The 61,321-nt window shown below is 40.4% G+C and overlaps 5 protein-coding genes, 1 long non-coding RNA gene and 2 other non-coding genes across 8 annotated transcripts; 4 read left to right on the top strand and 4 right to left on the bottom strand.

Annotated features, from left to right (window-relative positions):
* Positions 1-15,087: 15,087 nt before the first annotated feature.
* LOC134641757 (protein NipSnap homolog 2-like) lies at positions 15,088-22,693 on the top strand. The gene is made up of 10 exons (XM_063494296.1): positions 15,088-15,216; positions 15,751-15,890; positions 15,982-16,027; positions 16,316-16,410; positions 16,754-16,824; positions 16,906-17,046; positions 18,135-18,166; positions 19,382-19,476; positions 21,420-21,503; positions 21,625-22,693. Exons 1-10 carry the CDS (start codon positions 15,125-15,127, stop codon positions 21,687-21,689), a joined length of 861 nt encoding a protein of 286 aa, XP_063350366.1. The 5' UTR covers positions 15,088-15,124; the 3' UTR covers positions 21,690-22,693.
* On the bottom strand, positions 22,690-26,413 carry psph (phosphoserine phosphatase). Its single transcript, XM_063494297.1, has 6 exons — positions 26,311-26,413; positions 25,458-25,601; positions 25,226-25,360; positions 23,622-23,767; positions 23,302-23,450; positions 22,690-23,224 (listed from the first exon to the last, which is right to left on the bottom strand). Exons 1-6 carry the CDS (start codon positions 26,352-26,354, stop codon positions 23,114-23,116), a joined length of 729 nt encoding a protein of 242 aa, XP_063350367.1. The 5' UTR covers positions 26,355-26,413; the 3' UTR covers positions 22,690-23,113.
* A 2,322-nt stretch (positions 26,414-28,735) lies between these two features.
* LOC134641714 (uncharacterized) lies at positions 28,736-31,017 on the top strand. The gene is made up of 4 exons (XR_010095567.1): positions 28,736-28,890; positions 29,153-29,280; positions 30,608-30,675; positions 30,902-31,017. It is a non-coding gene; the product is annotated as an uncharacterized LOC134641714 (long non-coding RNA).
* LOC134642118 (small nucleolar RNA SNORA15) lies at positions 30,308-30,445 on the top strand. The gene has a single exon (XR_010095849.1). It is a non-coding gene; the product is annotated as a small nucleolar RNA SNORA15 (small nucleolar RNA).
* LOC134642119 (small nucleolar RNA SNORA15) lies at positions 30,704-30,840 on the top strand. The gene has a single exon (XR_010095850.1). It is a non-coding gene; the product is annotated as a small nucleolar RNA SNORA15 (small nucleolar RNA).
* Positions 31,018-31,131: 114 nt separating the features above from the next.
* Positions 31,132-40,053, bottom strand: LOC134641710 (phosphorylase b kinase gamma catalytic chain, skeletal muscle/heart isoform-like). Its single transcript, XM_063494229.1, has 10 exons — positions 39,375-40,053; positions 37,874-38,012; positions 36,573-36,751; positions 36,417-36,471; positions 36,273-36,338; positions 36,020-36,183; positions 33,057-33,147; positions 32,644-32,797; positions 32,427-32,552; positions 31,132-32,192 (listed from the first exon to the last, which is right to left on the bottom strand). The coding sequence occupies exons 2-10, from the start codon at positions 37,954-37,956 to the stop codon at positions 31,926-31,928; spliced, it is 1,185 nt and encodes a 394-aa protein (XP_063350299.1). The 5' UTR covers positions 37,957-38,012; positions 39,375-40,053; the 3' UTR covers positions 31,132-31,925.
* Positions 40,054-40,099: 46 nt separating this feature from the next.
* On the bottom strand, positions 40,100-43,321 carry chchd2 (coiled-coil-helix-coiled-coil-helix domain containing 2). Its single transcript, XM_063494230.1, has 4 exons — positions 43,163-43,321; positions 41,952-42,210; positions 40,950-41,118; positions 40,100-40,440 (listed from the first exon to the last, which is right to left on the bottom strand). Exons 1-4 carry the CDS (start codon positions 43,210-43,212, stop codon positions 40,430-40,432), a joined length of 489 nt encoding a protein of 162 aa, XP_063350300.1. The 5' UTR covers positions 43,213-43,321; the 3' UTR covers positions 40,100-40,429.
* Positions 43,322-43,432: 111 nt separating this feature from the next.
* LOC134641713 (phosphorylase b kinase gamma catalytic chain, skeletal muscle/heart isoform-like) lies at positions 43,433-54,351 on the bottom strand. Its single transcript, XM_063494231.1, has 9 exons — positions 54,147-54,351; positions 52,849-53,027; positions 52,693-52,747; positions 52,545-52,614; positions 52,296-52,455; positions 46,474-46,564; positions 46,061-46,214; positions 45,844-45,969; positions 43,433-45,618 (listed from the first exon to the last, which is right to left on the bottom strand). Exons 1-9 carry the CDS (start codon positions 54,227-54,229, stop codon positions 45,403-45,405), a joined length of 1,134 nt encoding a protein of 377 aa, XP_063350301.1. The 5' UTR covers positions 54,230-54,351; the 3' UTR covers positions 43,433-45,402.
* Positions 54,352-61,321: the final 6,970 nt, after the last annotated feature.

The raw sequence follows: 61,321 nt of genomic DNA on the forward strand, positions 1-61,321 counted from the left end.
TAGAACCGCTACATGGTTGCCTTTGAGGAAAAGTGACTGCATGAGGGTGTCAACAAAGTGCTGGAAACATTTCTCAGAGATTTCGGTCCATATTAACATGATGACGTCACACGGTTGCTGCAGATTTGCCAGCTGTGCCTCCAAGATGTGAATCTCCCATTAAAATTACTGGAAGATGAGTAGCCCATGGTCAGAAAGAGATGGACGCGGTGAGCAACAATACTCAGGTAGGCTGTGGTGTTTAGTAATGTGCAAAGAAAACACCATTTCACCAGCAGCAGCATGAAACGTTTGTTGAAGGCAGGATGGAACAATGCATTCATGTTGTTTAGTGTTGTAATGAAGGCTCAGAAAGTTCACGTGTTTATTTAAAAGAATGATTTGCAAAATGTTTTCGGCTCGTGAAATGCAAGGTCAGAAAACAGGCAGGTCCATAAATCCTTTCCTCCACAAGATTCTGTCTCAGCAAACACCCTCAGATCTGCTTCAGGGCTTTTGCACAGAAGAGAATAGAGGTAAGTAAAACTCAAAGGGAAAACACACAAGCAAGAGGAGTCTGTCTACTAGCAGTGTTAGCTCAACAATCAGGCATCAACTAAAGGTCTTCAACCTTCAGGCCGATGAGATGATTGTGGACAGGTGAGCTTGTTACCTGCAGGTGTGCAGAGTCAAAGGTGTGGTTAACTTGCTCATAAACTCAGACGGCAGAACAGAGAGAGAGAATAACACAGAGGATAGACAAAGAGGGGCGAGTCAGCACAGGAGGACTGGGAAACCATGACATTTACACCAAATTCTGACCTTAAAACTTTAACGTCGCAGTAAAGACCATACTTTAATCACCTTTCTTCCTCATTCTGATGCTCAGTTTGAACTGTAGCAGGTCATATTGACCATGTCTACATGCCTAAATACATCGAGTTGCTGCCACATGTCTGGTTGATTAGATATTTGCATTAATTAGCAAAATGGTCGGTGACGACTGTGCTAGTACAAAAGTAAAACGCCAGGTTCCTGCTTTTTTATTTCAAAGTAAACTTTATTCATGTAACATAATTTGATAATAGTAGCACAGACTGATGATGATTATGATACACCCTGACATAGAATACAGGAAGTTTCAGTCTCAGTATCACGAGTAAATAATATTGGCATCACATCTGAAACTAATGCTTTAGTTCCTTTGCTCACTGACTGCATTCACAGCCATGATGTTCTGCAGAACGTCATCTTCTGAAAGGGCTTTAAGAGCTTACTCATCATGATGAATAGAAACCTTTTTAAGGTCACTTCTTAATACTGAAGAAGCTGGAAACTCTCAAAATTTTGGCATTTTACATTCTTTCGCAGTCCCCGGGGTTAACTATGAACCATCTGGTCTTGTCTACAATCACACGCAGGAGAACGCACTGTAACAACCTCTGCTCATGTAATCCCCTATAATTCCCCACATAACTATGCATGAAAGTACTTTAAAGAGGCATCATTGATGCTTCTGATGCTACCTAATGTGCATGAAGCAGTAGGTTTTATGCTTGCAAAAACATGCAAAACTGGCTCTTGGACCCAGTTTTGTATCCTTGACTACAGAACATCCAACTTGGGAGATATCTAAGCAAAACAGCAACAGAAATATTGGTTTGGTTTTTCTTGTTTGTTTGTTTTTCTCAGCAGTCCAATCTGTAGCATTCTTCTGGGAGGCTCTTCCTCTTTTAGCCAAAGCTACCTAAATACGGCCACTTGTCAGCAAACAGTGTAGCCCTTTATCCTTATCTTAATCTCCCACTCCCAATCTCCCACTCCACAATCACCAATCACAATCCACTAGCATCAGTGGGCACTTCTAAAGAGATTGAAGCTGACAGGTGATGAACTAAATAGCCATCTACACAACAACCTTTTTCCAGTATTTACAGCACTGTGCACCTGGCTTTAATTACAAAGGTGAATTATTTCTAAGATCAAATGTCTGTTTTAAAGAATTTAATGTGAATTGGCTGAATCAGTGATGTGCAACGAATAATAACTTAATTTTTTTATTACAGATAATAATATAAATCTGTTCACATCTTTTGCAAAAATAAATAAATAAATAACTATAATGCTGTTTCTAATAATAAAGCAATCAATGAACTCGATTTATTAAAGAAAATTTCTTTCCTCTCTCCTCTTATTGAAAACTAAACATGATAGCTATTTTGAAAATAGCTATCTAGACAGCCATATTTTCTAAACACCCTTCTAGGATTACACTAAATCTTACCTTTTGTGTATTTTCTTTTGTTCAGAGTATTCTTCTACAAGCCAAATGTTCTGCTTTCGTCATTGTTGCTTGTTTGCATCCAAAAGGACTTCAGATCGGCATGTTTTTTTTCTGCTTTGGCAGCCTGATGCAAAAGCATGGAGGTCAAGACAAGTTCTTCAGTTCCAGCTTCAACTTCTGACTATAATCAAATGCAGCATCACATCTATGCGGTGCAGGAGACAGCATGGATCTTCATCCATCCATTTTCTTAAGCGCTTATCCAATTCAGGGTCTCCGGGAAGGTCCTGGAGCCTGTCCCGGTAAGGGTGAGAGGCAGGGTACACCTTCATTCTCATATTCAAACCTAAAGCCAAATTATTAATCACCTAACCAGCATGTTTGGAGTGTGGGAAGAAGGAGAGCTGCTGAGAAACAGGGATAAGATGCAAGTTCAAACAGAAAAGGACCCCGTAGGCCCTGCGCTGTCAGGGTGCTGGGTCTACAATCCAGCATTTTCAGTTATGCTATATTTTTGATTTCTTATGTTATGTTGAAAAAATGTGAAGTTCTGGTGTTGTTATTAGTTAAGGTGTAGTTGTAGGTGGCAGCACGGTGGCACGGTGGTTATCACTGTTGCCGCACAGCAAGAAGGCCCTGAGTTCAATTCCACCATCAGGCCGGGGTCTTTCTGTGTGGAGTTTGCAAGTTCTCCCCGTGTTTGCGTGGGTTCCCTCCGGGTACTCCGGTTTCTTCCCACCGTCCAAAGACATGCAGCTTGTGGGGATAGGTTAATTGGATAATCCAAATTGCCACTAGGTGTGAATGTGCGAGTGAATGTGAGTGTGAATGGTTGTCTGTCCCTGTGTGTTAGCCCTGTGACAGACTGGCGACCTGTCCAGGGTGTACCCCGCCTCTCGCCCTATGACAGCTGGGATAGGCTCCAGCACCCCCCCCCCCGCGACCCTGAAAAGGATAAGTGGAAGCAAATGGATGGATGGATGGATGGTGTAGTTGAGTTTTAGTTTAGTCAATATGACCATCAATGCCCCCTGGTTTATGTGTCATGTTTCCTGTCCAGTCTGTGTGTCCACATTGTCAAGCTCGTGTGTCATGTCTACGTTCCATTATGTTTCCCATTTAATTTTGAAAGTCTTGTGTTTCGATGTTCAGTGTTTTTAGTTTTTAGTTAGTTCCCCTGTGGCGTCAGGTTCATTTGTGTCAGCTGTGTTCCCGCAGGTGTTTCCACTTCCCTCATTATCCTTCTGTGTATTTTAGTCCTCTGTCTTCCTCTGTTCAGTGCTGGTCCATCTGTGTACCTTGTGTCAAATCACATCAGAGCTTAGAGTTCCTCATGCAACTGCTTAGGTTCACGTTCATGCTCAGGTTTTGATTTCTTGACCTTCATGCCTTGCATGTACCTGCTCAGTTCCATGTTCATGTCTTTCGTCATAGTTTTCGTAGTTAGTTGAGTTATTTCCTAGTTTATGTCTTAGTTTAGTTTTCGCCTTTGCAAACAAAGGAACAAGAAACAGCCATAATAAAAGCTCGCTTTTTGTTTAAACCTCAGTTCTTCTCTCCCTTGTCTGCATTTGGGTCCACACTGCAAACATACCCGGCCATGACACGTGCTCACTTACCTCCAAAATAAATGACTGCCTGTTGCAGAAACTTTCACAGCCCAACTTTGCTACTACAAAATCAAACATACTTTGATCTAACTTTATCTTATATAATCTATTGTTACATTCTATTCTGTCATAAATCACAGTAATGTGTAGAAAAATATTTAATGTTACCTGTATATGTTTCCATCTTTAATGTCTAGGAAGTTCATTGTCTTTTTTTATTCCTGACTATATGTCTTCTTATTTATTTTTTTGTAATACTTAAACTTAATCAAAAAGTGAAGAAAAACAGATTTTAACCATTGATGAAAATAGAGTAGCTAACTTAAAAAATGAAGCAGAATTTGCAAAATTTAAATAAAGCTTCCAAATGGGACGCTCTACTGCCCACTAACCTGCTTATGTGCATATCCTTTTAGCATTCTTATATACTGTAGGTAGCTGCCCCTGCTCACAGACAGCAGGGACAGCTGTTTGGAAGTGCCCTGTCTGCATTTAACTTTTAAAAAAAGAAAAAAAAGATGCATATTATAATTAAAAGTATTGGGAAAATGTTAGCTGTTTTTGCAGTTGTTTAGTAACAGTTTGTTGCTCCTCTAAGAGAAGTAAACTTAACAACCAGAGGCTTTTCCAGGATTTCTTAAATGGAGTGGCACAGAGGACACAAAGAGCACAGCAGGAAATACAACAAGGGCTCAGAGAAGAGCTCAAGAAGATGTGGAGGGTGAAGGTTCCAGGTCCCAGTGGTAATCAGAGCACTCGGTGCAGTGACCCCCAAACTAGACGAGTGACTCCATCAGATACCAGGGACAACATCCAAGATCTCTGTCCAGCAGAGCGCAGTGGTAGGAACAGCAAAGATACTGCGCAACACCCCGAAGCTCCAAGACCTCTAGTAGAGAACCCAAGCTTGAAGTATAGACCACCCACAGGCACAAGAGGGGATTGTTTTTTATATAAAAAATTTCCCTCTTGCCCCTGCATGCGGTATTTATCACCCTCCACATCTTCTTGAGTTCTTCTCTGAGCCCTTGGTACTTCTCCAGCGTCTTGTGATTCTTCTTCCTGATGTTGCTGTCATTCAGTATAGCTACAGCTGTCAGTACGGCTGTTTTCCTCTGCTTGTCCACCACTACCATGTCCGGTTGGTTAGCCATCACCATTTGTTTATCTGTATCTGGAAATCCCACATGATCTTAGCTCGGGACCTCGGGACTTCCAAGGGAAACTAGGCACAGATGTTTCTGTATACTATGCTGGCTACTTGGTTATGGCGTTCCATGTATACCCTGCCTGCTAGCATATTGTACCCTGCTGTTATGTGCTGTATTGTCTCAGGGGCATCTTTACACAGCCTGCACCTGGGGTCTTGCCTGGTGTGGCAGACCCTCTATGGATTTCAGTTTTTTGTTTTTTTGTTTTTTTTTTACGACTACAGTTAAAAAAAACAAAACAAAGCACTGGTCAGTCTGGGTAATGAGCTTTGAGAATGTTTTCTGTAATTTTACACATTTATTTCTCACAATTTAAGCCCAAAGAGTCGTACTGACAGATTTCTTTATTTGTCACAGCAGCCTTTTCTTTATCATGTAGAAAAACTGTTAAATATGTAACTTTACACTGACAGAAAGCTGAGTTTCACTGTTCCGGCCGGTGTGCTGTATGCGGACTGGGATGTAAAACACCCCTGCACTACACTATGCAGTGTGCCTGGACCCAGTTTCCCATCACCACTGGGATCACTGCGGACTTTACCTTCCACATCTGCTCCAGGTGTTCCTTCAGCCCCTGGTATTCCTCTTTGTTGTGGTCTGCTTTGATCACAACATTGTTATCACACAGCAACAGTTTGCCGACATTGAAACAGTTTTGGAAACAACTGGTTGGGGGTTTGAGTCCCAAGGCATGAAACGTGTAAAGGTCATCAGACTAGACCCACATGCTACCCAAATCTACCTCAGAACATGAGCGAGAAGAATCTGAGTAAAGTCTTAGCGTCTTGGCCATCACCTGGCTCAACAGTGTCAGGTGTTGAGAAACCAGGAGTCCTGATTAGAAGTGGACCGTGCTGGAACATAGCATACAAGGACCGATAATATGGAATTGATTATACATTCCTATTTTATGAAATTTTAATTAATTTAATCTTATTTAATAACAGCAGCTTTTATTCTGGGTCTTGGGGGAATCCTCATAACAGTCAAGATTAAAGAAGCAGTTGTGCAACGAAGTTTGGCTTGTATGTTACAAGTAAATTATGCTTTTAGACCAAAGTATTATCCAATTTTTAAAAATTATTTTATATAATTAATCTGATATAGATCTGGACAACATGCAGTTGCTCTGTGAAGAGCAAATGGAACAACAATCATTATAAATTCCAAATTATTAAAGTGCTGGAAGTGGAAGCGAATACCAGAAACAGTTTAATATCAGATGATGAGCCACCCATGTGTTTAATCAATCCTTTGCAAAGATTTCAGTTCAGATCAATACAACTTTGCTCGTGCACATGGGGATATTAGGTCATTGCGGTAATAAAAGTTAGATGCTTCAGCCACCTGTGATTCTGAAGGAGAAATATAATATGGAAAATAAATGCCTGACTGAACAGACATGACAGCAGATGTAGCTGCAGATCAGTGGATCATTTTTCTGTGAGGAAAAAAATTCCTGGATGATCGACTGTAAAAAAAAAAATAAATAAAATAAAAAAATCACATGCCGCTGTATCTTGTGATATAGTCCACTTACTCACAACAAAGCCTTTGCGTGCCTTTGTTTCAGTGAGAAACATTAAATATTCCTGAACAGATACTACTTCTCTTGTTCCAATTGCAATGGAGCAGATCACATAATGACTGATTTAATTATGGCAAACTGTCTACCTCTACCAAGAAATAAGAAAACATGTGGTCTGAAATACCAGCAGAATCTTTGATCAGAACAAAGAAGAGAAAGTATCTGGCCTAACCATTCATCCATCATATCTCAAAAGCACATTCCCCTCACATACATCCAAGTCGAGTATTGGGAAGACGGCCCGTTCTTTTTGTCTGGCGTTTCATTAAAAAAAATCCAAATCAGTGGGGTGACCTTATGGAGTGGCCCGTGATGTATGAGAAAAACATCGCTGTAAATGTGTGGACACATTCCCTTGTGTCTTAAGACTTGACATAAAAGCCAAACTGCTTCCAGAGACGCATCTCAAAGGTGAAAAAGACCTGCCAAAGAAGGTGGTTCTCACCTTTTTAGAAACCTAACGTTTAGCCTTGTATAGTTACCTTTTCAACCTCTTCTATATGTGTTACTATATAGAGAAGAAGTGCAATGCAGCAACGGCAGAGACAGAAAGGAGGACCGGATCCAGTGTCTTGAAATACCACAGTAACTACGCAGGATTCCTTTATTTCCCAGGACCCTTCTCTGTCCTCTCTCAAAGGCTGATAGTCATACCATTTAAGATAGAACACATCATGCAATCCAGAGACTGTGCCCTTGTCGAACACAAAGGTTAAAACTCAGACATAACACTTGATAATTGCGCTTGTATAAGATCTAGTATGATTCATATTTTTTTCCTTTAGAAATAAATCAGCTAGACAGAGAAACACACACACACACACACACACACACACAAACAATTTGGCACAGTTAATCAGGTTTTGACAACTCAACCAACTGTTCTCAATTTGCACTTCTTTTGTATAATTTTCGGTTTCAACACTGTGCTTTGGTGTCAGAGCTCTCATTTGGGTCACCTGCTCTCCCTCCATAAATTATGGATCTTTTGCTTCAGTTATTAGGCTGTGTAAATAGAGTCATCAGTCTTTTAGAAAGTTGCGCTGCAATTCATAACCGGCGGAAATCCATGTCCTGACCTCAGTCAAGACACAAACAGTGAGGAGACAGACGGGGAAAACGAATTTCACTGTCCCTTTTCTCCTTTATGTGTGAATCATGCCTGACTGTTTCCATTTGTGTGTTTGTATTTCATCCTTTTTTTCAGAGGCCAGGATGTAGCTGCTAGCGAGGTAACGTCATGGGTTTTCAGTGTCATGGAGTACACTTCTTACCGGGGTATATCCCACTGGTAACTTATGCAGAGAAGCTAACTTAGTCCAGAGCAGGTTGTGTTCGAGCAAATATTACTCTTGGAAAATAGCATCACCACTCCCAGCAGATCCAGCGGGCCTCAGTGTCCAGAGAGTAAGAGGATCTTTAGTTTCTAGTCAACACCACTGAGCTTCAACAAGAGACGGACAGTAAATTTTAAAAATTCTCCCCTTCCTTCAATTTCTTTCCTTTTTCCTCTGTTAAAGCATTTTTGTGTAAGTTTTTCCTTATCCGAATCCAATGTCTAAGGACAGAGGGTACGATTATATACAGGTCATTAAACTGCCTGAAGCAACGTTTTCTATTACAGGTGTGTAACAGGAAGATATGACCTGGTTTTAATTGAAAGATAAGACTGTTCACCTCATGTGACATGAGGTGAACTCAAATACAAAAAAAAAGTTTTCCTTTAACTTCTACCAACATTACATTATAAGTAAAGCTCTCTGTGTGAGACAGCTTTACAGATATTCAATCGGTGAGTCACATGCGAGCAACTTAGACGTGGTGAAGGCCACCTGCTGAAGCTCAAACCGGGCACAAGGGAGGGGAAGAAAGGTGATTTGAGTGACTTTGAATGTGGCATGGTCGTCTTTAATGTTTGCATGAAATGCAAAAGGGGCCCAAAACCAGTGCCAGGGAAGTGTACCTAATAAAGTGGCCAGTGTGAATACTTCTTAAAATATTTTTTTTAATGGAATCAAATCCTGGGAATTTTTTTCTACAGTTGCACAGTTGTTTTAAACTGAGAATTATTGTTTACCTATGTAGTACAAAGTTACATGTAAGCTCAGTATTTTTCAGTCTGCTGTATGTTTTTTGGAAGCTGTAATTTCCACTTAGTCTGGATACAGGCTTATCTTATAAACGATGATACCCACTAAAGACTAAACTGCCTGACACTGCATAAAATAACTAAAATAATCCAAATTAACTCCAACTACAATGCTAAAATACTAATTACACTATATCTATTCATTATAATACTCAGTTATATTAATAATAATATCAAAAAATATTTTTCAGTACATTTGGACAGTATTACTGATTTACTTTTGCCAAAGTAGAATATTTAAGGATTGTAACTTTTCCTTTCTGTAGAGTCTGTCTGTCATATTTTCTTGGGAAACAGATGTGAATACTTCATCCACCTCTGTTACTGAACACCAGTGAGAGACAGCATAAAGAATATGGAAAGGAAGGAAGTGGCTTTCTGGAGGATTTTCCTTAAAAGAGCAACGCTGTGAGAGGCTGTCTTTCTGCTTTAAGCTGAGTGATGGTGATTTGCCAACCAGTAATTTACCACTCCAGAGGAGTTAAGAATGGCAACATTCATTTTCTTATCTATATTATATCCATAAAATATAAACACAGACTTATTCTTTGTTATTAATCTACTTAAGGGAGACACTAAAAATGCTTTAGTGCCACGGTGTGATGTAGAACTGCATTCACTCACTGGAGTGCCCACACAAGATAAGAAGTGAAGATTATAAACAAAATGTTCAAAGTATTTTCTCATACGTCCGGCAGCATTTCTTGGAAAGGTTTTACAAGCAGGCATGTGGGTAATAAAGCCAAAGATAATAAGGGAAGAGAGAGGGAAATGGCAAAGACAGCCAGTCAGATGATATGGCTTGGAGGTATTCAATTTTCTAAAGATTCACTCTGAGCATGATGTTCACAAGAGGATAGGGTGAGGTGTTTTTTTTTTTGTTTTTTTTAATATTTCTAAACGTCTTGATAAATGGACTCCATGATTTTCTGGTGCATTAGTAAAGGATTCATATCAGCTGTTTTCACAGCTGTTCTTCTCAGAGTCGTGCTTGAGAGAAATTAATTGCATCTAAAATTGAATTCTAACTATATTGCAGCTCATTGTTGTGCTGCAGGAAAGCACCTAATCTTACAGCACGGTGCTGTAATGACCAAAAACGATCAAAGAAAAGATAAGCCAGCTATTCGGTTTTGGTTGGAGACGCTTATTTATTATGACATGAAAAATAATACAGGATTAATAGAAGGAAAGTAGAAGTCTGTGAAGCCTGAAATTTAGTTACATTTAAATAAAGTAAGAAATTTGTTATGCTTACTCTCAGGCAGAGCGTTATATTGTCCAGGGGCTCAATTGCAAAATTATACTTTTCTTCACTCAGGTGCAAGCATCATAAATGACAGACTATAAGCAGCACGGTGAAGCACTGGTTAGCACTGTTGTATCACAGCAGGCTGAGGTCTGTCTGTGTGGAGCCTGCACGCTCTTCCTGTTGCCTGTGCGGGATTTCTCCATCTACTCTGGCTTCATCCCACAGTTTAAAGACAGGCCTGTCAGGGTAACTGCAGGGTTTAAATGGGCAACAAGTGTGATGCATTAGCCTTGTGATGGGCTGTTGACCTTTCACTGTATGACAACTGGGAAAGGTTGGGAATAAATGGATGGATGGTATATTACTGTAGGCTCAGTCATTTTCTTGACCTTCTTCTAACTCCAAAAATCAAAACCATGATTGTTATTTTAAAGAGCTGGTAACACTGCCAGTGTTTGTCAGACATCTCATAACTTCTGTACAATACAACACAATATGACAGGCCTGTGATGGTTTAATGGCATTTTACATGTACGTTGTCAAGCTGGATCATATAATAAAGTAAAGGCTGCGCTCTTAGGACCATTTATGACTATAACACTGAAAGTGCCACAAGTTTATTTTGTGCTTTAAAAATTTTGGAAATATATTAGAAATATGCATCTTCTAATAAAAATACAACAAAAAAATCAAAGTTTATCAAAAGCTTAGTCAACGTTGTGATAAGACCCCATAAAATGCCTTTTCATACACGTGTAATGGATCGTGGTATATGTAGAGCTGCAGTAAAACTGAGATGATCTCACTTCTTCCATTAATAAAATTTGCCCTTTGTGAAACTACTTCACATCCATTCAGATTAACACTGACATTACGGGAGCTGTACTGCGCTGATGTGAAGCCCCACTTTTAATTTTTAATTCACATTAATGTTTGTGATGAAAGGCGAGGGGGGTCCTTTTATTTAAAATAAACAACCAAATCAAACAAATCACAAGCTGAAAATTAAGTAAGAATCAACCACCTTTACAAATTTTCAGTGTAAAAGCACAGAATTTAACTGGATATAATCATTCTTTGAATTCCCAGACATATCCATATTTTGCCTTTTGTTATTCAAAAATGTTTCATGGGGAAAACACTCCCACATGATTCATGTCTTTGAACTTAAAACAAATCCCTCCATAGTTTCTGAATTCCACTGGTGGTAAGTAGTCTTTCTCCGAAAGCCAAGTGGGCTTTAGCAATATGGTCTTTGTTAGCAATATAGTCGCTCTTTCAAATAATAAATCAATCACAACTGTTCTGAATTCCTTCATTCCAGCCCCGTCACCCTCTCTATCACCCCTGTGCAACCCAATTCTGTAGTTGTGACGCAGTCTTCCTGAAGGTCTTGCAACATGCAAAATATCAGTAAGTCCCTCGTCAACATCATATTTACATTTAGTATTTAACCCTTAGATGATCCTGGGGATATTTTGTGCCATTTTTTTATTTTCATGCTATTTTGGCTGTGCTGAATCAATATAGCTCATATTTTAATTTTAGAATTGTTGTCTCAGTTCCTGAAATTAGCTTTAAATGGCTAAGCTACACAAAACCCCCACATTTTATCCTAATGCTGAAAAAAAACAAACCCATTGAAAAATAATTAAAAAATAATCTTTTGATCCCACATTTATCTGCACATGCATTCCTTTATGTTAAGACTTTTTGGATTTTGGACTCCTTGCCTTCGATTTTTAATTGTTACATTTGTCCACCAGGTGGCGCTATTTTTTTAACCATTCGACGCATGCACCAAAATTTCACCCTTTTTTCTGTTTTCTGCAAGGGTGCCTTGATACTGATATGGCAAATGTTTCCTGCTATTGATGTTGGACGATGGTGTGTGAGTGTGTGTACATGTGTATGAGTGTATTTGTGTGATATCTCTGCAGCAAGAACCAAAACAAAATTGGACTTTATTCTGGTTCTTGCTCAAGACGTTCATGCAGCTGCACTGCAGCCATGATTAGAAGTGTGAGCAGTAGTGCAGGGGCAGTCATTTTGGTGATGGCAAGACTTTACAGCGCACACGAGGCTCTGGAAATGATTGTGCCCTATGTGTGTGAAGATAGCGCTTCATCCTCCAGCTGGAGTCCAACTCTGACTCATCTGAAGGTGAAAGTGGAGAGGAGATGGTTAAAGCAGTGACAGGATGGATGCCTAAAATTCTAAAGATGCAATTCTCTTTTGATTTTATAGATGAGTGCAGCAGAGTTACAGACAGAATTTGTTGATCTGTCTCTGGACAGTGGTCTGGGTAGTAGCTGGTGGGTTATGACTTGGACTGTAGAGCCCCCACCTGTTCAGAAAGTGTAATCATTATGATAAAACCCCTTTTAACACCTTTTACTATCCAAATAATTAGGTAACATATAGCTAGATACATGTGTTCAACTGCTTATTAATTCACATATGTAATCGGGGGTTACAACCCAATGCATTTAGACATGAAGACACGATCAAGATCATCTGCTGAAATTCAAGCAGAGCATCAGAATGAGGAAGAAAAGTGATTTAAGTTACTTTGAAGGCGGCATGGTTGTCAGTGCCACACGGGCTGGGCTGAGTATTTCAGACTCAAGAGATGATTTCAACCATGTCTAGCAGTTCCCTGGGCTTTGTGGATACCAGAGGTCAGAGGAGAATTACAAGCTGATAGGAAGGCAACAGTAACTCAAATATCAATACAACTGTTCAGAAAGTGTTGTATGTTTTGTGCCATATGTCATCACCACATGCTGATGTTTTTTCTCTCTCAAACAGTTTTAGTTTGCTAGACAGTGATTTGTGTATTTTAGATATTCCACCAAAAATGCATTTAAAGAAAGATTTCTTTTTGTGTTATCATCACTGATGTTGCTGAAATCTATTCCAAGACAGATTTTCACATAGGTGAACCTGTTAAACTAAAGGCTGTTGTATTGTACTCTGTATTAAGTCCTACAGAAGAGAGGGATTCACATCCATCACGATCTCCATGGATCCCATATCTACCTGAGGGCCCCAATTTTTTTCAGAGGATGTCAACAGAAGATAGTTTTACTGCTGGCTATGATCCACAGCAGACACACAGTGAGCAGTCAGTGCATGGGACCAACAGTGAACCTTGGTGCAGGTGATCATCTTGATAACGACTGCTTTCAGATTTGTTTTTTACCCCAGAGTTATGGTTTATTAGCTTTATGAATTACCAACAAATAAATGAACTACACCTGTGTTTGCCCTATCCTGAGTATTCAGGATAGCTAACAACAAGCTAATTTTTATTTTGTTTTATTCTCTTTTGCTTCAAATGCCTCAGAATGTCTTTAAAATATAATAAAATGAATTGATGTTTGAGTTGAATTCAGTTGCTTCAGTTTTAGTGTCCTGGTGTTACACATGTGATGTACCAAAACTGCTAGATATGATATAATTTTAAAGGCATTCTAGCCTTATCACAAAGTCAGGATGTTCACACATACACCAGTTATGACCTGATCTGCACATCTGTATCACACCTACTTCACGTGGACCTCTGTACATGTGTATTTTTTGTTATATATTTTGTTAATATGTATATATTATATAATTGTAAATACCTCATATTCTATTTCTGTACCACTTTTATTTTTGCACTCACAATGTGACAAATCCTTCATGTATGTACAAACTTAGGAATAAAACGAACTCTGATTCTGATCTGAGCACTTTATTGTGATCTCAGAAACGATGACACCTTGAGTACACTGATAAAAATAATAGTGTTCTTTGTTGGTGCATCCCACATACACATACATACGGCATATGTATAAATATAATAACATGATCGAAACCAGGGAAAGAATCAAAACTTGGATTTGAGTCCACATGTAAACATGTTCATGTATGAAGTCTGACCCGACAGGTGGTCTACAGTGGGGCGAGGTACAAAAAATATAATCCATTAAAATATGGTATCATAGTAATTAAGTCTTCACCAGCATCTGACAAACACAGCATAAATTAAATACCACTCAATACTCCTATCCGTATATAATCTAAAGAAGGCAGTAAATCAATAACCCTATAAATTGAAAAAGTCAAATACTAATGTACATGCAAACATACTCATTGTCAATAAATACTATTACCATATAAAACTTTATAAGTTTACGTTTACTGTCTGCAAGTTCATATCTCTGCATGTGGGCTGGATTATCCAATGGGCATTCTGGGCAAGAGCCCAGAAGTCCACACTTGGTGGCCCATCCAAGCAGCATGAAAATTGTAAGCACTGATACAATACTCCCCCTGAGACACTCCTAATTTCTTTATGTTTTACTTGCAAAGACCCAGACTTTCTTGTAATCTTTAAAGTGGTCTTGAGCAATAGTTCTTCAGGTTTTTTGTTTGTTTGTTTTTGTGGACATAAAAACTTCATTTTAAAGATTTTGTGTGTGTGTATGAGCTGAACCTTCATTCACACAACTATCATACCCGAGATCAGCAGACTGTTGCACGTACGTGACCTTTGACCTTTTTTAAATTAGACAGCTAACATATGCTAACCTTTACATAAGAAAAACAAAGACGAAAAATGGAAGAAAAGGTTACCAGTTCATTATTTTGGCTGCGTTTTCACTCATTTTCAATCCAGTCCTTGTACCTGACTATTTCCAAAGGAATGTTGTTGTTTTTTTCATTTGTTAAGCCTTTTAACACCTAAGGAAGTTATAATGGTCATTTTTTATTTCCCAGTGAGACACAGTCCTCTCCTTAATGATTAGAAATCATTTTGCACACATATGTCGAAATTTTTATGAAAAATCAAAGTTTGCTGGAGCCTCTCAAAGATTTGTACCCAGGGGTCTGTAATTAGTTGATCCGGGTATCCTCTGCATTCCTCAATATGCTCTGTGCCCAGCATGTTCTGGTCCCTGCAGACACACACAGAGGGAATGTGTGGATGTGCTGCTCTGCTGCCACCTGGTGGTGAGGCGCGGTACCAGCCACTGCTCCGCGGAACATTAGCACAGTTGAAGATGGCGACTGGAGTCCTTCAGAGAGTCAGCGGTGGTTTGGGTCGGGCTAAAAGCAGGGCCCACTCGGCCGGACAGCTCGCGGTGTGGGGCAGGTGGGGCAGTCTTCATCGTGAATGCTCAGCAGTCATCTCTGTAGCTTCCTGTGCTGGCTGTGTAGTGTTTTCAGTGGGTATCTATTGGTGGCTACGAGTAGCCCGGTAAAGCTAGCCCGGTAACTGCTAGCCAGCCCTCTGTGGCCTTTCAGCTTGAACTTAACCAGGAGCTTCAGCTTATGTGCGTTTATTTAATACGCGATATTTAAGACTAACGCTTCTGGTCTGTGTTGGGAAACTCAAAAGAGCAATAGTTTCTGTCAACGTTTGACAGTGAGCATCTAAAACGCTCAAGGTCAATTTGACAGTTTATATTGCTACCTTGTAAAAATTGTATGACTTACAGATAGCATGCAGGTGCACTGATCACCGTGTGCATCAGAGGGTCTGACATTTTCAACTGAACAACCGCACCAAAGCCCCTAAAAACAGATATTACGTGGCTGTGCATGTACATATAGACTAGGAAGTCAGTCATTCGGAATTCGTTACAGTGTCCATGTGTTTCTTTTTCATGGTGGCCTGTGTTTGCAGGGGGTTTGCAACTTCCAGCTGTAGAAATAGAGAGGACAGCTGGTTCAAGTCACTGTTTGTGAGGAAAGTTGATCCCAGAAAAGATGCACACTCCAACCTACTGACCAAAAATGAGGAGAGTAACCTCTATAAGATTCAGTGTAAGTTGCCTTAAAGATCCCTGCATTACATTAACAACATTTTGACCTTTAGTAATGAGACTTTTTTTTCTCATTTAAACTTTTGTTTCAGTCCATAACGTCAAGCCAGAGTGCCTGGATGCATACAACAAACTCTGGTGAGTGTTTTGTCATTTGATGTTGTGAACCTTTGGTGCAGAGGAAACTTTACCATAAGTGGGAGGAGGATCAAGGACTGGACACTTCGTGTAAAAATAATCCAGTCTATTCCTGTAAGATGATGTATGGGCTGGTATGACTTCTGTCCTCCACAAACCAGACGTGCTCATACCTAAGATGACTTGGAACCCATGGACTTTAAGCACAACACATGCAGTTTCAAATTAAATGTCATGTGGACCGCAGGTCGTACTGCATTTAATTATTTGGCTTCTCGTTTGCCACAGTGAGGATGTGTTGCCCTCCATCCACGCTGATAAGTACTACCCCTGTGAGCTGGTGGGAACCTGGAATACCTGGTATGGAGAACAAGACCAGGCTGGTAGGATTACTAATATCAACACACACAGACATCTGCGGTATAACAGCGCTGCGATCCGCACAGTTTGCAATCAGCATGCGTGTTACACCGCATATTCACGTGCAAGTACAGCATCGATCATTAGCTGTCTTGCAAGCTAATGATCAGGAGGTGTTTATTTTTTTGTTGCAGTGTTTACACCACAGTAATTTCCCTCCCAGTATTTATTTACACTAACCACAAATGGATGTAGTTATGTCAGACGTTAAAAGCCGGACATCTGGATATCTTTACTCCTGCTACGTGATGATCCTTCTGTTTGTACTTGATGTGATGTTGTAATTGTGACAAATTGTCTCCCCAGTGCATCTGTGGCGTTACAGAGGTGGATACCCAGCTCTTACTGAGGTGATGAACAAGCTCAGGCAGAACAAGGTACTGCTGCACGGCCCTTTGCTTTACCCAGGGTATTATAAGTCCGAGTAAGCTCATTGATTAGTGTCTGTCCATTGCCAGGAATTCACAGCCTACAGGAAGGAGCGAGGTAAGATGCTGTTGTCCCGCAGGAATCAGCTCCTCCTGGAGTTCAGCTTCTGGAACGAGCCAGTACCCCGAACGGGACCAAACGTATACGAGCTCAGGACCTACCAGCTCAGGGTGAGTGGTTGAGCTGCAGCCTATATCGTTGTCAGTACTGGGCTCGGTGTGTTAAAGTCTGATTTCCAGAATGCGTTCTACAGCTCCAAAATGGGCCACACAAATGCAACTGAAAACAGAAACACTGAAACAGATAACTGTATTCAGTGAGGATTTCTTACACCAAGTTTAACAATGATGCCTTAAAAGATAAACGCACTATCAGTGTATGAAATCAGCAAGTTGCTAGTTTAAAAAATGTCCCATTCTGGTGATTTTCTGTACTCATTTTCTGCATTTATTACACTTTAAGACTTTGCCTGTCTGTCAGTTTGTATTCAAGTGATTGCTCCCTAGTTTACACTTAAGGAAATTGTGCAGCAGTTCACAGCACTAGAAGAGCTTCCCTAAACATAAATGGTTATATTTATTATAAAAAAAAGGTGACAGGGCTAGTATTCACTCTTCATGATCACACCTTTTGTCCATGGACAGACTTTAAAGACTCTCTGGTACAAACGCAGTTGTTTATCTGCTGCCACATCTCACTGCAGCAGCTCAGGCTTGGCTGTTAAACTATCCATCCTTTTCTTACCTCATGTTTCCCATTTAAAACTGATGATCTCCACCCTGACATCCTTCTGTGGACTTAAATTACTTCTTTCCCCTCAAGCTGTTAGCACGACACTCAGGATCATCCCAAGTGTTGTGCTAACCATCACGGGATGATCACTAACGTGCAGAAACGCTTAATCGAAACCACGCCATCCACCGCAGATTAAGTCATGCTTTTTATAATTGAAAAAATCAAACTGTCTCTAGACCAGCACCCCTCTGTGACATGTGATGAATGCTCGCTATTATCCCCTCATCACGGGCTGAGATTGCATCTTTGAAACAGCAGGGCGTTTGTTGTCTTATGCACCAGAGAATGATTGAAGACGCTCTCTCGGGTGCAGTTGTTCGCATTGACAAAATACCTATGTTACCTCTTTGCCATTTTTTTCTTTTTTACATTAATATGTTTACTTTGGAAAGAAGTTCGAAAGCTCTCCATTACATATATATGTTTAAATCTAATAAAGAATATTGTGTTTTCTCTCCCGCAGCCAGGAACCATGATCGAGTGGGGTAATTACTGGTAAGGCAGCCTGAATTCACTTGATTCACTGAACTGTACTTACAGAACAGTTGTACTACATGAAAGCTCCCTCATCACACTGTCATTAATAAGAGCTATTCCACAGAGAGGCCCCCACATTTGAAGCTATGCTGTCATTCCCTCAAGCCAAGAATCAAATGCTAGTGTAACAGTGTGTACACTACAAACGTGTATATAATAGTTGAGTAATGTGAGCCTGGAAAGAGCCGCTGCGTGGACTCACAGAGCCAGCAGATCAGCATTTATCAGTAGGTGCAGCAGCGAAGATTATGATGGATTAAATTGAGGATGTGAGCTTTCTGCACAAGCCTTTGCTTTCCAGATAAATATCTTCTGTCTGACCATATAGTTTTATTTCTTTTTGTTATTAGTGGTTGGGATTACATATTCAGAAGAAAAGTTGTCATTATCCTGCAAACTTAGCCTGTGTGCAGTTTTATATGTAAATATTATTACAGGTATTATTTGATTTTTAAGTTAGATGTAGGATTTTCTGCTTTGAAGCTTTATGCTTTGCCTTTTCCTAGAAAAGCACACATGATTGATTGATCTCCCCCTGTGCTTTTCAGTAATCATGGCTTGGAAATCACCCTTAATGCAAAAAAAACCACACTGTGACAGCTTTTTTTATTCTTAATGTTTGTATTCATTCGCACTTTAACCAGCTTTTATTTGAATAAACCTCCAAAGTCCTGCAGATAATGCCAGTAAAGCTATTTAATATAATTTCTGCGGTTAAAGGTTTAAACTTCTGCTTCGTATTTCACCAGTTTGATGAAATTCGAGCTTCATAGTTTTCTATCCAGACAGTGATTATGGTTTGAATATGTTTATGTTTGCTTTGGGAGGAAAATGTAATAGATTCAAAACATTCTCCTCACTCGTTTCACGAAGACTTGGCCAGTCTTTAGATTCATAAACATGCGTACAGTAAGTCATGATGATGTCACGTCTCGCGGTTGGATGTGATGTTGCAAGTTATAATCGCAGCTGAAGGAGCAGGTTGTCATCCTGCTTTAGCTGAGAAAATCCAGTCGTGTGAATTAATCAGGAGGTATTCAGGGATGATGTTGAAATCCTTTGAATGCTGGTTAAATATTTCATGTGTGTGTTTGTGGTGGTCTGGTGTTAAGCCAGATGAAGCCTTTGTGTTTTTTTGGCCTGTGCTCTGACCAAAGGTGCTTTTGTCTGCAGGGCCAGAGCTGTTCGATACCGCCAGCAGAACAGAGAAGCTGTGGGAGGGTTTTTCTCACAGATCGGAAACCTCTATATGGTCCATCACCTCTGGGGTACGTTCAAACACTTCCACGCTGACTTTAGATAATTACGCTAATGTCGAAATCATTAGTTGCTTCGCAGAAAATCAACAACAGTTAACAGTAATTTATCTCAGATATACATACCAGAAATGTCATGTTCCAGATTTTCTGCTTTTCTTTGTTATTGTAGAGTTAATATATTTGGATTTTTGGGCTGTTTGGTCAAAACAGGCAAGTGAGGTTGTCTCCTGAGGCGTGTAATTGATAGATAAATGTGTGCAATGTTAACTGAGGTAATTATCATCCCAATTTGCAGTACACCCAGCCCTCCAGAGAGCTTTAATCACGAGCAAATAGTCATTCCTGTGAAAACTGCTTTGAAGTCTGCTTGAAGGGAGTGTGCAAACTTGGTTCGTTGTGATGTGAAGTCAGAGCCTCGCACTCACCTCTCACATAATTTACGTCACTCAGACCAAAGTGGACCAAAACTACAACAAATCTATTAAAACGGTCTCACTGTTCTCAAGAATGAGCATACAGCTGTGAGGGAGAGACGGCCCTCTGTACACTAGGGATGGGGCGATTTGCTTGATAGTCCTGTTGCCCACCCCGAGGCATCGCTGTCTACCCTCCATAACTTACAGTGCTTAGCCCAAACATGCACAAAAAATGTGCATGGGTGAAAGAGAAACAGGTAGCCTACATTAGGAGTTTTTCTCACTTCCATCATGAAGAAATGTTTGCCTGTTAACATACATTTACTGATTGGGTCAAAATAGGAAACTTTTCCCCATCTGACATTTTTGTTGGTGAAAAACTGTGTGTGGAGGACATGGAGATCGTGTTATATAAATAAAGTTGAACTGAATTGACCTACAGTTCTACATAATCTAGTTTGGGTTTTTTTCCTGTGTAAAATATCTCACCTATCTATCCTGCTTTCTTCACTCTGCCTCAGCACACAGAGACAAGACAACATTAGGATCTCTGTAAATCCAGCCTCCTGTTTTCTCCCATTGGATGATGATTATGATGGAACAGCAAACCCAATTCGCATACATACACATTAACTTAAATGTGCACAGAGGTCTGAACACAAACTGTGTGCAGGTTTAGACACGTCTGTGTTGCAAGTGTGAGTTATATGTGGAGGAGTGACATGAAACCTGGCCTGGCAGATTGAATTTGTTATTAATCGCAGAATAATGCCTCAGCAGGGAAATTAGATAAAAATCACCTTAAAATTGACCACCATCTATCCCTGACGCGATCAGCACAACCCCACAGCCTAACAGGGAAATTAAGGTTCTTATTAGGTTATTATGGTGGCGGCATAGTGTCAGCTTAGTGTCAGCTTCAGACTCTCCCTCCACCTGCAAGACTTTGTCTGTTAACAGATTGGGGAAGCAAACAAAATATGTGGTATGACTGGTCTGTCTACTCTTGCTTGTGCTGTTGTTGGTCTGTCAGTCATGCATCAAGGAGAGCAAAGTTCTAACAAAGAGCTGAAGTGAAACTGAGTGTTCAAAGCATTGAAAGTTTCTGCTGCAGCCACACTCTGTGCTTCTCATGCTGTATTTTGTCTTCGATTGGGTTTTCTCCCATTCCTGGGAGAAGCACAAATGTGGTTGAGATTTTGGAGGACTGCACAGGAGCATGTTTACAGTGGCTGAATCTGCCTCTCTCAGCCTCTCAGCAAACCTGCACAATCGCCGTAAATTAAGCAAAATTTAGCAACTAGCAGGTAAAAAAAGTGGAGCCATCAGGAGCTTGAAAGTTGGTGGAGAGCAAAGTGGAGCTCAAAAACGAGGAAACATTTGTTAGCTTGTCTTTACAGATGCACATGTGTCCTAAAAATGTCTTCTGCGATTAATCTGATCATTACAAAGCTACCAGATTAGGAAAAAAAAGTCTTAACTTAAAATCATGTACTTATACTGCAGCATTATAATGCAGTGATTTGTTAATTACAGCTTACAAGGACCTTCAGTCCCGAGAAGACACGAGGAACGCTGTGTGGCAGCAGGAAGGCTGGCACGAGGTGGTGTATTACACAGGTAAGCACAATAAGTCTTTTTGTAAACTCAAAGCTGTACGACTGAAAACTTTACAAAGTTTTTTGTTGAGTTTGTCACTTTCTGAGCTTCAAAAAAGGTTTTTAAACTCATCTTTCCCCAGTCCCACTCATTCAGCACATGGATTCAAGGATCATGATTCCCACAAAGGCTTCTCCGCTGCAGTAAAATGAAAAGCCAGCTGGAAGCTGACATCGAGCGGCACCTCCTTTGAATGTTACATCAGCATTGTGTGGTGTCAGTGCTGCCAAACAACGTCCATTCTTTTTTTGTTCATGTCTTTGTTTTATTACTGAAGGATGTCGCTTGGATCGAGTCGGGTCTCTGAAATTTATCTGCAGTTCAAATAGTTACTGAAAGGCTCCACGCCACTTTTAAGACACGCAATATTTTCTGTGTGAGTTCAGGATTGGGAGGGAGAGTGTTAAAACGTGTAGATGTGTTTATGTCTGAAATGTGGTGCCACATCAAAACTGGTCCATGGAGAGATTTCATTTCCAAGGTTAGAGCCAACCAAAGTTACTTGAAAGGAAAAATCAAAAGGAGCAGCTGTATGGCGTTAAAGTGTGGGAACAGCTAGATTAAAAATAGTACTGCTGAAGCTCGCTGCAGGAGCTATTTATTTATTTAATGTAACTTTAAAGTACATCATGTTTTTAGTGTGCTGAGAAACTTTGATGTAAAAGCCATGCCATTTCAGACTGAAAAGAGAGCCCTTGTATGAATAGAAACTATATTTCTTTCAAAATGTGTAAAATGCAGATACCATAATTTTATATTTGAGGTGTATTATGAATCATTGTTTTACTCCTTTTGGTTGCTTTTCGTGTCCCTACATTTCCTTTAATGGTAACATTAATGTTTAGTGGTGCTGTGTTTGTAACTATGGCTTACAGTTTTTCTTTTTCTCAGGACGGCATGCCTGGTTTTAAAGTCTGTTTTTATCCAACGTATCTTAACGAGGCACAAATCAGTTATTAAGTGAAAACAGGTGTTCTGCATATCAGTGACTGAGTGAATTTGGTACACATGCGATCACAGTAACGCTGCTTCATACCGTAACGGTTTTTATTGTTAAAGGAAGCATGTTGATCTGGTGTTTCTGTTCAGAGGGAACAATGTAGAGACAAGGACAAGAACACAGATTAAAGTCATTCAAACAGCGAAGTGGACACTCATCTTTTAATGCTGTGTTTTTCTGACTTGAGTCACTACACTGTCACTGACAGGTATGCTTACAGCTCTTACAGAACAGCAACCCGATTAAAAATACTTTCACTTCTCATTGCACGTGCCATAATACAAAGGAGTCGTTCTAGTCCACCTAAAAGCTTTCATGTAAACAGTGCAAAAACACTAAAATAATCTTTTTAAGATTTTCTTCCATGTAGTGTTTTAGTACCTTGTAGTATAAAAAAGGGCAACATAGCTATTAAAGTTACGATTGCTCCCACTAGTATAAACATTTGATTTAATATAAAAATCTATTGAGGTCTAAGGAAAAATGTCCACTTGGTAAAATCTACCAGTGGCACACCCTTAGGTGCAAGTATAATGTGTTAAAAATCATAAACTGTAATCTTTGAGCACCTTTAAATCTTCTCCAGTTCTTTCAGTAGCTCCCCAAAACTCGTCACATACCACGAAGACCTCTCCTTGACCTGCGCCCTGACGACATTCCCGCCAAATCCAATGAAAGCGCTCTGAGGACAAAATAAAAGGGTGAAATACTGTAATCACACTGTAATTGCTTTTTACACTAGCAAACGGCGACACTTACAGCTGGAGGGCAGGCCTCAAGATCAGTGGCACCATCTCCGATCATCACCACAGTCTCATAGCCGTACTGTTCCTTCAGCATGCTGATGACCTTCCCCTTTCCTCCGCTCTCAGCTGTGGGCTGACTCTCATCAAAACCAGCGTACTCTCCTGGAACACGATATTGTTATTGAATTTAATTTAACCAGTCAAAAGACCTGACTTTGATTAAACCTAAGGGTCTGCTGTGTATATTCAATGATCCACTCAAAGGGTTTAGCCTGGACTTCCACTCATGTGAGAACAGAAGAACATCACAAACAGCCCGCCGCTGGCTCTTACCGTTGAAGTAGAATTTGAGCCGGTTGGCGTAAACGTGATTCAGAGGGATGTTTAGCTGAGTGGCCACATGTTCAACAATGCAGCGGAAGCCACCTGAAATGAGGAACACCTTTATGTTGAGCTCATGCAGACGGTCCACAAGCTCCCTGGACAAAGATAAATGGAAAAACATCAACACTCAAAATAGAAGAAAATGTTGTTTTTTAACATTCACATGCAATGAGAGTTATTCTGCTGCCCTGTGTCGTGTGAAGTTTCCTAAAATTTAATTACAAAAATGCAATAATGTAGAAGAAAGAACAATTTCCAGGAGACACGGCTTTGCCACTTTACTGCAAAATGAAATAACACAAGATGCACTTTATTTATCCCAATGCTGGGAAATGTTTCCTTTGTTTTCCTTTGTTACAGGAGTTGAACACAAACAAATTACAAACTGTTGAAATAAGGAGAACGGTATGTGGCTCAGTGAAATCCAATACAAGTATGACCAAACACATGACTTAAATAAGGTAAAAACTAATCAAAAAATAAAATGGATACAAAGTAAAACCAGAGTGTGGTAACTTATCCAGCTCTCAGTTCACAGATTGTTGCCTGGAAAATGTGACCAAATGTGATCTCAAGCACAAGTTGTGTCTAGACCATTAGGACTGATTAACCAGTAGTGATTATTGTGGACAGACAAAAGTCCTTTCCATTCTTGTTGGATACAAGATTTCAGGGCCTGATTCACCACGTTGTTCATTTAAGCACGGGGCAATTATTTTTCAGTGTCAGGCCAGAGAGATAAACTATGAGGTGAGCGGTTAATGGGTTAGGCTAGCTTCTTTGCGCTTAAAGTCAGAGTTTTCTGTGTCAGGAAGGTGACTCTCTTTCTCTAGATCAACATAGCATCTTATGCTGAACATATTGACCACGTCCAGAGCAGGTTATGTGTTTAAAGTTTTAAAATCTTTTGGAAGTGCAACATTTTCTCTGATCATTTGGATGTAAATGTGCATATCTTACTAATGCAACCAAAAGAGAGTGTGCAGTAAAGTTACAGTGGCACAAAATTTACTGCAAACTCACAGAAGTGTACATGCGCTCACTTAATGAAACAGACAACAAATGTTTCTATGCTTGATCCCAAGTGTGGTTCACTTCGCTAGAACTGCAAATATATTTTGTTCATTTATTTTAAGGCAGCACTCCAGAACCAACTTGTTTACCACTATTTTATTGAATCACAACATTTCCATCCAACTGAACTTCATCAGGTGCAAACATTTTGTTTGTTTACCTGACCTGATGATGGTCAGCTGGACGGAAACATTGTGATTCAGGAAGAAAGGTCAGCAGCAGTATTTCACAGGGTCTGTGTCTGTCTGTGTGTGTGTGCGTGTGTGAGATAAATTTTGTGTTTGTATGCACACATTACAGCTAGTTTGTGATTCACACTCTCTGAAGGTTTTGCTTTCTGCATTTTCAACTGACTCCTATTTGTTTTTGGCAATAGTTTTCAACCATGCATTCATATATTATGCATGCATGTAAGTTAGTATTATAATGTGGAGGACAACATCTACCTAAAGAGGTCAGTTATTTCTACATTAATTCACCTGACACCTGGAGTAAGCTGAGGTGGGTGGTCTGTTATCAGCTTGTTGACTTGTTCTCTGGAACATCGGATGATGGAAAGACGCTCAGTCAGGGCCTTTTTGAAGGTCATTGAGCCGCCCATGGCTTTGCGTGTCCTGAAACGTCCAAGTAACAGATTTTTGTTTTGTTTGTTCTACACACCAAGAACAAATCCATTAATAAGAAACATCTAAAAAAAATTAATCCACCTACATTTCAGTGACTGCATCCCCCACACCACAGAATTTGGCGAGTTCATCAATGCCTTCTTCCTTGATTACTGTGCTGTCCACATCAAAGCAGACAGCTTCAGCTCTCCTGAAGAGCTCCTTTGTCTGCGACAGCGTTGTCATCATGCTAGGAAATTAAATTAAAAAAAGATGCAGTCTGGTGAAACAAATTTCACTGCTGCAGATCACACTGGGAAGTAATCTGTGTGTGTGTCTACGTGTGTGTGCGTGTGTGTGTGTGTGTGTGTGGGGGGGGGGGGGGGGGGGGGGGGGATTAATTGTTATCAGCAGGGTCCCGTGCTGCATTTGTTGATTCAACGTGAGGTCTGTGATTTTGGCCAGCGGCTGCCTGATTTCACTAATGCACTAAGTCTTGTACAGAAAGGATGTCTTTCATCCAGTGGAGCAGCAAACGCATCTATTCACTCAAATACCTATGTGCAATCGACGGGGATCACCTCCCAGCCGATGATGTGTGCCAAAATGCGTTACATAAAGCAGTGTGCTTAAACAAACCATAGGAGAGGCCCGGGATGGACATACTCTGCGCGTATTGCGTCACCCAGAGGGTCACTACAGAGGGGCAGAATAACCAACAACAAACGTGAAGACACTTAAACTTGGCCAAACGGCTCGTATCTGTCACTTTGATATAAAGTGACAGACATATAGTCATGAAAATGACTATATATCACGGCTGTACGTTGAGAATAAGCGGGCTGTTATCTGTCCGGTGCAGCTGATTTGAACGCTGCTCAACTGCCGACAACTCGAGAGACAGCACCAGGCAGGAAAAAAAATATTTAAAAACATTAGAACTGTCCTGTAGTACTTACCGGCGAGTGCAGTGACGATAAGGCACGAACAGCAGCTTCAGCATAAAAGCCGACAGCTCTCGGTGGGCTCGTGGACGAGGAAGAGAAGCACTGAATGGTGGGCCAATCAGAGAGAAGCCGATTAGGGCCCGCCCACTACATCACTGGCTCGGTTCCATGACGACACCAGCGGTGAAAGAGGGGAAAAAACAACTACCATAAATAAGGAGCCCAAAGGCGAAAGGAAGCGATTGAAAAGAGACAAAAACGAAGTAAAACAATAACATTAAGTCACATCGGCTTCAAATGGCCACTAAGATATGTAACAACTACAAAAAGAGAGAAAATTATGAAAAAGAGACACAAACAAACCTCCAAAATTTGCAAGACACCAACTTTTAAGAGGACATGAACCACTAAACATATAAAGGCTAATTAACATCATGGAACACTGCCCTCAAAATCAGGCACAGATGTGACACTGTCTATGAAGCTGGATTTAAGAAAAAATATGTGGTCATAAATATTTTGTACTTGTAAATCAGTTTTGTACTTGTAAATCAGAATGCGTATATTTGTGCATCTGTAGATAAGAATTTGTGTGTGCGTAAAAAAGATTTGTGTGTGTAAAAAGAATTTGTGTGTGCGTAAAAAAAGCTTTGTGTGTGTAAAAATATTTACACAGGTTACAAATTATTTTTGTTAAGGTCTGGTTACAGATACAAAGCAAAAAAAAAAAAATACGTGTGAAACTCTGCACTCAAGTTTCACATTACAAGTACGAATTTTGACCCGAGTTTTCTTCCTTTCACCTGACTGGTCAATGTCATGACAATCACAAATTTAACTATCCAATCAGAGAACAGATGGGTTTGGCTGTCAGAGAGGCGCTCTTTTGAGCTGCAGGTCATGGAAGGATAAAGGCTCTTTCACGTCTTGTATTTCTCAACCATGAAGGAAAACATCTGTGTGTGTCGAAGTAAACTTTTTCTCACAGGTTGATGTACTTACACAGGGACCTCCAGAGCGTTTTCAAAGGTGCTGTCGACCTCGGAGGGAAAGCAGTGTTGTGGAAATGACACACTCTTCACTATTCGGGACAGTTACAAAGCTTTCCTCGTTATGAATGAGCGATACGTTTTTATTAAACATTTGAACATAATAATTCAATTCATAATTCAATTTGAACACATAACCATGCTGCCCCCATCAGGTTTAGTCAGTTTGGTCTAATATTTTTAAAAACAGCATGAAGTACACATTTACTTTTTAATAAAAGTAAAAATATACATTGAAACTCCCACTGTCGCCATATTTTTCCCTATTTACTATTTAGATTTGGATATCTGTGAGTGTGTCAGGTGTTTTTTCACCTGTTCTTAAACTTCTTGACCCTGGACCCAGACAAAGACCACACGTATTATTATAAAAGAAATAAAATTATGAGTAAAACTAAATAAATAAAACATCAAATATAAAGTACACAAATTCTGGGCACAAGTTATTACCATTAAGGTATTTCATATCTGTACTCTGTACATAGAATAAATGTCATAATTTATTCTACACTGTTATACTCTTAATGGGTATAATATGCTGTGTGTTTGCAAAAGATGTTTTTACATACAAAAAGCAGGAAAAATAATGCACATATGATCTGATCACCATTTGCTGAGTCCACTGTGTGCATTTGAAGATGAATATGAATTTACTTTAAAAAATTATCTTGGCAAAATACAGATTGATTGATTGATTGATTGATTGATAATATTCAGTTAATTTTTTTAACAAATGACACAAACAATATAAACATACAGGGAACGCCGAAGTCAGACCAACCTATGACATGCAATGTAAAAGCCCAAATGAGTTATAGAACAATGAAAACGATGTGTGTGCGTTGCCTTTAGGTATTGTAGATCTAAATAGGTTTTGATGTTTTTATCTGTCGTCATTAGCAATTGATGTTTACGTGAAATAAAATGTGTTAAATAAATAAATCAAAAATGTAAATAAAATTAACATTGACATTTAAAACATTTTTTAAATAACACAAAGTAGGTGTGAAAACAACGCAAAGATATAAAGATTTCTTAACATTTTATCCCTGGAAACGTTCCTGATATTAGCTCCTGTGAAAGTGAAAAACGACTGAAGACAGGTAACCAAAAAGCGCCTACAATAAGCAAAGAAGAAGAAAAACAACCATAAAGGTTAATAAGAAGCAACAAGAGGCACACAGAGCTGTTAAAGAGGTGCGAAATTAAAAAGACAGTTCAACCTGTGTAAAATTCAATCTAACGGCTTTAACTATGAGTCAGATTCTTCAAAGAAACTGTGACGCTCTGATTTAATATGTGCTCCAGTTAACCTCCCGTCCAGAAGGAGGCGCTGGTGTACGCCGAGCTGTTTCTGTTTCACCCGCCACAAACTGGAGGGAGAAGAAGAGGAAAAGTCTTTAGCGTGGTTTATCCGGACGTATTTTGGTCTGCTGAAGATGTGGCCTTATAGACATCATGTAGAAGTCACCATGGAGTTTTGTGAATGGAAAACGTTCTTGAAGAAACGAAGGTTAAAATATGAGGCTGTAGCGTGACGCAGGTGATTTTTCCCCATTCAGGTTGAAAGTATTTAGTTAACGGCACGTATTTCCATGAGGCCATGGAAACACGTGGTGGACCCGATAATTTGTGTTCACTTGTGAATTATTTACTTATTTTCCGTAACGCCACCATGCTGTAAGAACACACTCACAGGTTGTAACTATGTGGATAAGGTGGTGCCTGACAGCTTAAAGGTGGAATCCTGTGCAGGATGTGCATTTGTGTTGATTTGTGCTTTGTCGTCGTTGCTTGTTGCACAGGGTGGTACTGGAGGTGATATCCTGATATCCGGAGTAATCATGCGGGAGGAGCTCCCATCCTGAAACACGCAGATCTCCATGTGGCTGAAGCGACCGGCAGATGCACACAGTTCTTATTATACTATAAGGTACAAATGAAACACAGGGGAAGTGACTGAGTTAGTTAATGCCAAAGCAAAACCACGTGTCTTTTCAGGATATAACCAGGGTGAGTGTGTTCCCAAGCAAAAAAACGTGTTCCACTTATCCCAGTCTGTACCATCACTACACTTTATGTGGCTTTTATCCAGAGTGCCTATGGAGATGCTGTTTCGTACTGAATATTCTGAATGGAAAGTTACTTTCAGCTGGTCCCTTATTCATTAGCGGTCACCACAGTGGATAGTTGTTTGATTTGAACCACTGCGTTAACCTCAAGCAGGTTGGACTGTTGTAATGCTCTATCATCCTTCTATTAGTTGACAAAGCACTTAGTGGGTTGGCCTCCCCAGTATTTATCTGACTAGGTCAGTGTCTATAACATAGTCTGACCTCTCAGATCATCATGCAGATGTTTAATTGTCCCCAGAAATGCATGTAATTCCTCTTTTCACTACCATCTACTCAGCTCAACTTGGTTTTAAGCGCTTTCCATTAAGTAGTAGTACCTGGTACCCTTTTGTTTTTGTTTTTTTTCTTGGCCAGGGTAAGCCATGAGAGCAACTCTTTCATAAGAATCAAACTCGCCATTTTTGAAGTTGAAGCGAGGGAAATTACTACACAATGACCAAAACAAAGTAGAATGGAGTGGAGCCGAATAGGTGTTGTTGGAAAAAGGCAGTGAAAAATATTGTGCCGAGGGTGCTTTCACCTCAGCACATAAGTGTGAACTGGGGTTTTACTACTTTGTAGTAAGTTTTATTTTGCAGTTTTCATTTTAAACCTACGTAACTTTTTATGTTTTTATCTTCTACCCATTCACTTGTCAAGTGAAAGGTCGTTGGTTCGATTCCATCTGGAAATGAATTTCCCTCTAGGGGTTGTATCAGGAAGCGGATCTGGATATCAAACATTCAAAGCTACCTTCTGCTGTGACTCTTTTGCCAACGGAACAGCCAAAAGTTTGAGTGTAGTGAAGTGTACTCTATAAATAAAATTACAGCTTGAATTTTGAATGCATGGCTGAATTCTGTTTTGCTCTGGATGTAGTAAATACAGTCAGACACCATGCGACATGAATGCTTTCACGAACTGACTCAGCAGGATGAGGGTGCTCATTGTGCTTCTCATTCTTATGTCAGAGTGAATACATCTACGGGCTCGTTCCTTGAAGCGATTCAGCCGGTATATTAATGATCTGTTGCTCAACATTGCTTGCTGTCTTCCTCCCTGTCGATGCTCTGTGCTGTTGGCTTGTTTCCTGTTTTATTAGCTCAGATTTATCTCATAGCCTCAGTTCTCCTTCTTCTGTTTCAGCGTGTCTAAACATTTACATGAAGTGCAGCTCGACTGGTCGCCAGCCTCTGGGGAGCATCCCGAGGATGGTATGTTATTAGACTTGTTAACTTAAAGGCATGGGCGAATTCTGGTCCAGCTGCTCTGTGCTGGATACAGTCAGACACCATGCAACAACCACGTCTCATTTCCACTAAATTAGTGGATGAGTGCCTTCCTCAAGCTCATCCAGCTGCGTGGGAATGAGTACAAACACATATTTGGCTATTCCTGATAGTTTCATATTGATTTATTCTGTTTTTCTAAATTCTGCAGGATGAAAGCTTCCAAAGCAGGACTGTGGGGACAACGGTTAACACACTCAAATCTGTCTAAAGTCAGTGAACCCGTGATGGTTTTTTGATGTGCATCTCACTCTGTTGATAATAAAATTTAAAATTGTAATTCTTTTTTGTCTGTGTGTGTCAGTGTTCTACGTCAAGCTTAAAAAGGCTGCAGAAAGACAGAAAAGCACAGAATTGCAGAGTTGAAGTACCCCTCCATTTGCAGGACTTGGGGTTTTACATGTTTTAATAAATACATTCATAGCATACAAGTTAAAGTTACACTTCCCTTGAGTTGCTGCCACCAGAGCATACTCTGCATATTGATTAAGTAGGCACATAGTTCTCAAACTGTAAATACACGACCTTTCAAGTGTGCAGGTTTCACTCCAGGTTTTATATTCCAGCCAGATAAACTGCAGGTATTTCCCACAAGGTTTCACAATACAGAGTATAGACTTGCTCTATAAGTAAACTCTACTTTTTCCTTCTGAGTCACTCTTTAACATTTGAAATATAAACAGTTTTTAGAGTGCGAAGGCTATGAGATTGCCATGTAGTAACTAGTATGTAGGTGCCGAGGGAGACACATCAGGCATTTGCAAACATTGTAACTTTTTGTATATTCAGCCATGTACTTTAAAATTTACCATAAGTTTCTATGTTCATTAAAAAGTATAGCCTTTTGAAATCTGATTATTCTTTTTTGATACACCCTATATTTGAGGGGCTGCATTCAATCTAAAGCACAGCAGCTGCATTTTCATAGGACACAAGCTGACAATGGGTTAAGTACACTTTTAGAACAAAGCAAGCACAATGTCACTAGTGGCATGGTTGAAAATTTTGCCAAACATTTCAGTCCTTGAGATAAATCAATCCCCCTGTAGTCACTACGGCTGCTTTTAAAAATGCTGCATTATGCATAAACTACTTGTAGCAGTTCTTTTTTACGAAGAAAGAAGTTTAAATGTTTCCCCAAGTAAAACTCAGCACGTGTCAGTCCTCGCTGCTTGTTACCAGATGTGCTGGATGGGCTCGTCCGCTTCAGCAGCGATCGAAAGCAGGATGGTTTTGGCCGTGTTCTCAAAAAGTGCTGCTCTGTTCTGGGTTTGGCCCTTCTTGACCCAGTGGCCGTAGATCTTAAAGGCGCACGCATCTATGAGCTTGCGGATGGGCTTCACGGCGTACGGGTCGCTCTTTATCACCTCCTTGGTGATGGGCTTGGCACGGCGATAGTTGCAGTAGATTCGCATTGTAGCGAGAACGGTCAAGCAAATTACCTGATGGAGAAAGTTCAGAAAAGTTTATGGTTTCTTTATGAACTATCAAAGATAGTAAAGTTGTAGTAGACAGAAACAGACAGAAATTTAGGGGGGAGCAAGATCCAAGTTTTTTGGAATTAGGGTTATATATTGATCAAGATATGATAAAGATACCATAAGATATACCTAATTTATCCCCCAAATATGAAAACTATTAAGATTTTTAGTTTGATAAAATCTTGTGTTTCTCACCTTGAAGCGCCTGAACGGAGTGAATTGTCGTACTTCGTGCACCACGTATTGTGAAAAGAACGAGTGGTTCAGAACATCTGTAGCTGTGAAACGCTGCTTTGGATCCACCACCAGCATCCGCGAGATCTGGAGGAAGAATTATTTTAGTTCCAAGGTTTCAACCTTATCACCTAACTTATAAAACTGAGATTGCAACAAACTGCGAAAGTAAGATTACCAAATCTTTGACCGTGTCTGAGCGGTCTTCCCATTCAGGAGAGGAGAAGTCGTACGTCCCCGCTAAGATCATGCGCAGCATCAGCATCTGTTTCCTGTGCCAGAACGGTGGAGAGCCCGCGAGCAGCGTGTACATGATAACACCTGAACTCCATCTGCAAACACGAGCCAGAACAAAGTTTATCTAGTCTGTTCACTGTGCAGTGCGTACATGCATAATCTAATCACCTGGAACACGTATTAGCCGAGCCACACAACAGATAATATGAGTCATTATTTTGTACACAGGCTTATGAGATAATTCTAACACACTGCTGAGGTGCATAAGATCAATTTTGGTAACATGAGAGTAAAGCTGACACTCCCTCCTATAGATATTTTTGTTACTTGGTAACCGATTTCATGGTCGCTCACATGTCCACAGCTGTACCGTATCCTGAATGTCCTGCGTCCATAGAGCACTCAATGATCTCAGGAGCAAGGTAACCAGGAGTCCCACACACCTCTGCATTACAGACAGGAAGAGTAAATAAATGTTATTAAAGGGAGCATATTCCCTGATCTTTGTCTGTCAACATAAAACCACTTTTACAGAATTTCAAATAAGGCTTAAGAGCTGTTCATTTACATGTATTCATGAGTCTATCCTTGTCTACATGCAGAATTGTTCTTAGGCAAGAACCCTAAAAATTGCCCTCAGTGTGTCTATCAGTGTCAGTGTGTAAATCAGGCGTGGAGGCCATGGATTTTGAATCACTAGTTAACCTAAACTAAACTAATGTGTTTAGACTGTGACAGGAAGCAGGAATACCTGACGTAATCCCACACAGGCACAGAGAGAAGCTACAGCCAGGATTTCAATTGGGAATCTTCTTGCTGTGAGGCAACGGTGCTGACCACTCTACCACTGTGCAGCCCTATTACAGCTGTTGTGTCTGTTTGAGTCAAATTTGACCCAAACGGTATGTAAGGGTTAAATATTTACTATCCTCATTGTCTATTAATATCTCTACAACTGCAAAAGTGACACACAAATAGATGATATATTAAAAGAAAAAAATAATACAGTATCTTAGGGAAGTGTTTGGCCATCATATTCAATGGGAATCAGTGCATCTCTACTGGAGAGACAAAACAAACTCTTTCAATTTAACTCAGTCTGGTTCAATTTTATTTATACTGTTTAACCAATCCGATTCATAGCAATATTCACCTCAAAGGGATTTATACTGCAGGCCAAAGACCCTGAAAACCAGAAGAATTGGGCGATCAGTCCACTGTGTGAGTGAGCACTTTGAAACAGTGTGAAGGAAGAACTCCTTTTACCGCAACTGGTTGGGCTGATGCTACTGGGCCGCTCATCATTCAAATATAATTCAACCTGGATCCTTTTTATTGTTGGTGACTGATAAAAAAAAAATTGTGTGAGAGGTGGAGTACAAACTTTTTGAGTTCTGAAGGAGGGCACGGCAGAGACAGGGTGAGAACTTCTGCTCACAGCTTCTGATTCTCCTCGTTTTTATCATCATCAAACTATTCAGCATGCTCTCATGCCCTGTGGATGGAGATCTCACCCTGGAAGAGAGGTCTACATCCGGCTAGAAATATTACATTACTTTGAACAGCGTTGTATTGATTTGAGAAACTCAGTACAAACTATGCCAATGTTCCCCCTCAGCATAACAGAGCCACAAGATCCCCTCACTCAAGAGATTAGGTTTTTCCTTTAATTTAACATCCATCTTTAGGGAACATCTATAGCATAATTAAAGTATTATGCATTTAGACATTAATTGAGCACATTTAGATTAAGTGCTGCTGGGTCAAGTAGATCTCCAACCTAATGGAAGAAGCCCATTACGTCTTTACCGACTGAACAAAACTATCCAGCGATGCACAGTTTCATTAGACGCTTGGCATTTCGCACTGCTAATGATCCGATGCCTTCTGAGCAGAGATGGGCAGTAACGCGTTACTGTAACCCGATTACTTTTTTCAAGTAATGAGTAAAGTAAGGGATTACTATTGCAAAAACGATAATTAGACTACCGTTACTTTCCCGTAGGAACGCTGCGTTACTGCGTTACTAAAACCGTGATTTTTTTGCAAGAATGTCTCATGACAGTGACGTAAGCGAGTGCGATGTTAGTGACAACAGCTGTGAGCAGATCAACAATGGATAAAATATCGAGTGCGGGAGAGAGTATGACCGTGCAGCGTTTAAAGCGTGGAAGTACTGACCTTACTTTGAGTTTGATTCCATAAAAAGTGACAAAAACATTAGCCTCCGTTGTGCGTGGGAAGAAAACGTCTTTTTACAGCGGAAAAAAAAACCCTAAACGTCCAAGCAAGCACCGAGTGCGCTACGACGTAATGGGAAAATCACAAAGAAACTCGCGGATTTTTCCACTGACCGCTGCCGCACACCTGCCTGCACCAGGACAAACCTCCGCCTACCCCACTCCTGCTTTACAGGTGAAAATAGAGCAACAGGACCGCTAGTCTTTGATTTTATTTATTTTCTGCTGTGTTTTACTTGCATCTATTTGAAAGAGTGAGTGTAAATACAAAAAAATATTTTATTTTATGTGCTGGAATGTGCAGAAAATAGGTTTAAATGTTAAACAAATTTCTTCCAGTCAGAGAATGTTGCATATAATTACATTTTTGCTTGATGCATAAAGTTAAAAGATTAAAACTAATAAAACAAGTTTTAAAAAGAGACTTTTCCATTTGATTACATTTTGTATGGTAGATTATGCAGAAAAAGTAGATTTGGGCTGAAAGATCTATTGCTTTATCACCTATTCAGGTTGTAAATCGTGTTTTTAAAAAGTAACTAAGTAACTAAATAATTAATCACTTTTGAAAAAGTAATCAGTAAAGTAACGGGATTACTTTTTTTGGGAAGTAATCAGTAATTAGTTACTGATTACTTTTTTCAAGTAACTTGACCAACACTGCTTCTGAGAAGTCTATTTGAAAGGTCAGTGTACTGTGAGTGTCTGGAACTGCAGCAAATAGATCAGAGTGTCCTGTTTCTTAACCTTTGTAAGAGCAGCTAAGAGAGCAGGCAGCAGTTGTGCAACCAGACCCAGATTCTCCGCTCACCACCAACAGCTGATGTCCTGACGAGTGCACTGCAGGCTGTAAACTGTAACTTTAATATTCACTCAACTCAGTGGGTGGGTGGGTCTGAAATGATGCACTGGTGTTTAACTGTCAGCCAACCTGTGAAAGTTTTTAATGCTTATTTTTGTCATCTTTTGACAAGTTGTGTGATTACAGCCACCTTTTTGCTCTGCGAGAAAGTCATGTATTCTCCCTAGGTTTCTGAACTGCTGACACACTTTGCAGTAATGGAAGCTTTCACTGACCTTTGAGCGTCTGTCCTGGCTGAATCTGCACAGCGAAACCAAAGTCAGTGAGTTTGATGTTCATGTAGTCGTCTAAAAGGATGTTCTCGGGCTTCAGGTCCCGATGAACAATGTTCTGGGCGTGGAGAAACTGGACCACCTCCAATAGAGACCGCATGATCTTCCTAAAGCCAACACGTAAAAACCTTTAAAGAGTCCTTTTAAAAGTTAGCATAATTTATCTGTTTTTTTGTTAAATAACATGCTCACTGACCGCGTTTCCTTCTCACTCAGTGTAACTTTTTCTGTGAGGTAGTCAAAAAGTTCACCCCTCTTCATTCTGGGAAAAAGAAACTAAACGTTTTATTTGATTTTCACATAAATACCTGTTCAGGAATCAGCCATGTGAAACACTTACAGGTCAAAAACCAGGAAGAAGAAGGCCTTGGACTCATAGCAGTCTTTGAGCTGAACTGGAGAAGAGAGTTAATTTGATATTTGGCCATGTTAGAAGAACAAAGTTTAAACAAACTCAAGTTTTCCCAGTCAAACTGATTAAATGAAGCATGCGTACTGATGTTTTCCTGTCCGTAGACTTTCTTGAGGATGTCGATCTCCTTCACCGTCGCCTCTCTGATTTCTTCGATCTCCTGCGGCGTCATCTTGTCGGAGGGGGTGATGTCGATGATCTTCACCGCGTACTCCTGAGACGTCTGCTTGTCGACGCAGCGGCGCACCACGCTGCTCACTCCCCTGAGGATGAAAAAACACATCAGCCGTCCGAGCTGCACATCTGTTGTTTTTAGGTTTGGGTAGGAGGGCAACTTGTGATAACTGCTGGATAAAATGTTCTGTGACCGTCACAGTGTCTTTCATCATGAATCATGTGTTTAACCGTTTCAAAACAGCACTGTTTTTGGTAAGAAATCAGTGACATGGTCAGACTAAAGGAAAGTATTGTGTGTTTTTACCATCTTATCAGTCTGACAGAGCAAGTAAAAACAGTGAAGAATGTGCTTGTCATGAAGATCGGCTTGTTTATCATTAACGTCCAGGAAAACAGAGAAAAACATCAAGTAAGCAAACTGAAAACGTCACTGCTGAAATTAAATTCAGAGGGCGATTTATGAATGAACAAGAGAAACTTCAGGGTGACCACAGTAAAGGAACTCCAGTGACTTTTCTCTGAATGAAGAATACTAGAAGAAGGACACATTGTCCACATCCTGTGACCTCCTGACCTGCATGTGGGAAAAGGGGGTGAAATTACATAATCTATCAGACCGACGGCCAACACTTTGTCTGAAGCGTGCTGATGTTAATAAATGTGGCCTCCTTGGATAATGTGTCTTACGTAACAGCACCACCCTCTGACAGCTGGTGGACTGAATGACAATGAGCAGGCCCTGGCTCGTCTCCCATTTCTCAGGGGCTTGTGGGAAACTTTGGGGAAAGTGCTTGTTCTGTGCAGAGAATGATAGCTGTTTGAACTGAGGTCTAAATCTGAGGTGTGTTGTAACATTAAATGAGTCTCTACAAACTAATAGCAAGTAGATATTTTACCATTTTTTTGTGTTCTGCCTCGTTACTCTTTGAAGTTACTTTGTGTAAACTCTGAAGAAGAGACGAGTTGGGTTAAATTCACAAACAATAAACCATTATTGTTTTTTGGGGGTTTTGCTCAAGTGGATCTTTACCCAGCAACCCTCACATGTGGCTACATATAGGTCTAGTTTACCTAAATGATCTTTCTAATCTTTAAGAGGTAAAACTGTGCACTCTTTAGTCCAAAGTCTAATGGAGAGTTTTCTGCTCAGCTCAGTTGGGTGAACCTCTGCTGTGGGTCACGTTACGATGATGGTTTCGTAAACATACCTTCCCAGAATCTCCTTGGGCTCATACTTGTCGTAGAACTCTTTGGCTCCCACCCAGTCAGGGATCTCCTCCTCCTTGGTCATGTTTCCAGCTCAAGGCTAATAGTACAGAAGTGTCTCCTCTTGCAGCTGACCTCAGGCTGCAGGGAGAACATGCATTCAAAACAGCAGCATTTTCACTAAACACAGCTCTACTTTAAGGCTTTTTGCACATCTGATCACACTAGAACTGCTTCCAAGCTGTTCTGACGGAAAGATTTATAGCATGTTGTGCTTGGTGATTAAAATGGAGACAAAAACAAGCCAGTGAAATTTTATAAAATGTAGCAGATATTCACCAGTTAGCTGCTTCACCAGCAGGGGCTGTCCAGATAAGATATGTGTTTGGGCACCAGGCGGGCCAGCTGTATTTTGTAGGCCATACTGTTCATTTTAAAGCTTTATCAGCAGAATATTAAGTAATTAAACTGAATTATTACAGATCAAGCTACTGAGTGATACTTAAGTAATCAAAATCATCAACAAATGAATCATTTGTAATTATTACCAATAACATCATGTAACATATGGAGTACAGTTACTTTAGGCATTTTACACCTACTTAAGTATATTCGCTTTTTCGCTAGGGCGTCGCCATAGACAGCGATACCTTTTTTTCTTTTAAATTGCAGTGTGATTTATTTTAATCCATTTTATTTATCTTTAAGTATTCTTATTTCCTGTGGTTGTCCCAGTGCCACTCCGTTTAAAAATTACTAGAACTTCCCTGATCCCAATTAATTACTTACCTTGAAACTACATTTTAGTGTTTACAGGAGACAAACTTCTCATATCTACTCATTTGGATGCACTTCCGGCGCAAAAATCTCAAGAAAAGCTTCAAAATGATGATGATTATTAGCATTATTTCCATGTTTTTAGGATTATAACGGTCTATAAGCCAAGTTATTATTAAAACCTGTCAGAATATAGACAGAACTGAAACAGTTCTGTTAGTGTGGAGATTTCTGAAAATCATACATCACTTTGAACCCTTAAATTACTGAACTCATGATTTTTAAAGGAAACCAGTGTTCCCACTTCTCCATCTGATTACATACATCACAAGAAGAGTTTGTGAAATAAATATTTTCTGCAATTATGTGATTAAATGTGCAAAAAAAAGAGCAATGTTTTCATAAATATCCAACAGAAAACGTGTAGTTTGGACATTCTCTTTTTACTGTAGTCAGAAACGAGACTAGCCAGTGAATGCGCACTGAATACTGAACAGGAAATTCGTATTTTACAGCCTGTAACATGTGCCAACATCACTGTGTCGCTTCAGTTTCAATAAAAGACCAGTTTGAAAAGATGATGATGGTCTCAGTAACACGGCTGTGGTTAAATTTTCCTCTTAGATGCTCTAATGCGCTCAACATCTGATTTTTAAAGGCTTCTTTAAATGATTTAAAAAAACAGATGGGCGACATTTTCCTCCCGTCGTTACAACATGTACCCACCTGTCTCTTTTCACTTCTTCCAGTAAAGCAAACAAAAGTCCAATAAGCTCACAGAACGTGTTTTGGGTGAATACAAGAAGCCATCGTCCCAAACTTAATGTCATACCAAACACAGCGCAGACTAATAAAGCAACCCACGCCACCACGTGTGAACCCGTTCAACTGCTCACTCACTGTCCCGAGTGACCTGCAATATAAACGCATTAAAAGGCCGGCGTCCCTCACCGTGTCCGTCAGTCCCCGATACGAAGACAATCCATCATCAAATCGCGCACAGTGAGTTTCTGAGGACGAACAAAGAGCTGCAGTCAGACTCCGGCGCTATGGCGCGTTTGCGGGTCTGCTGCTGCCATGCTGCAGAGGGTGAGCTTTAATGTCAGGTGCCAAAAATAACTATTTGCTTCGGCAGATGCAGAAGGAGCAGAAGGACGAGTGAGTGAGTCCTCACAAAAACCCTATCCATGAAATAATACCCCGCGGCTCGTGCTCTCGCCACGACGCTTTTAGAGTCAAAACATTACTTCACGCGCAGATTGCAGCTCGTGAATTTTGCGCTGAGAGCAGAGTGACAGGACAGGTGCGGGACACCCCTTTGTAGCTGCTGAAGTCTAATTAAAGAAAGCGCAGGTGAAAACAGAAACGCTTCAGTGTAATAATACAGAGCGCATATGAGGAGGAGACGTGAAACAAAAAAAAACAAACAAAAAAAAAATCACAGAGTCGCGTTTTAATTCAAGTGCTTTATTAGTCTGAATCAAACCGCAGCGGCCAGAAGGTGAAAGTGGCCTTTTTAGTCTCTACAAGTCTTGACACGAGAGACGGGATTTAAATTAAAAGCACGCACTGACAACTGAAAATAAACCTCAAACATGAACTAAAACCAAAATATATAAACATTATTTATAAGGCTATGATTACAAGCTCTGCAGCAGTCTGAAAAATGAGGCTGTCCGATGACAATTGATCATTAAAACATGTTTACTGATTGTGAATTACACCCTCTCAGTATCTTTAATAATTAGATGTGATCTTCATTCTGCAGATAGTGCATCTTCTCATGACAGACCTGTAGAAAGAGAGAAACCAGGACAGTTAATACTTTAAATCGTTTAAATCAACCGACTTAACATACTTAGGTTAAGGCTCCCCCTTATGTCCACACTGGGTATTACAAGAGTTTAGAATAGTGCAAAGTCATTTGGCTTGGATATGTGAGCGACAAAGGGCTCATTCCAAGCCTCGATGCTTGCTGGGTTAAACTCAGTTTGAAAAGAGAAAAATGAGACTGAAAAAGCAACAGCCTGATGTCGATCTATTTGATATGCATCAGGAAGATCCAGTACTTAGACAGAATTTTATGTGGGATGAAAGGAGCATGCTGAAAATGTGCAACAGCTTATGCGTCTAACCCATACGTAGTAAATGTTTAGCTAGCCGCAAATGCAACAGGAACTATAGCATTTCATAACTACACTCACTTTAAATATATCAAAATTACTAATAATGATGAAAAGCAACGACTATAAGACACAAAGCAGTCTCCATTTATACCAAGCCTGGACGTGTTTCACTCACCATTAGCAAACCTGCACTGTTTGAGCACCTCACTGAAGCCCTCACAGAGCTTGAGGTCGCTCTGGTTTTGGGCACACTCGACGAACTGCCTGAGCTCGTAGGAGCAGGCCTGCTGCTGCTGCTCCTGAGGGGCCCCCTGCTGGTACATGGGCTGGGCCTGGTATGGCTCCTAATACACACAAGACAGAGGATTAAATCATGTGTGTGATAAAGATCAAAACAGAGTTTAACATGTCAGAACGAGCTTCAGTTTTGTATCACAAAAATGGAATATCTTCCATCAATGACACAAAGTAAATATATTTACACATCTATCGATAAAAATGCTGAAATATCTAAAACTGCAATCCTCAAACTGCTCAAGTGCGTGTGGTTTCCAAGTCCTTTTTGTCATAAAGAAAAGCAGAGTAAATGATTGGTCATCACTCATATCTTAAAATCTACTGTGAATGTAACTGCATAAAGATAATAGTGATGTACTGGGTTCCGGGTTAATGAGACAAACATCATTATGCATATTTCCCTGCACTTGTGTGAATGTAAATAAACCACGTTTGGCGTTTGGACTTTTGTTTTGGTTATAAACACCCCAAATATTTTTCATAACTGATGTTTTCCTTCAGCAGCAGCTGTGTCTGTATTTTCAAATTAAACTTATCACATGTGTAAACATAAAAAAAACAAAAAACAAACCCAGATTGAGCAGAGGGAGTAATTCATCTCTAATCAACCAACACTGATTGCACTCAAGAGTCTTAATGAAAGCAAGATGATTCCTTCACTGCTTTTAGTTAAAAGTCTCAATTTTCATCATATTGTTTCCATCTGGCTGTTATTATACTGAGCTACCACAATGCATGTAACTGCATCCATGCGTTACATAAAATGTAGTGTTTATTTTTCACCTGCTCCATGGTGCAAAGGCCCTGCATACCGTGTCTCAGACACTCTAATCTTCCTTGAAACTGTTCCAGTCCTGTGGCTGTCTGAACCTGGGCTTACCTGGTATGTGACGTCAGGCCTGGCAGGCTCTGAGTGTCCTCCGCTGAAACCTCCAGTCATGGCGTGGCCGATTGTGTGGCCTACCGCGGAGCCTACTGCTACCCCAGCGGCTGTAGATGCCATCTGGGCAAACATACCGGGCTGCCTGGGCGCTGCGGCTGGCGTGCCGACAGCGGACGGAGGCGCCTGCATCGGAGCCGGGGCGTAGGAGGGAGGGGGAGCAGCCCGGGCCATAGGTGGTGGGGATGGTGGAGCCCGGCTGTAACAAAAACGTTTCATTAAGAACTTTTTAGTCCAAACACAATCAAAAACAGATATGAGCTGACATCTGTTATTCCAGCTATTACTCTGAATCACAGCAAAGGTTTATGAAAGCTTAGATAAAGGTGAAGCTCTGATTCAGAGAACATCTCCACACTAGTAAGACAACAAAGAGCTACTTTCAGCTGATCACTTATTCACAAGCGAGAATAATATTCAGATGCTCTTCTTGATGCAACCACGAAGGGATTTGCGTCTCCTCCTGGGATCTGTTCTTCACTTGCTAAGAAAAAGTGTTATCCTGTAGCTTGACAGAGAAAGCCCACCTGTGCCCAAAGTGAACTTTAAGCAACATGTCACTGTGGAAAATAATCAGTCTTTCCCTAAGCAGCTTGGCCTTACAGGTGGAGACATTGGTACAAATTATTAAGCACCAAGAGTCAAAAGTGTTCTTGCAATTCTTAGTTTCAGCTATATATTCAGCTTAGTTTCGGATATATTTAGTGAAAGAGAAATGAGGGCACAGAGGGATTATACTTCCCACAAGGAGAAGAGAAACAGAAATACTTCCAACCCTTGTGCGACTTATTTAATTACAACTTGGAAGAATAAAGTCTCAGTTTAGCTGCAGGTTAGAAGAAAAACTATAGAAGCTGATGCAACTCCACTGGCTTCGCTAGCATGTGGGGATTTGTACAGCGAAAACCACGATAAAGACAATGACCTTCATCATTTTCATAATACAGTAACTTTCTGAACAATACCCAGATTAACCGCCAATTAAGCTTTAATTGAAACTATCCTTATAAGCTACTTGAAGCACCTCATGAACTGCACTTTCCTAGCTAACATACGGCACTATGACATTACCTAAACGTTAGCATGTGTGCTAACTAAAAATATCTACTCTACCTTTCTTTTAAAAAAGGGAATTAAACCCTAAGTGTTACCTGGCTGGAGGGGGCATCCTGGACGTCCGGCTTCTGCTTCCTCTCGGCATGTTGAACACTTAGGCAAGTTTTCCTGCGGGTTTAAATAAATACACACTGACGCTGTCACGCCGCTTTATATTCAGCGACCTTTAGACAATCCGGAACTTTCCACGTGTTACATCATTTGTCTCCCGAGTAACTTCCGGTGTGCAGGATACACAAGGACGATTCCGCCAGGTGAGTGTTGTGTAACGCATTGCGTTGTTCACCTAGGCTAAAGGTTAGAATTGTTTTCTGTGCCATCAACAAAGTCTTAAACGGTTTTGCTTTATTCAATATTTGTTTTAAAAATTGAACTGCGGACTGCTTTTACTTGCAAACTGTTTTTGATATTGTCATATAATATTATTTACGTTTCATATTGTAAGATCAAGGTCGTCTCACATTGTGCTTCATATCTATTTCTTTGTCCTTTAAACTGTGTATATATATCTGTATTTTTACCCACGAAATGCTGCACAAGGTTTATTCAGAACTTTAAATAAGAAGAAAATAACACATTTAAACGCATGTGTGTCATAAAATAAATTAATTATTGTTTGCATGTGATTTAGTTTCTCTAAATCAGATATCATCCATGAATCTTCATGTCCCCTCTTGCCTGGTAATTCTATCTTCAACATCCACTATCCCTCCTCTGCACATGTCCAAACCTTTTCAGCCTTGCGTGTCTAACTTTGTCTCCAGCTGCTGAACATGAGCTGTCCCTCTGAAACAATCACGTCTAATCTTGTCAATTCTGGTTACTCCCAATTAAAATCGGAACTTCAACTCTGCCCCACATGTTGTGTGCATCACTGCCGAACAGTGGGAAGAAATCAGAAACTCTTTAGAAAAGTATATAGTTGCATCTTTCACCCCTATTCTTAAAACTTGTATGGTGTCCAATAACTGGAGAAAATTTATCTGAATTTCAGGTGCAGGACCACACCTCATGCACTGGTATATGCCTCCTGCGCCACAAGCTGTTTGTACTCATTTTCATGCCCCACACTTCTCTCCTTTTTTCCCAATTCAGTCACTTCTCATTAGATCTGCCTGGCCTGGGATCTGCTGCCAGTCCCCTCTGAGGCCGTTCCCAAACCGTAGCTTCAATTTGTGCTTTCTCAATCTGCTGTTATCAAACTTAAATAAGGATGTGGTCCCAGCTTGTTAAAAGCAATTCATAATCTTAAATTGATCAAGATGTTCTTTGCATCAGCCGTTACTTCAGTATTCCTAGAAGTCCTTTCTCACGCTTTCTCATCCAATTTCAGACTTAAACCACTTTCTCATGTTTTTTTTTTCTGTTTTGTTTTTTGAAAACTGAAGAGGCCTTTTTGTCCAGGCTCTGAATCAACAGAGAAGATGTTAAAATAACATTTCCTAAAGTTCACAGGTACTTAATCTAATCCATAACTATCTGCAGATTTCAGATGGTTGAGGGTGGAGTTTCAGATAATAAAACAATTGAAACTGTTGTTTATTAAACTGGTGTACAAGATCTTGAAATTATTTCAATACATCACTGTGGACTACTAGAACTTCTGGTCAAAATGAGCTTTACCTTAGCACAACTTTGGGTTTGGCAAGATCAAAATTAAAACATTGAAACCAGTTTATTCCAAATATATTTAAGATAATTAATATTTGGATGATCTTTTCCTTCTTTAGGCAATTTAGACTTTGAAGTGGAAACACTGGCACTAGAGAGATGACTCAATGCTGTAACAAGGAGCTCTCTCAGGGGGGGAAGTGAGTCTTGGTTAATGTGTAACAATAAAACAACATTCTTAGATATTCAAAGTCACCCTTCACCAACTGGTCCTTTTAGTTTTTTAAGATGTAAGTGAGGCTTTTTCATTCCACATAAACATGTTTGCTATCTTATGAAATCACCTAAAAAAGGCAAGGGGAACTCTTGTCTCCAAAATGTGAAGTGAGCATAAAATATTCATGCAATAATCCTTAAACAATGCTTTATGTAAATTGCACAAAATACCAATAGATGTGTGTTTCAGAGGTTTATTCTTAAACAAACCTACTGATAAATGTGGAAAGCCAACATTTTTTCCATTTTCTGCTCTTTTACCAAAATGTACCAGTACTTCATTGCTTTTATAGAAATGTACACAATCTTGTATGTGCATGACTTATAACTATAAATTATACACAGATTTATAACTACAAAATTATATATAGCACTTCCCAATCGTAGTTTACGCCGCAACAAGGATTTCAATAAAGCAAAATGATCGCTTATTTCTTAAATTGATAAGTAAGGCCAAAAAGAAGGACAAGGCGCACGCATCTATGAGCTTGCGGATGGGCTTCACGGCGTACGGGTCGCTCTTTATCACCTCCTTGGTGATGGGCTTGGCACGGCGATAGTTGCAGTAGATTCGCATTGTAGCGAGAACGGTCAAGCAAATTACCTGATGGAGAAAGTTCAGAAAAGGTTATGGTTTCTTTATGAACTATCAAAGACAGTAAAGTTGTAGTAGACAGAAACAGACAGAAATTTAGGGGGGAGCAAGATCCAAGTTTTTTGGAATTAGGGTTATATATTGATCAAGATATGATAAAGATACCATAAAATATATCCCCCAAATATGAAAACTATTAAGATTTTTAGTTTGATAAAATCTTGTGTTTCTCACCTTGAAGCGCCTGAACGGAGTGAATTGTCGTACTTCGTGCACCACGTACTGCGAAAATAACGAGTGGTTCAGAACATCTGTAGCTGTGAAACGCTGCTTTGGATCCACCACCAGCATCCGCGAGATCTGGAGGAAGAATTATTTTAGTTCCAAGGTTTCAACCTTATCACCTAACTTATAAAACTGAGATTGCAACAAACTGCGAAAGTAAGATTACCAAATCTTTGACAGTGTCTGAGCGGTCTTCCCATTCAGGGGAGGAGAAGTCGTACGTCCCTGCTAAGATCATGCGCAGCATCAGCATCTGTTTCCTGTGCCAGAACGGTGGAGAGCCCGCGAGCAGCGTGTACATGATAACACCTGAACTCCATCTGCAAACACGAGCCAGAACAAAGTTTATCTAGTCTGTTCACTGTGCAGTGCGTACATGCATAATCTAATCACCTGGAACACGTATTAGCCGAGCCACACAACAGATAATATGAGTCATTATTTTGTACACAGGCTTATGAGATAATTCTAACACACTGCTGAGGTGCATAAGATCAATTTTGGTAACATGAGAGTAAAGCTGACACTCCCTCCTATAGATATTTTTGTTACTTGGTAACCGATTTCATGGTCGCTCACATGTCCACAGCTGTACCGTATCCTGAATGTCCTGCGTCCATAGAGCACTCAATGATCTCAGGAGCAAGGTAACCAGGAGTCCCACACACCTCTGCATTACAGACAGGAAGAGTAAATAAATGTTATTAAAGGGAGCATATTCCCTGATCTTTGTCTGTCAACATAAAACCACTTTTACAGAATTTCAAATAAGGCTTAAGAGCTTAAGAGCTGTTCATTTACATGTATTCATGAGTCTATCCTTGTCTACATGCACTACTGCATTAACCTAAACCAAACTAATGTGTTTAGACTGTGACAGGAAGCAGGAATACCTGACGTAATCCCACACAGGCACAGAGAGAACATGCAAAGGCTACAGCCAGGATTTCAATTGGGAATCTTCTTGCTGTGAGGCAACGGTGCTGACCACTCTACCACTGTGCAGCCCTATTACAGCTGTTGTGTCTGCCCAAGGCACTCTCTGACTTCTGTATGACCTCTGTTCTTTATGCGACCCATAAATGATCCTATGCTGTTTTACTATTTCACTGTTTGGAGATTCCCCTGATGGTCCTTTAAAGACCTGCATGGGCAGGTCTCTGCAGGAACCTGGGTAGATGTGGTGGGAACACCAGTATTTTTCATGACAGAACTCTGTCACCACTTTCCTATACAAAATACACACAGACATGTCACGCAGAGTTTTAAGACGCCAGCCATTTCCTTCGATTTGATTCATGCTGGTAGATCTAAAACCCATCTGAATAGATTTGAGTCAAATTTGACCCAAACGGTATGTAAGGGTTAAATATTTACTATCCTCATTGTCTATTAATATCTCTACAACTACAAAAGTGACACACAAATAGATGATATATTAAAAGAAAAAAATAATACAGTATCTTAGGGAAGTGTTTGGCCATCATATTCAATGGGAATCAGTGCATCTCTACTGGAGAGACAAAACAAACTCTTTCAATTTAACTCAGTCTGGTTCAATTTTATTTATACTGTTTAACCAATCCGATTCATAGCAATATTCACCTCAAAGGGATTTATACTGCAGGCCAAAGACCCTGAAAACCAGAAGAATCAGGCGATCAGTCCACTGTGTGAGTGAGCACTTTGAAACAGTGTGAAGGAAGAACTCCTTTTACCACAACTGGTTGGGCAGATCGAGCTACTTCCAAAAGACATTCCCTCATTTGAGGTTTTAAAGATAGAGGTAAAGAGGAGTACCCCTGTATCTCCTCTATGGGAAATACAGAAAGATGCTGATGCTACTGGGCTGCTCATCATTCAATTATAACTTCTTATAACTGATACAAGCGATCATCTTCCTGTTTTTGCAATTTTTCAAAATTATTTTGGGATTAAAACTAAACAAAAGAATCAAACATTTGATATGATACGACATGGAACAACAGGAGCCATTGCTGCCCTCCAGGTGGACTTAAAGGAACACAATTGGAATGAGGTTTTTGCAAATGAAGATTCAAATAGTGCATATGATGCATTTCTATCAACTGTATTTTCACTATATGAAAAACATTGTCCTTTAATGAAAATCACTAGAAAGCATCACAGATCAAATAAGCCATGGATCACAAAGGGGATAGAAGATGCATGTAAAAAGAAAAATAATCTATATAAGAGATTCATAAAACAGAGGACAAAAGATGCTGAAATAAAGTACAAGTTATATAAAAATAGATTAGTAAATATTATAAGAACAAGTAAGAAAGAATATTACCAAACATTATTGGAGCAAAGCAGAAGTAACACACAAGAAACATGGAGGATATTAAATAGTATAATCAAACAGGGCTCAAAAAATAAGAATTATCCAGACTATTTTAAAAAAGATAAAGATATTGTGCTTGATAAAACTAAAGACATTGCAAATGAATTTAATGATTTCTTTGTAAATGTTGGCTTTACTTTAGCAAAAGAAATTCCAGAGTCAAGAAATAATAACAACCTAAATAAATATATTACTCAGAATGTGTCCTCCATGTTTATTAGTGCTGTAACTCATAGAGAAATAATTAACATTGTGAAAACATTTAAAAATAAAAAGTCCACTGACTGTTTTGGTATTGACATGATATTAATTAAAAGTATTATAGAATATATAGTGCAACCTTTTGCATACATTTGTAATCTGTCCTTTCGAACTGGTGTGTTTCCCTCACAAATGAAAATAGCAAATAGCCCTAAATTATTCATATTATATATAAATGACATATGTAGTGTTTCCAAACTGTTAAAATGTGTATTGTTTGCTGATGATACCACTCTGTATTGCTCAGGTAAAAACCTAGAACAGCTTCTGACTACAGTGGAAAAGGAGTTTAATATATTAAAAAACTGGTTTGATATAAATAAGTTATCGTTAAATATAAAGAAAACAAAATTGATTATTTTTGGCACTAGACAAATGAAAAATGTATCTAAAATCAGGGTTAATGGAATTGAAATTGAAAGAGTGTACGAAAATAAATTTCTTGGAGTGATAATTGATGATAAGCTGAGTTGGAAGTCTCATATAAACCATGTGAAAACAAAAATGTCAAAAACCATTGCTATTCTCTACAAAACAAAGCATGTCTTGAACAAGAAATCATTATACTCAATTTATTGTACTCTGTTGCTTCCATATATGACTTATTGTCTGGAGATATGGGGTAATGCATATAAAACAAATACTCTTCCTATTTTCAAGTTACAAAAAAGAGCTATAAGAATTATACATCAATCAAACTATATAGAACCAACTAATATTTTGTTTATTAATCTGAATACCCTGAAATTTTATGATTTAGTTGAATATAAAATGGCACAGATAATGTATAAAGCACAAAATAACTTGCTTTGCCGCAGTACTCAGAAGCTGTTTAAAGTCAGAGAGAGTCAATATGACTTAAGGGGAACAGATTTCTTTAAAAAAAAACAAGATAAGGACAAACATAAAGCAGAGATGTGTTTCTGTTAGAGGAGTTAACCTGTGGAATAGTTATGACAGTGATTTAAAAAGGTGTAGTTCATTTTCCTTGTTTAAAAACATGTTTAAAAATAGAGTATTAGAAAAATATATAAATCAAGAATGAAAAGAGCAAAAATAATAATACTGAAACTCTTGATTGTTTTGCTTTGATGTAGTTACTTATCTAAGGTGGAAAGTTTTTTTGTTTTGTTTGTTTGTTTGTTTGTTTTTGCTTTGCTTTGTTTTATTCGTTGCTTCGAGCCCTGTGTACAGGAGCTGCATGCAAAAAGATCTTTTGTTAAAAGGGTTGGCGTAATAAGCAAATGCTTCAGCCAATACCTTTTGATTAGCCTTGTCTCGTGCTTTCTTGCTTTGTGGTAACCTTTATTTTGTATTCACTGAGATATTTGAATGCTAATCAATAAAATCAATAAAAATCAATAAATCAATAAAATCAATTATAATTCAACCTGAATCCTTTTTGTTGTCACTGACTGATAAAAAAAATTGTGTGAGAGGTGGAGTACAAACTTTTTGGGTTCTGAAGGAGGGCACGGCAGAGAAAGTGTGAGAACTTCTGCTCACAGCTTCTGATTCTCCTCGTTTTTATCATCATCAAACCATTCAGCATACTCTCATGCCCTGTGGATGGAGATCTCACCCTGGAAGAGAGGTCTACATCCGGCTAGAAATATTACATTATGTTGAACAGCACTGTATTGATTTGAGAAACTCAGTACAAACTATGCCAATGTTCCACCTCAGCATAACAGAGCCACAAGATCCCCTCACTCAAGAGATTAGGTTTTTCCTTTAGTTTAACATCCATCTTTAGGGAACATCTATAGCATAATTAAAGTATTATGCATTTAGACATTAATTGAGCACATTTAGATTAAGTGCTGCTGGGTCAAGTAGATCTCCAACCTAATGGAAGAAGCCCATTACGTCTTTACCGACTGAACAAAACTATCCAGCGATGCACAGTTTCATTAGAAGCCTGGCATTTCGCACTGCTAATGATCCGATGCCTTCTGAGAAGTCTATTTGAAAGGTCAGTGTACTGTGAGTGTCTGGAACTGCAGCAAATAGATCAGAGTGTCCTGTTTCTTAACCTTTGTAAGAGCAGCTAAGAGAGCAGGCAGCAGTTGTGCAACCAGGCCCAGATTCTCCGCTCACCACCAACAGCTGATGTCCTGACGAGTGCACTGCAGGCTGTAAACTGTAACTTTAATATTCACTCAACTCAGTGGTGGGTCTGAAATGATGCACTGGTGTTAAAACTGTCAGCCAACCTGTGAAGGTTTTTAATGCTTTAAGTCAGGGGTGTCAAACTCAATTGCACAGGGGGCCAAAACTCAAGGCACACTTTAGGTCGGGGCCAAACAAGATAAATATTTATTGAACACACTAAAACAATGTTTTTTAAACATAAATATGAATAAAAAACAGACAGGAATATTATTCCAGATTAAATAAACTTAAAAAAAATAAACTTTAACTTTAAATATTTTGCTCTTTATAAAAATATATCCTGTGAAAATTATCCAAGTTAGAAATATGAACATGCTGCCAAAAACCCCAGAAAAAATAAATGACAGCATACACAAGGTTGGAGCCGCATGTCGACGGAGCTGGGGCATTGCACAGGTGCAGTTCAGCAAAGTCCGCTGACATGGTTCAACATTACTTGGCAACAGGGAAAGTGAGGCAAGTTGCACTGGTGCATTTGTGACAGCTTCACTTGAAATGCCTTCACCGCATCATACATGCCATGTCCATGAACTGACATCTGACACTGATTTCCTTGCTGAGCTCAAAAACTCAATTGAGAATTTTTATCCCAACTCTGAATCTATTTACCACATAAAAGACTGAAATTGACGGTGATTTAAACTTTTAGCTCAGATAAAATTTACGGTCTGCGTTACGGTGATCATTACATGCTCCATTTTTAGGACTTTACCACACAGCCTTTCCTGGTGTATGATGCAGTGATATGCTGTTAACTCACCGGTACATTTCTCCTCCTGCATCTTTACTCGCATCCTGCCGACAAATTCACTTTTTTCACCGCACATCACCGGCGCTCCATCTGTTGTGAGTCCAACAAGTTTGTCCCAGGGCAGTTTCATGTCGGTTACACTTTGACACACGTTTTAAAAAATGTCTTTTCCTGTCGTTGTCCCGTGCATCGATTTAATGTTCAATATTTCCTCTCCACGGATGAAGATGGCCAGCCGTGCAATATCCATCATGTCTATACTTTTCTTGTCTATACATGTCTGTACTTTTCAGCTTATCCTGACGTTTTGTCTCGTAGTGCCGTCTTAAATTAAATTCCTTAATTACAGCCACATTAGCTCCACTAATAAGACACACGGGTTTACCAGCAATGTTTGTAAACATATATTCAGTCTCCCACCGGTACTGAAAGGCTGTTTTCAGAATCAACTTTTCTCTCCACCATTGTGAGCGGCTAGCTTCGCAATAACAGAAGTTTGACTTGATTGATGCGGGAATGTTCCCAGCTAGCCTAGCGTTCAGCAAGGAGGCTGCAGCGCTGCATTATGGGATCTGTAGTTTGTATATTATTAGCGCCTCATATCGCCGGGCCATGCATAACAATAATAATACATCTATATAAAATGATCTCGCGGGCCGGATATAAATGTACGCCGGGCCGGATGTGGCCCGCGGGCCTTGACTTTGACACATGTGCTTTAAGTATTTTTGTCATCTTTTGACAAGTTGGGTGATTACAGCCACCTTTTTGCTCTGCGAGAAAGTCATGTATTCTCCCTAGGTTTCTGAACTGCTGACACACTTTGCAGTAATGGAAGCTTTCACTGACCTTTGAGCGTCTGTCCTGGCTGAATCTGCACAGCGTAACCAAAGTCAGTGAGTTTGATGTTCATGTAGTCGTCTAAAAGGATGTTCTCGGGCTTCAGGTCCCGATGAACAATGTTCTGGGCGTGGAGAAACTGGACCACCTCCAATAGAGACCGCATGGTCTTCCTAAAGCCAACACGTACAAACCTTTAAAGAGTCCTTTTAAAAGTTAGCATAATTTATCTGTTTTTTTGTTAAATAACATGCTCACTGACCGCGTTTCCTTCTCACTCAGTGTAACTTTTTCTGTGAGGTAGTCAAAAAGTTCACCCCTCTTCATTCTGGGAAAAAGAAACTAAACGTTTTATTTGATTTTCACATAAATACCTGTTCAGGAATCAGCCATGTGAAACACTTACAGGTCAAAAACCAGGAAGAAGAAGGCCTTGGACTCATAGCAGTCTTTGAGCTGAACTGGAGAAGAGAGTTAATTTGATATTTGGCCATGTTAGAAGAACAAAGTTTAAACAAACTCAAGTTTTCCCAGTCAAACTGATTAAATGAAGCATGCGTACTGATGTTTTCCTGTCCGTAGACTTTCTTGAGGATGTCGATCTCCTTCACCGTCGCCTCTCTGATTTCTTCGATCTCCTGCGGCGTCATCTTGTCGGAGGGGGTGATGTCGATGATCTTCACCGCGTACTCCTGAGACGTCTGCTTGTCGACGCAGCGGCGCACCACGCTGCTCACTCCCCTGAGGATGAAAAAACACATCAGCCGTCCGAGCTGCACATCTGTTGTTTTTAGGCTTGGGTAGGAGGGCAACTTGTGATAACTGCTGGATAAAATGTTCTGTGACCGTCACAGTGTCTTTCATCATGAATCATGTGTTTAACCGTTTCAAAACAGCACTGTTTTTGGTAAGAAATCAGTGACATGGTCAGACTAAAGGAAAGTATTGTGTGTTTTTACCATCTTATCAGTCTGACAGAGCAAGTGAACAGTGAAGAATGTGCTTGTCATGAAGATCGGCTTGTTTATCATTAACGTCCAGGAAAACAGAGAAAAACATCAAGTAAGCAAACTGAAAACGTCACTGCTGAAATTAAATTCAGAGGGCGATTTATGAATGAACAAGAGAAACTTCAGGGTGACCACAGTAAAGGAACTCCAGTGACTTTTCTCTGAATGAAGAATACTAGAAGAAGGACACATTGTCCACATCCTGTGACCTCCTGTCCTGCATGTGGGAAAAGGGGGTGAAATTACATAATCTATCAGACCGACGGCCAACACTTTGTCTGAAGCGTGCTGATGTTAATAAATGTGGCCTCCTTGGATAATGTGTCTTATGTAACAGCACCACCCTCTGACAGCTGGTGGACTGAATGACAATGAGCAGGCCCTGGCTCGTCTCCCATTTCTCAGGGGCTTGTGGGAAACTTTGGGGAAAGTGCTTGTTCTGTGCAGAGAATGATAGCTGTTTGAACTGAGGTCTAAATCTGAGGTGTGTTGTAACATTAAATGAGTCTCTACAAACTAATAGCAAGTAGATATTTTACCATTTTTTTGTGTTCTGCCTTGTTACTCTTTGAAGTTACTTTGTGTAAACTCTGAAGAAGAGACGAGTTGGGTTAAATTCACAAACAATAAACCATTATTGTTTTTTGGGGTTTTGCTCAAGTGGATCTTTATCCTGCAACCCTCACATGTGGCTACATATAGGTCTAGTTTACCTAAATGATCTTTCTAATCTTTAAGAGGTAAAACTGTGCACTCTTTAGTCCAAAGTCCAATGGAGAGTTTTCTGCTCAGCTCAGTTGGGTGAACCTCTGCTGTGGGTCACGTTACGACGACGGTTTCGTAAACATACCTTCCCAGAATCTCCTTGGGCTCATACTTGTCGTAGAACTCTTTGGCTCCCACCCAGTCAGGGATCTCCTCCTCCTTGGTCATGTTTCCAGCTCAAGGCTAATAGTACAGAAGTGTCTTTTCTTGCAGCTGACCTCAGGCTGCAGGGAGAACATGCATTCAAAACAGCAGCATTTTCACTAAACACAGCTCTACTTTAAGGCTTTTTGCACATCTGATCACACTAGAACTGCTTCCAAGCTGTTCTGACGGATATTCACCAGTTAGCTGCTTCACCAGCAGGGGCTGTCCAGATAAGATATGTGTTTGGGCACCAGGCGGGCCAGCTGTATTTTGTAGGCCATACTGTTCATTTTAAAGCTTTATCAGCAGAATATTAAGTAATTAAACTGAATTATTACAGATCAAGCTACTGAGTGATACTTAAGTAATCAAAATCATCAACAAATGAATCATTTAATTGTAATTATTACCAATAACATCATGTAACATATGGAGTACAGTTACTTTAGGCATTTTACACCTACTTAAGTATATTCGCTTTTTCGCTAGGGCGTCGCCATAGACAGCGATACCTTTTTTTCTTTTAAATTGCAGTGTGATTTATTTTAATCCATTTTATTTAACTTTAAGTATTCTTATTTCCTTTGGTTGTCCCAGTGCCACTCCGTTTAAAAATTACTAGAACGTCCCAATTAATTACTTACCATGAAACTACATTTTAGTGTTTACAGGAGACAAACTTCTCATATCTACTCATTTGGATGCACTTCCGGCGCAAAAATCTCAAGAAAAGCTTCAAAATGATGATTATTAGCATTATTTCCATGTTTTTAGGATTATAACGGCCTATAAGCCAAGTTATTATTAAAACCTGTCAGAATATAGACAGAACTGAAACAGTTCTGTTAGTGTGGAGATTTCTGAAAATCATACATCACTTTGAACCCTTAAATTACTGAACTCATGATTTTTAAAGGAAACCAGTGTTCCCACTTCTCCATCTGATTACATACATCACAAGAAGAGTTTTTGGAATAAATATTTTCTGCAATTATGTGATTAAATGTGCAAAAAAAGAGCAATGTTTTCATAAATATCCAACAGAAAACGTGTAGTTTGGACATTCTCTTTTTACTGTAGTCAGAAACGAGACTGGCCAGTGAATGCGCACTGAATACTGAACAGGAAATTCGCATTTTACAGCCTGTAACATGTGCCAACATCACTGTGTCGCTTCAGTTTCAATAAAAGACCAGTTTGAAAATATGATGATGGTCTCAGTAGCACGGCTGTGGTTAAATTTTCCTCTTAGATGCTCTAATGCGCTCAACATCTGATTTTTAAAGGCTTCTTTAAATGATAAAAAACAGATGGGCGACATTTTCCTCCCGACGTTACACTGTAAAAAAGATCCGTACATTTAACAGTGAAAGACAGTAAAAATACGACAGGAAAAACCTGTTAACTATAAAACAGTTTAAAACTGTTGATTTTTTTTCTTTTTTGCCTGTCCCGTTTGGCTCTTTTGCCATCAGAATTATTGTCTAAAGGCGAAGAAAGATGCCCAACGGATTTACTTTACCAAATGGACCATCCCAGCCTTGCCGTAATGGTCTATTTGATTCACCTTTTATTGTTTATTTTATTTTTTATTTTCACTTGCTAGATACAGACTTGAATGAGGAAAAAAAGGGAGAAAGAAAGAGGGAAAGAAAAACAGCGGGGAAGAGGGACGGGGATAAAGGGTAAAAAACAAAAACCAACAAAATAAGCAGACAAAAAATATATATATCAATCACCTGGATCACCTGTTGAGAAAGAAAAAAGAAAACAAGCAGAAGAAAACGAGAGCAATAGAATAAACAACATCACGATGATATATGGGAATATAAGAGTAAATACTAAAATATTAAACATTATTGTGCAGCATGTAAGATCGACAGCGCACAGTGTGCTTTGAGGTAGGAGCCAAAAAGGGTGTCGTTTGTGTGTGTGAGCACCCGTGTATACACCTGTGAGCATGAGCGCGCTTGTTTTTAAAAGGTTCCTTTATGTAATGATCTGCTAGAGGGTGTGGGGAGCCACAGCCCCGTCCTCCAGGGCATGAAGCAGGTATGGAGGAGATCAAAACTCCAGACATCCAGAGGCCCCCAGAACACAAGAGACCAAGGAGAAAGAGTAACAGTTTGACAACCCTCGGAGTATGTGGCAGGGACTACACACAATCACAGACTTTAGAGGGAAAACCAGCACACCGCAGACCACGGCCTCTCTGTGTGAGGATCTAAACGTATTCTACGCTAGATTCGACACAGCGAACACCACGAGACCGGACAGTGTGCGCATCGCGGATGACGTCAGTGCGCACACTGTATCTGAGGAGGATGTGCGGAAGTGCTTCAGGAGGGTGAATGCTTGCAAAGCTACTGGTCTGGACGGGATTCCCGGCCGCGTCCTCAAGTCATGCGCGGCTCAGCTGGCTGGAGTGTTTACACACATCTTCAACCTTTCCCTCTCTCTGTCTGTAGTCCCAGCCTGCTTCAAAATGGCCACCATCGTCCCTGTACCCAAATCCTCCACCATCTCCTCATTGAACGACTGGCGACCTGTAGCCCTGACCCCCATCGTGAGCAAATGCTTCGAGAAGCTGGTCAGGGACTTCGTTTGCTCTGCACTACCCGACTCACTGGACCCTCTACAGTTTGCATACCGCCACAACAGGTCCACTGATGATGCCATAGCCCTGACACTCCATGCTGCCCTGTCACACCTGGAGAAGAGAGACACGTATGTGAGAATGCTGTTTGTAGATTACAGCTCAGCATTCAACACCATCGTTCCCTCGAAGCTGGACAGGAAACTGCAGGATCTAGGACTGAGCAGCTCCCTCTGCAGCTGGATCCTTAACTTCCTGTCTGACAGACGCCAAGTGGTCAGACTGGGCAGCACCACCTCATCCCCCATCACACTGAACACTGGTGCTCCACAGGGGTGTGTACTGAGCCCTCTCCTGTACTCACTCTACACCTACGACTGCACGGCCACTAGAAACTCCAACATCATTGTGAAGTTTGCGACACTACAGTGGTGGGTCTTATCACCAACGGTGATGAGACGGCCTACAGGGAGGAGGTCAGCGCCCTGACCCACTGGTGTCAAGACAACCATCTCACCCTCAACGTCGCAAAGACAAAGGAGTTGATAGTGGACTTCCGGAGGTGCAGAGAAGTATCACCATCAACGGCGCCGCTGTGGAGAGAGTGAGCAGCTTCCGCTTCCTTGGTGTACATCTGGCTGAGGATCTTACGTGGTCAGGACACATAAACAAAACAGTGAAGAAGGCGCAACAGCGCCTCTTCTTTCTCAGGAGACTGAAAAGATTCGGCATGAGCCCCCGCATCCTCAGGACCTTCTATCGCTGTGCCATTGAGAGCATCCTCACTGGATGCATCACCACCTGGTATGGCAATAGCACCGCTTACAACCGCAAAGCTCTCCAGAGAGTAGTGCGGTGTGCTGAACGGATAATTGGAGGTGAGCTTCCCTCCCTCCAAGACATCTACAGGAAGCGGTGCCTGAGGAAAGCGGGGAGGATCATCAAGGACTCCAGTCACCCCAGCCATAAACTGTTCAGACTACTACCATCAGGAAGGAGGTTCTGCAGCATCCGGTCCCGTACCAGCAGACTGAGAGACAGCTTTTTCCACCAGGCCATCAGACTGCTGAACACTTCATAGACACCTCACCCTCACTACTGGAACTTCAACATTATGCACTCTATACTGTACATTAATGCCACTGTTTTGCACATGTCAACTACCAACCTCTGTATATTTTATATATCTTATTTTATTGTTTACTCTATTTCATTCGTAAAATATGTATACACACACACACACACACACACACACACACACACGTAGAAAAACATATTTAGTATACACATCCAGTAATGCATATACTCTTATATATTGTACATATATTTATTACTTTCAGATTTAGCCATTCTTATATTTTGCTTGTTTTACGTTATTGTATTTTTGCACAACTCTGTTGCTTGTGAAGCTCGCACACAAGAATTTCACTCGCATGTACTGTACCAGTGTACCTGCACATGTGACAATAAAAGTGATTTGATTTGATTTGAAGGAAGACCAACAGAGGGGCAACCGCGCCACTATCCCAGAAAGAGCTGAGGAGAGTCCCAGATGAGGGGTCACTCAGCAGCCGCGGAGCAGAAGCCAGGGGGGGTTGCAGTGACGTGCCCGTGAGCTCCGCCGGCAGCCAGCTGTGCCAGAGTGACCGAGCCCCAGGCCGAGAGGCCGAGGGCACCCCACCCCCGAAGGCGCCCGAGCGAGACCCAAGCTCCAGGCCCCGATAAGCAGCCACCAAGGAGTGAGCCGGTGTGTACCTGGACGCCCATCCCCGGACACAAAGAACCACCAACGCACCGATGTCTGAGGGCGTCTGCCACTGGCAGGGGAAGTGGTGGGGGGAGATAGGCCTCCATACCTTGGAGGACCTGAGATGTCCCCAGAGACGTGGCGTCTGATACCTGACCTGACATATGGACACAGACATACAGGCACACACAGATACAAACATCCATTCCCACCCTCATGCTCTCATATGCAATTACTCAACACTCACCCAACGTGGAGACAGACATAGAGAGACACTGCACACAATCACACTCCCCAAGCGTACTCTAAGCCCCGGGTCTAGGTACCCTTGCCCCTGGAGGGGGAAACTGCACCCAGACCCAGGTGGTGTTACCCTTTTCCCTGGGGTGGAGAGAAGCAGACTGCCCCGACTCTGCAGCAGCAGGGAGGCCCCACATTCCAGACCCCAGTCGGACGGCCAACTTCTCCTCCTAGCCCCCCCCCCCCCCCGCTCCAGCAGGCCTCAGAGAACGGGGGTGTGTGAAGACTCCAAACCTCCCTCCGCCCGCTCATGTGTAGTGTTGATGCATGTGTGTTCTAAGGTGCCTTTAAAACCCAGGAGGGCATGGAGCTACCTTCCAGAGAGCAGCAGGTAAGCGCATAGCCCCTCCTGCTAGCCCTCAATGTCTACGTGTATTTAAAATTGAGAGGTGGGCAACGACGTCAGGGGTGAGGTGTACTAGTGATGGGATTTCCGGCTCTTTTTAGAGAACCGGCTCTTTCGGCTCGGCTCACTAAAAAGAGCCGGCTCTTTCGGCTCCGAACCGGCTCTTCGGGATGTTTTGTTGCTTTAATTAATTTATTATTAACAACAATATAAAATTATGCACAAAAGGAATTACTAATGTAAAAAAAAAGTGGTTTTATTTATATATGTTTATATATAAATATACGCGGTGGCCCCTAGAGACAAAGCACGTACAAACTCCAAAACACATTGCTAGCTTTAACTGAACTTCCAAAACAGAGCTACCTAGATCACTTAAATTACACAATTGAAAGCATATGTGTATTGTTTGTGTATTTATACACAAGCACTCATATATATTCAAATAATTCAAAAAAATGTTCATTTACCTGTACTACCACACACCAAATCTGGTCGTTGGTACTTGCTGGCTTGTGTAGCCACTAGGTAACAAAAGCTCAACACTGCGCCTAGCATTCTGGAGCACTTCTGTTGTCTTTTGTACGTGTTTTGGAGTTTTTACGTGCTTCTGAGTTTTTACATGTTTTGGAGTTTGTACGTGCTTTGGAGTTTTTACGTGTTTTGGAGTTTGTACGTGCTTCAGAGTTCGTACATGTTTTGAAGTTTGTACGTGTCTCTAGGGCCCACTGTAAATATACTTTTATTTATTCACTCCACATAAAATGTAATAAATAAATCATATAATACAAAAACCAACTATTCACATTTCAACTTTTAACTATTTAAATTTTCAGCTTTTTCCTTTTAAACTAATTTAAAGTGAAACAACACAAAACACTGCAAACCACAACACAATTAAATATAAATTAAAATATGAAAACAAAAAGAAGATGCACATTCTCTGTCGTATGGGCCTGCATGAATAAACTTTCTGAATCCTTTATCATCCGCAACTGAAAATAGTTGTGGATGATTACTATACCTTTCTAATGTGATGTTGTTGTCCCTGGCTCTCTTTCTCTGTCTCTCCCTCCCACTCTGTTCCTGTGCTACTGCGACTGTAACTACCGCCCCTCCCCCCTCTTCCCAGCGCAAGCACAAGGCTCGCGTGCGGAGTGAAGCGGAAAAAAAGTGCGCGAGAGGGTGAGAGAAAGAAAAAACAAACAAACAAAAACCCACGGCTCGCGATAAGGAGGCGGCTCGCGTCGTTCACGTCAAAGATCCGGCTTAAGAGCCATTTCGTTCGCGAACGACCCATCGCTACTCCACACAAGTTTTGCTTTGGACTACGGCAGCACGCTATCTTCATTTTCGTGGACTTGTTTCTCATTTTTTTTAATTTAACGTCTGCCACAGCTCGTCTTCAGTTACTACGGTAAGAAAATAATCCAACTTGGTTTATTTATCGACAGCATTGTGTTGCGGGCAGTGAAGGCTTAAATGATAATTTTACGTTAGCTTTAGCTCATTTCTAGCATTAGCGTTAGCTACATTAGGCTGGAAAGAGCCTTGCAAAACCAGCAGTGCGCGTTTTGAGACGTGTTTTGGAGACGGGTGTATTAATGGAAACCGTCTAATTAGTATAGCTATATTTGAAGGCTTTGTCTAAATGCGGCTTGGATTTTCCCGCCTTGTTTGATATCTGGTGTTCTGACAAAGCATCCTACTTTGGCAAAACGTCCTACCGTAAGTAGTTTATGGACATTTCTGCTGTCACAGAGTAATTCCAGCACCAATGTAAGTAGGTATGACGGTTTGCCACTTTGCCCATCAGAGTATGCTTGTAGCTCATATTCATACAGCCAGGATTGTTTGCCACTTCATTTTACCCGTTAAAGTATGCTTGTAGGTAACATTCACAAAGGTAGCATGGTTTGGCAGTTAATTTTGCCCGTCAGAGTATGTGTCTAGCTGTTATTAACAAAGGTAGGATGATTTGCCACTGAATTTTAGCTGTTAAAGTATGCTTCTAGCTGATATTCACAAAGGTAGGATGGTTCGCCACTTAAATGTAGCTATGAAAGTATGCTTCTAGCTCAGATTAAGAAAAGTAGGACGATTTGCCACTAAATTTTACCCGTT

This window comes from Pelmatolapia mariae, linkage group LG14 (genome assembly GCF_036321145.2).
Source record: "Pelmatolapia mariae isolate MD_Pm_ZW linkage group LG14, Pm_UMD_F_2, whole genome shotgun sequence".
Classification (NCBI taxonomy): Eukaryota; Metazoa; Chordata; class Actinopteri; order Cichliformes; family Cichlidae; genus Pelmatolapia; species Pelmatolapia mariae.

Bases quoted from the DNA above. Each gene is read 5' to 3' on its own strand.
- LOC134641757 (XM_063494296.1), top strand. From the start codon at position 15,125: ATGGCGACTGGAGTCCTTCAGAGAGTCAGCGGTGGTTTGGGTCGGGCT. The intron at 15,891-15,981 runs GTAAGTTGCCTT...CTTTTGTTTCAG, and splicing joins TAACCTCTATAAGATTCAGT to TCCATAACGTCAAGCCAGAG. The intron at 19,477-21,419 runs GTACGTTCAAAC...TGTTAATTACAG, and splicing joins TATGGTCCATCACCTCTGGG to CTTACAAGGACCTTCAGTCC.
- LOC134641710 (XM_063494229.1), bottom strand. From the start codon at position 37,956: ATGACCAAGGAGGAGGAGATCCCTGACTGGGTGGGAGCCAAAGAGTTC. The intron at 36,184-36,272 runs GTCAGTGAGCAT...TGTTGGCTTTAG, and splicing joins CTGAGTGAGAAGGAAACGCG to GAAGATCATGCGGTCTCTAT. The intron at 32,193-32,426 runs GTGAGAAACACA...TTTCTCCATCAG, and splicing joins CTCCGTTCAGGCGCTTCAAG to GTAATTTGCTTGACCGTTCT.
- chchd2 (XM_063494230.1), bottom strand. From the start codon at position 43,212: ATGCCGAGAGGAAGCAGAAGCCGGACGTCCAGGATGCCCCCTCCAGCC. The intron at 42,211-43,162 runs GTAACACTTAGG...TTTTTGTTACAG, and splicing joins AGGATGCCCCCTCCAGCCAG to CCGGGCTCCACCATCCCCAC. The intron at 41,119-41,951 runs GTAAGCCCAGGT...TGTGTGTATTAG, and splicing joins GGCCTGACGTCACATACCAG to GAGCCATACCAGGCCCAGCC.
- LOC134641713 (XM_063494231.1), bottom strand. From the start codon at position 54,229: ATGACCAAGGAGGAGGAGATCCCTGACTGGGTGGGAGCCAAAGAGTTC. The intron at 53,028-54,146 runs GTATGTTTACGA...TTTCATCCTCAG, and splicing joins CCCAAGGAGATTCTGGGAAG to GGGAGTGAGCAGCGTGGTGC. The intron at 45,619-45,843 runs GTGAGAAACACA...TTTCTCCATCAG, and splicing joins CTCCGTTCAGGCGCTTCAAG to GTAATTTGCTTGACCGTTCT.
- psph (XM_063494297.1), bottom strand. From the start codon at position 26,354: ATGCTGAAGCTGCTGTTCGTGCCTTATCGTCACTGCACTCGCCG. The intron at 23,768-25,225 runs GTGAATTAATGT...ATCTTTGTCCAG, and splicing joins CAGCTTACTCCAGGTGTCAG to GGAGCTTGTGGACCGTCTGC. The intron at 23,225-23,301 runs GTAAGTGTCGCC...TTTTGTCCTCAG, and splicing joins TTGAGGCCTGCCCTCCAGCT to AGCGCTTTCATTGGATTTGG.